Raw genomic sequence first — 59,300 nt, 5'->3', positions numbered from 1 at the left:
CTGGCAGGTCAGGACCTCGTGAGGCTCGCCATAGGTAGTGATGTTGGCACTGCCGCACTTGCAGGTGGTAGCATGATAGTCCCATTTTGCTTTTTCTCCCATTTCCCCCATATACCTATTTTTACCTTCTGTTTTCACATTCAGTTATAATTTCCAAACAGTATTGTTTCTTAATTCTCTCCTGTCTGATACCTGTTAGGTTTTTGCCACTGTTTCAGAAGAATAAATTAACTGAAATACTTTAATCAGTTGTTTAATAACACACTTCCACCTCAGAAAAAGAAAAAAAAAGACATTAGTTGACTCAAGGCCATATAAAAAGTAGGTATTCCACTTCTAATGGCAGATAAAATTGTACGTGGTTTTGGTGTTTCAAAACTTACTACTAGGCTTTCATTTCTTGAATACTGAGACTTAAAATAAATTGGGCCATATCCTGCTCTTGTTGGAGTCCATGATGAAACTTACGTTAAGAAAACATCATAAAACTTGCCCAAACAACACAAAGCCTCACGTGTGCTCAGTGTGAGCAGAGTCGTGCACTCCGTTATTTCGTTGAGTCCACAATAGAGTTGCTACTGTCAGCACCTACCTCACGAAGAATTTGGGTAATCTGGAATGCGTGCTGTTTTAATGGTTTGGGCAATACGTGATTCCTTTTTGCCAGGGTATATGAAACAGTCATCCCTAAATATTATGTTTATTATTTATAAACTTAAATTGCCCTGTCTAGCTTTTTTAATTTTTCTTCCTGTTTTTTTTTTTTTTTTTGATTGCCCACTGGTTCATGCACACAGACATCAGTTACATCTTACCAAACTGTCCTTGTTAAAAGACTTAAAAGTCTCCCATTCACTGAGTTTATGAACCTGTTACTTATCTTTTCCTCTCCAAGCAGCAGGTCTTAATCTGCAATCCGTTTGAATCCACACTAGTCACATATGCTTTAAAAACGTACATGTGGTTAGTGTTTGTCTAATCGGGTAGAAATGCCTGCACTATGCTACATGGTTGCATGGGGTCCTTCTTTTGGCTTGGCTTATGACACAGCTCAAATCACCAGAAGCTGTACAAGCATATGTTGGAAAGGCTCACAGTCAAGGAGGAACCAAATTGAATATCGTCGGTTTCTGATTACATCAGGCTTGGCAGAGAGATACCTGATAAAAAGAGTAATGGCTTGTCAGTGGTGTCATAAGCATCCTTGGTGCATTGCAAGACAGCGATACAGCACTTTGTACTGCAGGGATTACAGCCCTCATGTAGCTTCAGAAGAAGGCTTCTAGCTGCAGGCTTGAATGTGTTTTGAGAGACTTATGTTAAAAAAAAAAAAGCTGAACTAGGAGCAGCTAGAATAGATTAATGATTAAGTTACCTTGTGAGACTTCAAGGGTTTTTATCTTCCCGAGGTAAAAGAGTTGCTGTTAAACACTGGTGAATTTCTATTTTTATTGAAGTCACTGGCAAAATGTAAGTCTGATGATAACCGAGCCTGAGCTCAAGTTCTGCAAGCACACATATGAATAACTTTGCCATGTAAAGAGTTTCTGGGCCTGAAGTTACTCACATGTGCTTGCAGGCACGGGCCTTGATTTGTGTTCTATCTTCCTCACTGATGCATCTCAGTAATGTTTGCCTTTTTCACCTCAGCCAAACAATGGACTGGTGAGTCGAATGATTTTTCTAAAATCCCTTCAGTACCTTTTCCTTGCCAGTATCCTGCATGACTGCTTCCTTTAATTTTTTAATTATACCCTTTTAGGTATATGAGTCTTTGGGATTGAATATAATTGTTCTTCATTTGCAAGATTTCAAATGTTGACATTTTAAGGAGACTCTAGGAATTCAGTCTGTGAAAAGGAAAACCCAAACAGGATACTGTTAAGGCTGCATAGTTAAGCACTCAAGTATGAAGAAATAGGCAAAACGTTTATGCATGGAATCTTTAAATTCCCCAACAATGCCATTGTATGTTACTCAGTGTGTTGCAATTTACACAACGTTTTAAGCAGTGTATATTGCACATTAGTATCTTTTCTTAATCTTTGAAAACGTTTTCTGAGTGTTATGTGAAAATTGTACTGTAAATTACATTTGCACAAGTTGCCAATAAAAACTGCAGCTGAGATGTTGCAGTAGATTTCTACCCCATTGGTAACTGAATTACCATCCTAGGCACGGCTTCTTTTTCTGAACTGCAGAGAAAACAGGCTATGTGGAAAGCCTGTACAGAGTACAGGCAATATGAATGTACAGATCAATAATGATGTTCTGTATGGTGTGTCATGCTCTATTTCTTCATTTTGAGTGTTTAACAATGTAATAGCAAAGTTTTTTCTGCCCTTTATCCAGATACTTTTAAAGAGAAGTTACATAGTCTAGTTAATGCCCTTGCCATTCACCTGGTGTATATCTTACAGCAAAATTAACTGTGCCTTTTGAATGAATGTGAGCTACCTTTGGTCCATGTACTGCTGCACAGTTCTGGGTATAGCTGTTATCTCATGCATGTGCCAAGTGTGACTTGCTATCTTTCTGAAGTCCTGCTGCTTGGTAAAATATAAACTTATTTTCAGTGGGAAGTTCTAAGGTACTTCTCAAAGAGACCTCTTTCCACAGCAGATTTTGCCTTTGCCATGGTGCTACTTTTGTCTGTTCCACTTAAGATCAGAAATGGATATTTATGACAGGAGCTAGTATATATGTTATATTTAAACTTTGTATTTCATAACCACTAAGCTACATTCAAAACAATTAAAAATTGCATTAATGAAAATTCCAAACTTGAATAATTTGAGTACATAAATTAAAGCTTGGAAACTGTAAAAACAGTGGACTTAGCATGGAAGCACTTGTACGCCATTAAACTTCATCTCTCCTATGGACAGCATCTGAATAGATTTTGACACTTGTATTGAACTGCATAGTACTGATATAGGAGTTGATATTTAAATACTGTGGAATATGTCTGTGTTTCTAATGTAACTGTGCGTGTGTGAACTTTTATCCATTGCGCATATACTTGTTACCTCTATTACTCAGAATGTATGAGTTATTTTAAGATTATTGTCTTTTGAACAAAGTGAACACGAATACTACATGTGAAAAAGCTAGTTGTAGCATGACTGTTCGAGTGAAGGCATGAACCTTACATCAGTACGTGGTGGGACTGCTTGCATGCTTAAGTTTAAGTGCATGTGTAAGTCTTCTGAAGAACAAATGCCTGACTCTCAGAAATATCTCAGTAACGTAACACAAAGAGATTTGTTGCTGACTTTACTTGCATGATATTTGCAGTGTTTGTAATGCAAAGTAAAGAAAATTTGTTTTGCAGTTTTTTTATATTTAACATTTTTTTTTAAATTCTCTTTCTGCTTGTGTTTTTCTGGAGCTGTTTACTATGGAAGCTATATCAGTTATGTGTTCTTTCTGGTTACTGCCATATTTACCTTTAAAATCCTAAACCTTGTCATATCAAAAATAGTTTGTCCCCATCACAGGTACCTTGTATGTCTTGGTGTTAATACAGTCAGACATTTCCCACTGAACAACCCAGTCCTGCAAGAGGCATCACCTTGACTGAATTAACTGGAGTTTGGTGAAAGGTTGATGCCACTGGCCCTGGCTCTGGGCACCTTTTTGTGTGCAGAAATGATCCAATTTGTGCACTGGGTGGTGTGAATTAATGAGGTCTGGATAAGCAATGGTTAAAATACAAACACCGTGGCAAATCAATTCTAAATTAGTATGATTCCAAACAATGCCAGAACTATTAGATGCCAGTGCAGCCATGCCACCTTGATTATTTTGCTGCCATTCACACCCAGTGTGTCCTTTTGTGCATCTTACAGCTCCATCATGCCTCTTCATTCATCTCCCTCTCCCCTGTGCTAGCAGTAGGGTGGGGGTGCCTGAGGACAGACTGAATTCACTCTTGCCCTCGATAATGCCGTTCATCCCTTACGCCAGCAAATTGGAAGAGAAGAATTGCATCGCATTGCATGTGGGTTCGTTGGGTCCTCAGAAAGGAACAGGCGAGGGATCTTAGCATCATGAGGGGTTACTGTGTCCATGAGGGGAGTGGAGTCCCTTACGGACAGGCTCCAGCTGCTCAGTGAGATCAAAATTGTGGGGGGAAAGTGGTTGGTGACTAAGGAGAAAACAATCCGTGTTTCCCTGAGACGTCGCTGAGTTTGTGTACTGTAGAATTAAGAGTGTCATAACACTTAATGGAACCACAGGAATTTTTTGGTGTGTGATAGCGCCACATAAAATCCATGTGGAAAGTGATGTGTAGTTACACACATCATTCGTTGATGTGTAGTTATATTTTGGAACTGCACATAAGTGTGTCAATTCTTAAAACACTTTATGTGTCATAAGATTCTTCTTTCCACTTTCCTCCTCAGAAAAAACCCACATGTATTTAGGCTGCTTACGACTTATTACTGCATCTTAACTTCTTAAGAGACTAGAATTTGCCTGATAAAGGATCACTTAATTTCTATGAGTGATGATAACTTAAGACCTTTCCTAAGCGCCGAGTAGCATGTGTGATGACTGCAACTGAAACAGAGGAGAAAGCAAATGATGTATTCCTCTTCCCTACCCTCCCCGCCATTGTTTATGTTTGGTTTCATTTGGTTTCTTTTACTGCACAGGTCTTGGCTTATGACATTTACCCCTAGGAGGACTACTTGAGTCCTTGTCCCATGGGGTGCACAGCAAATTAAGGGTCCCACTGGCAAGAATAATGCCAGGGAAGGCACTCATGGAGCAACCCTGTTGTGGAAAAAATCCATATAGATCTCTTCTGCAGTGAACACCACTATTACTCTGGGGGGTTAGCCTCAACTGAGTTTATCTATTTCCTTGTGCTATTTCCACCCCACCTTCTTCCCTCCTTCATTTTCAGAGCAAGGTAGGGGCAAGAGGAGGATGGTCAAAGAGGTTGGTTTATGTCTTTAGTATGTTAGAGTGGTACTGATGGGATCACATGTTGCACCTGCCAGTGGTTTTTACAGTTTTTTGAAAATTGCTCTTTTCCATTATGATGTCCCTGTAAGAGGATTTGCTGGATGACCTCACTTCATGTCTAGCTCTAGCAGAGTGTTACTGGACCCAACACTTATGGGTATATGCTTACATGTATCTTGTCTGTCGTGATGTCTGTGAGAAAGCATTTAAAGTTACCTGGATCTTACCACTTTGGAAAGTGAATTCCTCCTTCTATGCAGCTTCATGTCCCAGGAGGTTAGAGAAGCTCTTCCAAGCGTACTTCAAATGATACGTTAAAGGCACTCTTCCTGATCCTATAATGTAGACAAACTTACAGCCCTGAATGATAACAATGTGTCTTCTGATCAGCTTGTTTAGGCCAATATCTATTTTATTTGTCTATGTTTTCCAAGGACTATGACAAGGAGGTATGTGGTACTGTATTTCCTGGAAGATGGCATGAATGTGCTGCTTAACTTTAGCTTAATTTTTGCTTTTGACCTGTGGAATTGCTTCTGCTTTGGCTATAGAATGGCTTCATCATAATGAATAGAGCCTGTATGTTTGTGTGGTGCCAAACCTAAACTTGCACTAAGCCTCTGGGCACTACTGTGACTCTGCTAATCATGCTGGTTTGCTTCAGCTACAGCATGATCTTCAGAAACAGATGATGTTTTATGGTGCTGGATAACTAGGGATAGTAAAACGTACGGTTGCATTTTTTCTGGTGAATTGTGTTTTTGGAAAGTATCTGTATCTCAGTCATTTGCAGGGAGATAAGAGGTCTTTATAAAAACACTCTATCTTATATTGCTTGGGAATAAAGCAGTTTCAACCGAAGCTTTGTTAAAACACTTAAAGGAATACAATTTTCATAACATGTTAAAATATTTTCATGCTATTTACAATACCTTAGAAACGTGCAATTGCAGTTATATTCTCTACCAGAAACATTACTTGGCCTGCAATCCAGTGCGGTAAAGGATGAAATTGCCCATAAGGAGTGGGTTGTTAAGTCAAAAAGAAACATCTGAGAGTGCAGAAGTGAACATGTGTACACCAAACTATGGAGAAGAGATAGAAGGAACAGACTTGTCACAAGCCTGATCAAATTCCTCTGGTTGGATACTTGTGAGGTGCCTAACCTCAGCTGCTCCATTCGTATACTTCCGATGTCTTGCATGCCTGGGCAACCTGCAAGAACTGTTTCTATACTGACCAGTAAGGTCACTTTTTGGGTCTCCTTGAAGATCTGCCTCAGTCCTGGGCTTACTCTTGGCCATGTGAAAACCAGAGCCTGGACTCTAGGCTAATAACGCTTTTTGGTGTTCTCTAGATGAACATCTCCCTGCCTAACTTTTAGCCTCTTGGCTTTGTAAGCAGAATGAGGAAACCTCTTGGAGGTGACCCGAAACAGGTACCACAACAGCCAGTGTCCTGACTAGGGAGCATCTAAGTCAGCCAATGGGAAATGAAAAAATGGGAATGACCCAGGAGGATCTTCAAACAGCAGGGCTTGATCTCTGTTTCAGGCAGGGAGGCTGTGTAGTTAGCAACACAAAGACTAGGACGAACAGAGGAGTGGGCCAGAACCCAATTCTGCTGCTAGGAATTAGGGCATCCAGCTGGGAGGGGGGAGATTTGGATTCTTTGTTGCCAGCAGTGTTTATGCATTTTGCACGAATGATATCTCTACATGCCAGAGTTTCAGAGGGTTGCTGTGCATGATGCTTGCTACAGTTAAGCCAATGCACACTGGGTGTACTGCATGCATGGTTGGTGGGCTGGAGTGGGGATGCCCAGTCAGTGGGCCTGAACTGTCTCTACATGCTGAACCAGGGCTGTGGCAGTTCTGGATATGCACCTTGGTGGAACTTCTGGAATACTGAAATCTTAAATCGCGTGTGCCTTTCTGCTCAGACAAGGATTGTTTCTTGCATCATGCTGTAATTGAGGTACCGGAGTGTGCTGATGGGTCTGACCCTTGGAGGCCAAGCAAAGTGGAGTTTGCAAATACACAAACACGCATTTTATTTGTAGAGAGTACACTGAGATTGGCAGACTTGTGCCCAGACAGCCAACCCTTTTAAAAACAATTCTTAAATTTTCTTAGTATTGTCATTACTTTCATAGTTTTAGGAGGATGACAGTTCTTTTTTGGAGTCCTGGTGTAGGCTGGACCAGGCATCTGGGACTGATTTGTTGCCTGTTTTGCCTTCCTAATGATACTGGGCTGATTGTCTCTCGGCTCTGATGCCAGGGCTGTAGCTCTTAGTTGGGTTGACGTGGAGAGGTACCTGTTTGTTTCCTCAACCAGGAGCAGGTTACTGCGATTTTTAAAAGCCAGTGGTAGCTATGAAGCTTTCAACAAGGATAATAGTAAACATTTGGTAGCAATAGTAGGGTAATGTAATGATGCTGGGGTAAATTAGAGTGGGTAACTGACTTGGCCAAAAATAGCACAGATTTATTTATTATTTTTTTAATATATACGCTTAAGTTGGTTTTGCTTGCTTTAAATCAGGTCAGTTCCCTAATATGGAACTATTACACTAATAATATGCTGCTTTCCCAGCAAAGCGGTATTAAGTTATGTGGATAGCATGCTCTAGTGTAGCACTGAGCACAAAAATGCCTTAAGCTGGAAATGTACAAAGGGTTGTCTTGTATGACAACTGTAGAACCATTTACTGCCTTGCATTCATAGGTATTTGTTCATTTTCCACTGCTCAGCAGAGAAATGAGAAGATTTTTTTTTTTTACCAAAGTTAGGTCTGCTGTTTGCTGTGGGTTGGGCACTTCATTCATTGACATCCCTTCATGCTTGTCTCACAGTGAGATAACCATAGAGGTGCGAGGGCATTTTCCCTAAATGTAAGAGGCATGGTGCAAGAATGTAGCCATGGGGATATAACTGTAAGTTTTGAATAGGCAAATTGTGAGGTTGTCATAGGACTAATTGGGCAACTGATGTACTCAGTTATTTAAATGCCAGTGGACAACAGTCAGCTTAAATTTTCAGAAGAGGGAAATAAAAAATGGAACTGAAACACCAAGAAAACTATGTCACCATTTTTCTCTTAAATATTTGTATTAAATTCTTTGAAAGTCTTTTGTCCCATTTTCTCTATATAGCCCAGTAACTGGACTGATGGGAGCATTTTTAAACTTTGATATGAATTTTCCATGGAAGCAGAAATAAAAAAATCAGACTGCCCTTGCAAATGGTTTAGTGTTGTGTTCTTTTTGATTTTTGAAGATATGTCCCTGACTGGCTTATTTATGTATTCAAATGTGAACTTACTTTGCTGTAGAAAGAATAACTGCCTCTTGTTTTACACATGTTTATGGTTGCATTTGCCCTGGTTAGCCTGGCTGGTCCCTACATGTTTTTCTAATGGTGCTAGCTCAACAACACACACAGACGATGACTGCAGTCGTAGCCTGCAGGAGTCAGGCAGCTGGTGAAATCCTAACTCTGAGGCATTTTTCTCCCGTTAGAAATGTGGGAGAGTAAAGGGGAGTGACATTAATGGTGAAGATGATGGAACCTTGCACATCATGCAGTAATCCTTATGGTTTTGTTCTTAGATTGGTAGTTTTTGGATTACTGATGCACATGTGAATTGTTAGGCAATATGGCATTTTATAAATTATCCATATTAAAATGTTTAAAGGTAAAAATGAAGACCCTAGCTACAAACAGGTTTCATGGATTTGTGTTTAAGGTTACTGTTGCCTTTATGGCTGTAACCTCCACATCACCTCAGTCTTGCTCCCTACCAGCCAGTTCATGTTAGCATAAATAATGATGTTGCTTTATTTATCCCTTCAACAGGAGACTCAGTCTCAAAGGCTTTGGACCAGAGCTAGGGGGAAGTTAATATCCCTCTGGGAACAGGCACCTGGACCTTTTATGGAAGTCCTTATTGTGGTGTCTTTGTTTTGGTTTTTTTTAGCCCAAATATCATATTTCCAAAATTTATCCAATTTAAGGTTATCGTGATAAATAGTTATTACTGCAACTTGTGATTGCTTTATTCTGAAATATGTTTCCATTCTTAAGTGACACATTTTCTTTACTCTCCACATCTCCTGTCTGTGGAATAGAGAGGGCTTTTGTCCCCACAGCAGCCTTTCAGTTTGTGATTCAGCTTCACAGTTTGTGATTCTTCTCAAGCACCATCGCTTGAGTTTACTGAATTTAGATGTAGGCTTTTCGGGAATCTGGGTCTTGCCACCAGTTAGAGCTTCGTTTTGTTTTAGGACATACTTATACCACAGTGTTTGCTGTGGAAACTGAGAATTTTGGTTCTCATCCAAGCTCTCAGTCAACTAGTGTCCAAATAGCCTCTTGTTTTCAGTAGATGTTGCAGATTTTTGTCTTCTTAGTCTTTCTACTTTTTTGGCATTCTTACCATTAATATTTTGGGTAGTTGTAATTGCAGTGAATAGGACAGTTAACTGCTCTTGAAACTGTTAAGTCTTGCTCCACAAACTGTCCTTACAACAGGTGAAGACTTCCTAGCCATATTAGTGCTGTTTTAATTATGCCTATTTCTCTTTGATTAAAAATAGGTGCAAAGAGTGAGAAAAGATGTTGACAATGTATGTTATATCATACTGCTAGGTTAATTAGATTTGATGTAATGTGGGGAGAAATGCATAGATGTGTCTTTATTCAGACATATAGGATCACCTTATTTGTGAAGTGCAGTGCTTCACAGGAAGCAGATGAAGAATGTACTGCTCCAGTACCTCCCTTGGGAATCTGGGACAGGAATGTCTGACAGCCAAACAGACTGGTCAGGGAGGCAAATGGTTACTGATATGTTGTAAATTGAAGATGAGTCTTTCAAAACCTGACCTTTTTAAATAAGCACAATAAATGCTTTTTTACTAGCTTATCCTATTTTCTAAAAGCTGCCAGAATACAGGATTAAATTCACCCACTAAGGTCTAAGTTCTGGTAAGCCAGCAATGAAAATCCTAGAGTTGTAGTTATCCGTTGAACTATCGTTAACTGAGATTAGCCACAAATTATATAGCTGGTACTTGATTATGTCTTCTGTTCAAAGCAGAAATATTAAGAAAATAGTTTTACTTGAAGGGTATTAGCATGTAGTCTCTAATTTTTTTCCAGTTTTCAGGTCCCACCGTAAATCAATCCCATGTGAAAATAATACACCCTCAAACTCTTAAACTCTAGTTTAAAAAAAAGTAAAATCTCATGAGTATAAAAATTTCAAGGCTTTTAAAGGCTATTTTTGCAATTATGGGGATCTATCAGAAGAATAATACATGTGCTTTTTACAGCTATGATTTTTATATCCTTGATGATAAGGGCAATTGAAGAATTGCAAAGAGCAACCTTAATTCCAGAGCTAGAATATGGAAGAAAGTGTCATATAACTAGATGACCATAGTTATTAGACAACCTTATAAATAGGTAGAAGCGGACGTTTTTTTCCCCTCCTCGTTCAGATGCCTTTTATGTAATTAGTGCTCTGGAGTATTAAAACATTGGCTGTTGAGCGAAACAGGTGCTGAGCAAATTTAAAACATAACTTTTCTGAGCAGTTGGGAACCTGCACCGAGAGGGAAGTGTAGGGGATCAAGCTCTTAATGCTTCTGATATAGTCGAACAAATTTTGTTTAAACTGAAAACTTTAGGAGAAGGATGAGAATTCCATTTGTTATTTCCCCGGTAGAGTTTGTTCTTTCACTCTCTTTGTTTGTGACACTGTAATCTTGTTGGTACTTCCTTCCTAAGTGAAATCGATTTACTGGAATTCAGATTATTGTATTGAATGCCATTGACCACAGAATTTTCCAGCTTCATTCACAATTTTGTACTTCTCTTTTAACATATTTCAGTTTCTGTAGGTGAATACTACCTGATCTTTATTCACTGAAGGTCTAGAAATGTTCCTTCCTAGAGCCCAGTTTCATTTACATCTAAGAGAAGAAGTTTAAACTTACCAGCAAATGGAAGGTTCAGAGAAGGTTCCTTGGCAGGTTGGAGTCTTTTTTTTTTTTAGTGCTGTCTTTGCAAAGAGATGAGAACAACTAGCGCTCTGTTTTTTGTTTTTCTTTCTGACTTTGTGTACAGGGGAAAACGTCTGTAGATTTCAGGATTTGGAGTCATAGAAGGGCACACATTTTTCTGCCTTTTTCCCGAGAGTGTTTTGCATACTGCCTAAAAGTGCACTTAGTCGACAGGGGAGGATGCTTTCACAAGGATGATCCCGAGCCAGATGCCAATCATCCAGCCAGTAGGAGGAAGAAATTCTAATTATCTTCATATTTATGTTGCTATTTCTTGTCCCAACTTCCCTGAACTATCTCAGCCAACAGACCTATCACTTATTTGGGGTTTTGCCTCACTCAATGGATATTTAATTCTGGGAAGTTAGCAAATGTGCTCACTTTATCTAAGTAAAGTGGTAAATTAGAATAGTTTTTAAGGAATAAATTAGAGCAAATTATTCAGTGTTGGGGCAGCTTGAGCAGCATCTGACTACATCGTCCGTCAAGGACTGGTATGTGTTAATCAAAATGCAGGTAACGTCTCCAAAACATAAAAGGCCATTGGCAGGATCATGACACAGATATTCTATGTTGGTTCATGCAGCTCTGGTTTGGAGGTCCATGTTCAAATGTGTGCACACGTGGTGGTTTCCTGCACTTAGAAATGAGATCTCCAGCTTTAATGCTTCTTCCAACTTTTGCGTGTTCGTGGTGTTGCTTTGCTTTTTTTTCTGCAATTCTTATATACCAGATGCCCACTACAGCTTTTTAGTGGAGTCTCTGGACTGGTGTGTGATGTTACAGTGTGGGAGAGAGACTAGGATGTTGTCTTGTATCAGTAGCAGGGTGGGAGACTCCCTATTTAAAGGACTTAATTGAAAGGTATTTTCTGCAGTAGCAGTCTAGCGTTGTCATGAATTCTTTGTTTCGTGACTTTCCTGTCTCATCCATCCATCACGTGACCTGATAGATAGGTCTGATTTTAGGATAGCAGAAAAGAGGTCTGAAAATTATTATTACTGAACAAACAGGAGGCCGTTTGTTATTATTGTTACCTTTCTTTGCCTTGGGAATATGAACCATTTCCACTCTGTCCTGGATCCTTGGCTACTAAAACCTCTTGGTCACGTATTTTATTATTGTAGGTTTTTATCATGTTTGACAACTACTGTTTGATGGAACATCACTGATTTAAGAAATCTTTAGCAGAAGCAGCCCTTAAGTGAGGCACTGAGTATGAAAAGCCATTAGAAAAAACTGTGGTATGTAAAAATACTGTGTCTGGTTGATTCCTGCTCTCAGCCCATTGTGCAGTCTGAATCTGACTAGAGAAGTCTTCACGTGTTTAGGGGAAGAAATTTTTGAATAATTTCACATTTCCATTAAAATAGTTTTTGTCACTGACATCAAGTCAGCCTTCCTCCTTCCTGTCACTTCACCTGTCTAATGCTGCTTGCCATTGTGTGTCAGTCTAACTGGAAACTACTTTGTAGAGATCATGAATTAGTCCCATGTTGACGCTGTTTAAAAGGAAGAAAAACATGGCAACAACAAACTTCCTACAGATGCTTTTACTCTGTTCACACACCCAAATCAGTTACTTGGTCTGCGTCTTTCAAGACTGACTGATGTGAAGCAGTGGATTCAGGCATTTCTGCATTGTGCTACAAAAGTTTTGGGCTTCTCTATTCTCACAGTAAAGAAAATAAGGTACACGTTTTCCAAAGAAGTGGTGAATGCTTCATCCCTGGCAGTGTTCAAGGCCAGGGTTGGACAGAGCCTTGGGCAACATGGTCTAGTGGGAGGTGTCCCTGCCTGTGGCAGAGGGTTGGAACTAGGTGATCTTAAGGTCCTTTCCAGCCCAAGCCATTCTATTATTCTATGATAGTGGCTGTAAACCTCTTGCAGTTTGCTTTTGGTATTCCATTACATGTAACTTACAGCGTCAGTATCTCAGTTATGAGAATAGCCCAAACCCACTTAATTCTCAAGTGTTTAAATATTCAACCCAAATAATGTAAATTAAAATAGCACTTAATACTTCCTTATTCTGTATGCCATTGACAAGTTAAGGATATTAAACCAGATTTTTACCTTTTTCTTGTGGATGGGTGAGGTAAGGAAGAAGGAAAGAGAACACTGAACTTTTGAAAATGATGGAAGGATCTTTGCAAAGTATGCACAAAAATACACTGTTTTCCTTCAGTGCTCTTAGAAACTTTTATACAGAATATGAGACTACAATTCTTTTGTGGCTTTGAAAGCCTTGGGATACTTTGTGTTGTGTGTGACCCACAGTTTGAGTAAACAAAGGGATGTGTCATGAAAACTAGTGTGAGGAGTTCTGGCTTTTCTTGTCACTGTTTGAAGAGTTTCTGGGCTGGCACAGGTTGTGAAAGCTGTGAGGAGTAACCACTGATACGTTGCCCAGAGTTTTCATGAGGCAAAGCCTTATCTTTTGTGTATTTCAGAGGGCTGGATCAACTGATCAGGAAGAAGTTTTTGGAATTTCACTATGTTTTGGACAGTTGACAAGAAGTGAACTTCACTGTCAGCTGCTACCAGTAGCATACTCAGGAATGGCAGACAAATTGCTCTGAATTCAGGTCAAGGTGCTAACATCAACCCAAATATCCAAGGAATGGAATAGAAGAACTCCTGGTTAGTGAGATGTTGAAAGAATAGTGCATTTGGTTAATCTGGTGTTTTTAGATCTTGGTTTAACTGCAGAGCCCCCAAAGAAGGAAATACCTTTCAGGAGGGGGAGAGGAAATATATTTAATTCTGTTTTCACCTCTGCTAAGGATGCCTACCTGAAAGTCATTTTAGGGATTATTTTTTTTTTTTCTTAATTCCTATCTTTAAATCAGAATGCTCAGCTTGACATCATCATCATTTCCACTGCAACCAAATGATCTCACAAAGATATTCTGAGGGCAATGCTGTAGGAGTAAATTTAATGTTTTAATGAAATGGTTATTGCTTTGTGCTATGTAGTGAAATAGACTCACAGATGAGAAGCCCAAATCACTCAAGCTAAAATCAGAATGGTTTCTAATTAAAATGTATTAAAATGCTGGAAATGTTTCCACAGTTCATTAAGAAGATGAGAAGGTTTTAATTATTGTTGTCAGGTATCTTACAACTTCTGCAAATCACGAAGAGTTATTGTGAACTCTTAACAATTTTGACCGAGTTGTGGCAAGTCTCTGGCAGATAAACCCCTAGTATTACAGTCACTGCCTTACATAAATGATTTAGGTCTTCACTGGATTATTTGATATTCCCACATGAAAATGCAGATTATTTCCAAGTACCCTTTTTGATAGTTTCAACTTTCTGTTTGGGTCCTTAACAAGGATCAAAACCAGCTTGGACGGGGCTTTGAGCAACCTGGTCTAGTGGAAGGTGCCCCTGCCCATGGCAGGGGGGTTGGAACTAGATGATCATTACAGTCCCTTCCAACCCAAACTGTTCTATGATTCTAGGAAGGTCACACACCTACAGTGGCCTGTGACAACTGTGTAATCTGCTAATATTAAAGCACAAAACATTTGTTTTCTGACTTTGGAATTGTAAAAAAACATTAAACTGCCTTTACTCTGTAATTGCCCTGTCTTCAGGGTGATGATCTAGTAATTTTAAATTTAAGCACTTTTGATGACGGTCGGACAAATGATGATACCGTTGCTTGCAGGCAAAAGAGAGAATGTTTGCAAACTCATATTTTGGCATATGTATTTAGAGATGACAAAAATTTTCAAGGGGGAAACAGATATATTGTTACGTGAAAGTGTAGGTTTTCCCTCGTCAGGTTGACTAGCATGTTTACGTGGGAAAGGTGAATAGTTACTGTGACTACTTCGGCTTTTGCATAGCATGGGCATGCTCCCCATGACCCAGTACTCAACTGTACTGAATGCTGTAGAGATGAAAAATAAAATAAAAAAGAATGTTATCTTTTTCCTTATTGTTTCTGGTAGTACAATGTTATTATTTTCCCAAGTATGTGATTGATTTCTGCTGTAATTTTTGTTAGCTTTGAGGAAGGGTTCCTGACCACAGGACTTAAGATTTTCTTTGAGTCTCATCTTTATAGCCTTTAATAAATTCGCTTTGTGTGTGTGATGCTGTTTCCATTCTGTGGTTGTCTTTTGTTCTTTTTAAGATAGTAGAATTGGATCCATACACATGTAAGGATTCATGCCCACTCCCACATCCTTTCCAGTTCTGCAAGCTGCTGAGGTGTAGCATTTTGAAGAGTTGAATAGATGGATTTGAGTATAAATAGGATCTTGAAAAGTGAACTTCTGTGTTCAAAGAAGAAAACACAACACCGAAACAAAATACATTTGCCTGTCAATTATTCCTACATAATTCCTGTCATGCAATTATTAGTCAAGACATGTAATGCATAGGAACTTTTCTGCAGCACATTTCTTTTACTTGCTTATTCACAAGCATGAAGTCGCAAATAACAACAGTTACTCTAGCAACAATCTGAGACAGACCTTTCCACAATTTATAGGCACGGATTGCACATCCATATAATTTCTTTTTTTTCTTTATTACAGAATTAGTAGCTGTCTAAGAGCAGATCATTCTGTTATGATACCCCTGTATGGCACTGCTCCAGGTTTGCTTTCTTCAGAGGATAGCAGTTTTTTGTTTATTGCTGCAAATGATCTTGCTCATTCACTGGGACCTTGTGCCACAGTATAACTTCCTTTGCGTTGACATCCAGGAATCATGGAGAAACCTTTTGTAACACTGTTCAAGGTGTCTTGGAACCTTGAGCACCAGGAACATGGGGACTTTATGTTCCATTCAGCAATGGCTCTCCCAGAGCACACTGGTGTTCTGCGCAGCTCTAAGACTATGCTTCTTGAAGGTGCCGCTTTTGAGAACCATGGTGTTAGATGGCCTTCTGTCTTAATTGTGGCTTACCTGTTGCTTAATCCTGGTCCAGATACATCTTTTATGCTAATAACATTGGGTGCCAGATAAAATTCATGATGCCTTAATAGTCTGCCACTTCTCCTGGGTGATTTTTGAGTGATAACAGGTATCTAATCATGCTTCCTTCAGGAACTGCTTTTGATCTTGCTGTTATACTGGAGAATTTTCCTATCCTTTGCTTCTTAGGGTGAGATGACTATTTTCCTGCCAGATGTAAGCCAGAAATTTAGCTCTAGGAGGCAAATTGCTAGCACTGGCATGATTGTTTTTGGAAGACAAACGTGAGGGAGTTGATATCTTGAGCTTATGGCCTATGCACTGGTTGTACAGTATCACTGTAACATAACAAGCGCTGGGAGACTCAAAAGGGAGCATCGATGAACTGGGATGAGGTAGCCACCAAATATGTTTTAGCAGGTTGAAATTCGTAGTGATTTCCTTTCTGAAAGGTGTAAGGAAGTAAAAGGGAGAGCAGAGTAAGAGTGTTAGCATCTCTCATCCCATCCATCTACAGTGAGCGGGAGGGTTTTTTTTTTGAAAAATACCCATGAGTTGATGGAAATGTCAATTGATCTTTCACTTTAGGAGCTCATTTGGAAATAAACTGTTCTATTGGAGAACCCCTTATCTGTCTTACTTGTAATTACTACATTTCTGCAAGTGAGTGGTGAGCTCTGGTTTGCTGAGATATGCTGAGATATGTTAATATTACATAATCAACATAGCAAAGTAGCTTGCTTGTGTATCTTTGGATCACAATCCTTAAGATCATTTGAGTAACAATGTGTTGTAGAGGAGCTGTGAGACAGTAGGGAATATTACTTGGAGGAAGATGATGGACAGGTACAGTCAGAGTACTGTAGCACTTTATCATAGATAGGTAGAGAAAGTGAGTGAGTGGAAGAGCTGACCTTTTTCAGATAATTCTGATAGCAACATGAAAAGTGAAAGAGGAATGTCTGGTTTTCACAAAGAGTTGGTTTTCAGGTTCAGTTTATCGCTGTAGCGTACTGTGTCATGTTCTGTTTTAGGAATGACAGCAGTTGCTTCTATGTCCTAGTCCAGAGGCTTACTATGAACTAATAGTCCACTTTATTCCTAACTGCATCTTCTGATACATGCATAAAGTTTGGAGTGGATAGTATTGGTCACAGTATGACTCTTATCTTTTGTTAAACCATTTTGCTGAGCCATGGCAATGCCTAGCTGCTTTTACCTTTTACCTTTACCTTAGCATCAGTCTGGTCCCTCAGTTTTCTGTGTCTTTAAGTAGGAAAATTGCAGAAGAACACAGTCTAAATGTATTTTAGCATTAATTAGCTATCTTTGGAAATCATTGTAGCAGTTTTCCTGAAGATGCTTACTGTTCCCGCCTTGGTTTCTCTACCTACTTGGAAGCATTGGGCAAACTGGACAAGCATTTTCCTATGTGTATGTGATCAGTTTCTGTGCAAAAATGCTATAGTTTATTGGGAATCTCCTTGTGTGAGAACCATCTTATGAATAAGCCAGCTGCATTTGCTTTGGGACTTTGAAAGCAGGATCAAAGCTAGCAGGTAATTGCCCAATAAAGTATGTCTGTAAGCTTTGATGCACTTGGGGGAAGTGAGGCTTCCACTTAGCGTGGTGCAGAAACCAGAGTGGGAATTGCCCAGAGATCTGTAATTGTGACAGAGCAAAGATGGATGTGAGTAGTTTTGCTTCACCATTGTGTGAGGCAGACTCATCACAACTGTCTGGTTTCAGTTGTGTTTATTCTGTATCTCTGTACACTGAATTGGGCTGTAGGATCTGAGAAGACTTTGTTGATGAGTGTTAGTAACATTTCTTAGCTTAGCTAGGTGTTATTAGACGAAGGAATGCAGTAACTGCTGCTTAGGGTAGGGTTACACTTCTGCAAAATATAATGTTCAACTCTGAGGATGAGAACTGTTTCTAGAAAATAAATTGTTTTGTTTCAAGGCTGACTGTGCTCAGACTGATCAGGCTGAATGTACTTGCTTAGTAGTTACCAACTTCTCTTACAGTGCTTCTTACCCTAAGCCGTAGGTGCGTATGCCAAATGCCATCTGATTATGTTTTCCTAAGAGAAATACTCAGCTTACCATTAGGGAGGTCTAATGAGAAGGTCTTTTTGATCTGCATTCTGTGCTAGCTCTCCTTGCAGTTGCCTGGTTCCCTGTTTGGTGCACTGATTCACAACTTGCTTGCTAACTTCCCCGTGATACTGAGTTCTCTGTAGTTGGCTTTCCGTTGCAGACCACAGTCAAGTTCTTTCACTTGGATTCTGCCAAGCAGAAGGAACAGCAGTGCTTTTCCTGAGGTGAGAATATGTTGAAGCATGTTGGGCTAATGAAAAATGGTTATTGGGGCAGCTGAAACAGGAGGCAGTGCCCTGGGCAAGCATTGATGCAGAACACTGTTAAAACTTTTGATGCTGTCTGCGATGATGGAAAATGACCAAGAGGAGTTGTTAGGTTAGAAGAATGGTTGTGTATGTTTGTGGTGATATTCTTGTAAATATGGAAGAAGGGCAGTTCTCATCTAAGTAAGCAAGTTAGTGGTATTGCAGTGTAAACTGGTCTGAATTCAGACTTTGCCAGCAACTGTGCTTTAATTGCTTTCCAATATTCCAGTCACTCATTTAAACAAGAACGTAAGGTTAGACCCTGGTTTGATCTCTTTTGGAGTCACACATTTTGAGGGTATATGTATACTTCTAGCCAGAAGGAAACATTATGATGATCTAATCTGACCTCTTACATAAACTGGGCCACATGTGTTTTTGTCTTACAGGTGGACTCAATAACTTGTGATGAAACTAAAGAAAGAATACCTCTAGAAGACATGAGGTTTCAATCTTGATTTGAAGTTTTTTAGTGGTGCCAAATACATTGTGTTCTTTAGTTGTGTTTAAGAATGGAAGAACTTTTAAAAAAATAATCTGAATTTCAATATGAAGCTACTAGAGCTTGTGGTCACTTGTAATAAAACATTTTCTCTCTCTCTATGTGCCTGTGGATAGTGTTCTCTAGAACTAAACAGACTGAGCTCAGCAGTGCCTGGCAGTGAGGCAGCCGTACCGCAGCTCCAGTTCTCTGCTTGGAGGAGGGCTGCTCTCCAGCAACTTACCAGTTCGCTGTCAGGAGTTTTTAAAGGCACTGAGGTAGAGGGGGACATATTTACCTCTGTCAGCTTTCACCTTTCACACTGAAGCTCTATTCAGATTAATGAGGAATAAACAATATGAGACATGTTTATCTCTTTATCTTTAGTTGGGACTTGCTGTTGTCCCAGTAAACCTTCTGAAATATTGTAGCAAATCCCAAGTATTCCTGGATCCCCATCACCTTTCTACTCTATCCAAGTGGTGGCTACTAAGTGGTCTTTACCATAAAGGTGAGGTCAGACATTTTGTATTTGCCATTAGGTTAATGCTATATTGGCATTAATTCTGGTTTTCCTACTGCCCTTTTTCTCTCATGCCCACCCATTTTGTTGTTCTTTACTGGGTGGAGCACACTCACTGCTTTATTTGTTCTTTTGTACCTTTTGATACCACTTACCATCTGACAACCTATTGTTTCTGTCTTGTGTATGACAAATATATTGATAGAGTTGATTGGAAATGTAATATAATTTTCTTTGATACCCTGTAGATTCTGTTTTCTTGTGTTTTGTTGTACAGTTATATTTTTCTGGGAAGAGTCTGTTTGCATTTGTTGTTGAGGGTGAAAATGAGACTGAAAATGCGTGTCAGTATAAATTGAGCATAAGTCAACAAGGAGAAAAGAGCTCTGCTGGAGAAAACAGGCTGAAATTAAGATCAAGGTGCAAGGGAGTCTAAGGATATGAACAGCTCCGTCATGCAAATCCACCCGTGTTTTTCTGTCCCTCACTTTTACAGAGCTCTCCCTTTCTTTGTGCACCCTCTGTCTCCCTTTGCTGAACATCATTGCTAATGAGGGGGCTTCAACATTAGAATGCAATGCTTATATTGCCTATGCTGGCTGGTTCTTCAGATACATTATAATGCACATAGACATGTAGTATGTTGGCTAACTTTCAAGTATCTACCTTAGGAATGAAAATCCCTGCTGACATCTTCTGTATGTTATCCCAGTCTTTTCCACAGCATGTCCTGACCTTGTTATAATCCTGCACTTTAGTTTCTGTATTTCCTGTTGTCTCTGTTTTTTTTTTTTTTTTTGAATAGATACTGTTTGTTGGAGAGCTTTCTTCACTGAACCTTACTTAATGAAAGTTACTGGGGTTTTTTGAAGTGTTAGTGTCTGTTACAAATCATCTCTTTGTAAAGAGCAATAACACATTATTTCCCTCAGATCTGCTTTATGAAACGCGTCTTCACAGAACTAGAAAGATGTCGTGCCTACCAGCTCATATTGGTTTTATCTCAGGCTGGTTTTTGTCTTTATGGAGAGAAGATAAAGTAAAATGGAGAATTCTTTCCAGTAACAAAATACCGCCTAAGCCCAGTTGTGTGAAAGTCAGTAAATATCACCTGAGTTGACTGATAGAGAAGCAGCCTATGTCTGTGGGTGGCTTGTCATCAGGCATGCTACCTGTTGGCTTGCAGTCTTGTTGGCATCAGGTTACTTAGCCCACCTTCAGCTGCTGACATAATTGAGAACACTCTTCATAATGGTATTTAAAGCGATATTTTGACCTTTTCCAGAAGAGGAATCTTCTAGTAACGCCTGTCATCAGGATCAGTTCTTGTGTCTGTGTGCGCAGCTTCAGCTTTGCCCACAGCTGGGGGTGGATGAAGGCTGAATTAAGTACTTCTCCTCTTAGCCCTGTGTGGCGGCATGAGCATCAGTCCTCCAGAAGCTGTAACATAACCTAACAGAGGCTCTTTACCTTATCTGGAATCAAGCAAACCTTTCAAAATGGAAATTGATGGATGACACATGGACACGCCAGTTAACATGGTGCTAACCATTCCCTTCCTCTCCTGTGTCTTGGGAAATGGAAGAGTGTGGAAATAGACTGCAGGAAATGGGGGGAAGCCGTGGTCCACAGCCGCTGCTTTTGATGCCTCTCTGCAGTGCCTCAGTGCATTCATTGACCTGGCCAGCTTCTGTATATTTCACTATATGGTTTGAAAGAATCTTACTGTAAAAAAAACCAAACACATGAGAAGCCCCCCATAATCAAAAGGGGGCTGAAAAATGGCATCTGTGCTCTGAGCACATTTTGTCTCCCAAGTTTCTCAAGATTGTTAATGTCAGTGAAACCAAAGGAAAATGAGTAAGTACAGTTACCAGCATGTACCCTTTTCCTTTGTTCGTTTTATCCCTGGTTTCTTTAGGCTTAGATTTGTGGGACAGGATAAAATTTAAACTTTAAGGCAGATAAAGTGTGATGCTGATTTATTTTTAATGGCTAGAGGTCTTTGGAGCATCTTTTGTTTGCCTATATAGGGGCAAGATTCTGGATTGCAGTAGTATAGAAATGTTGGGGTATTTTTCTTTCCACAAAGTTCCCAATTGTTCTAGAGTGCCAGATTTTTACAAATGGGGTTAAATTAAATCTCTGCTTACTACACAGTGGTTGCATTTAGGACAGCTTGTACTTTAAAAAATACACATTTTTATATTCCCAGCTTCACAATTACACTTTGATTTTTTGCAACTGCCTCCACTCAGATTTCTGCGCAAACAACGAATTGGGACTCCAGCTGTGGACTCTGTCAGTTGAGTCCTAGTGTAACTTCAGGTGGGGTTTTTCCCTTTTAAAAACAAAAAAGAAAAACCAACCCCAAGCTCTAAAATTTTATAAGAAACCTTATTCCTACACTTTTCTTAAAATACTCTGGGTTTTTTTGGAGGGAATGTTTCTTTTTTTTTCTTTTCCCTTTTTTAGTTTTTAAGTGACCCAATTAGGGTAAGGAAGAGCTTACTACAGTTTCTTCATTAAATATACGTGTAAGAGTATAATGCTGTTGTAAAGACTTAAACAATTTCTTACCATTTTCTGCAGTACTCTACTGCACTACTGGAAAAGCATTTGCGGTCACATTCACCTTCTATAGTCTACCATTGCTCTGGAGAGTCCAGAGAAGTAGGTAGTCATGTTTTATTGGCAATGTTTCTGATGTTGAGTTCTTAGGTGAGGGTAAGATTTTACGTCTTGTCCTATGGCTGTTTATTCCCCATTAGAGAGTCATTTTTACAAGTTTTCTTTAAAATGCAGGTTTGCTTGCTAAGTAATTTTTTAAAAAAATTAGAAATAGATTGATGTGCTGAATTCACTTATCAGATGATTGTTACTATGTTGGCAAGCAAGATTTTATCAAAGAATCCTGAAGAAGGAAAGGGAAACTATAGCAAGCACAGACTGAGGGAATGAATTCCCTTAATGCCAAAAGCAGCAAATGGAAGGCACAGTATGTCAACAAAGAAAATACTGATGGGCTTTTTTTTTTAATTCAGTGTTTTTTTTGGAGGGGGGGGAAATTACTTTGGGTTTGTGGTGCTAGGTGGAACTGGTTAGTTGTCTGATCTGCAGAAGAATCTAAATAATGTGCTTTCTACATCTATCTAATCAAAAAGGTCTGCACTGTAAGTTTAGTTTAAAATGTTGCAAGTAGGAGGCAGAAGTACCAATAAACCAAATAATTACATTGGAATTCAGTCTTTTAGGAAGTTGCTTTTTTGGACAAGTTTCTAAGTGTGAGTATTTTATTCTCGCCATCTATCAGTTGGGGGCTGCGTATGGTACTGTGAAATCCTTAGATCAAAGATGCTGGAAGTATAAAAATCTATATGGTAAAGATGGTATAATGCGGAATCCCAACAGAGAGGTATGTTGGAAAGATTTGATACTTGAATGTCTTTGTGACTTGTTAATGTGTGCTTGTTTAAGAATTGCGGGGTTGCATAAGGGAAGCAGTTATAACAAAAATGGTGAATAACTTAGTATAAATGTGAAATGAGTAAAATAAGCATGGCCAGCTAAAGCAGTATCTAATTTATCTAAGGTGATCGTTTATTTTCATCACTTGTTCTGTTGTTTGAATGCTTCCTTTTAAATGACACTTTGACATCTTTTGTATAATTACGCATATTGATATAATTGTATTTACTTGTAGGTGGCTCAAACCAAGAGAGCTGATCCAGCTGAGTTGAAAACAATATTTTTGAAGGTATGTATAAAGTAAATATTTTACTCCTTCTGCTTAAATTTTTCATAGCTTTTGCTTCATTACTGCAGCATACAACTCTTGATAGTTTTTCCAACCATTAATCATTCACTGTATTATTACCATGTTAGACTTAAATACCATTATGAGAATTGAACAATGCTCACCAAGAAGTCAGATACATTTCTGAGTAATTATTGTATTGACTCAGAAGAAGTATTACTATCTTAGAAAAAAAATTCATTGTTCAGAGAATGTGGTGGGAGTTTCAATATTGTTCCTACATGTGGTAAGATGTTCATGTAGACACCTTGCTGTTAGACCATTTGGTAAACTTTCTTCTCCCATCCTTTCTTCCTTCTTTCCTTCCTTCAGGGTTATCTCTGCTTCTCTAAATAGTAGAAGTGTTGGGAAGACCACCTCGTGAAGTGGTGGCCGTATTTATTATTTAACTAAAATTCCACCTGTGTTGGCCTGCTGTAGAAGTACGCAAGTAAAGAAATGACTCCTGTACTTGCTTGTATATATGACAGAAGGGTGCTGTAGTGTTTTGCTGGAAATGGGCTTTCTTTGACCCATTTCCTAAATTTAAATTCATAAATTAAGGAATTGAAATATTCCTGACCTTCCTAAGATTTACTGATACAGTGTCTGTATTAGTTTGGTAGTCTGATATGAAAAAAGAGTATAGAAATTGCTGGGCCTGGAGCATGTATATGAGGTAAGTGCTACAGTGCTACAGGGGGCTGTTGCATCTGAGTTATTCCTGTGAAGGTGTTTTGTTCCTTAAGAGAGCTCATACCCTTCCAAGTTCCTCCCTCCACCTTCCCTTTCCAGCTTTGTGCCCCACTCTCCGTGTACTTTTCGCATGTTTTCCATTGTCCCTTGTGAGCTATTATTAAGAATATGTGTAGGTGTCGCTATGTATGTTGCCAGTATTTATAGTTTTATCATATACTGTCAGTATTTATAGCTCTGAAATCAGATTTTCAGTTGAGAAAGCCAGGATTTAACTTACCAAGTCCTGGAACATATATCAGTCAGGAGAGCAGAAAGACTCTTAAAAAAGAAAGGGATAATTTCAGAGGTAGATTCTTGAAGAGCGGGAGCAAGGCAGCAAAAAAGACAGGCAGGGAGTAGACTGCTGACCCAAGAAGATGGTAGCACTGAGGAAGGGAATAAACACAGTAGAGAGAAGCCTGGTCCCTTTTGCAATATGAGGCAGTGCTCAGTTGTGGTGTGGCTCGGTTGGGTGACAATAGTGTGAGAATTGTTTCCTACCTGCCTGTGGGTATTCATCTCATTTACGTTTCTGAAGATTGTATCTTCCTCAGCTCTCAGTATTGGTGGATTGAATAGGTCATAGTTGAGTACACTGAACATAACCTTCAGCTCCTTTTTCTGAATTTTCTGCTTCCCCTTCCACTGAAAATAAGATGTCTTAGTGAAGTGGAGTAATAAACTATGAGCTAAACTTTTTGTTCAGTTTAATACAGAAATTGTCATGCCGCTTACTACTAAGAAGGAAGAAGGATGAGTGAATGTGGTATGTTTTTTTGTGCTCTGCAGATAGGAAATGACCACTGTTAATTAAGCTGCTTCAGGTGACTGTGAGCGGTGAGGCCAGTACAGTTAGTTCTGCAAATTATGGACTCTTCCCTTATAAAATAACTTGGAAGTCATTCTTTCTACTTCAGTTAAGAGTTAAAAAATATGTTTGCCAGGTAGGAATGGTACTCTCTGTGAATCTTACCCAGTTTAAATACAGGTGGTTACAGTCAACTGTTAGAATATTTAGTAGATCAAACCCCAAATAAAATGTTTGCAAATCTTATTTTAAAATGGGGTTGAACTGGTTAATGCTTGACTATCTAAAATGTATGTAAATAAGTTACCAAAAAGCCATTAAGTACTATTGTATAATATCAAATTCTCTGTGGGTATAATTGCCAAAGTGGGGAAAAATACAATTGCGAAGAACCATTTTTTTAATGTGTCTCCTCCAAAACCAATAGAATTGATGTTTTTCTCTTTTTGTTATGATAATGTCCAAGAGTAACTCTACTTTTTCTAAGTCTTCTACCATAACCCCTAAGAGATTAGATTTTAGTCAAAGTGATCAAGCTGACATTTTCCAAGGTCATTTTCTATATGTAGTATAGAGTACGTGATTGGATTTGAAATACACTTGAGTAAATCACAATGACAAGAAACAGGGGGACACTGAAACCTTGTGCTGTTTTCTGTTATTGAGTGCCCTAGCAGGGGGTTAGCCTGGATGAAAAAATTGAAATATAGAAGCATAGGCTGTCTGACTTATTTGATTTGTTTCTCAATAGCAGCTGTGTTAAAAGTTTCAGAGACTGAGATTCTGAAAGATTCTGTCTCCTTGCAAATGATTACATTGAAATCAATTGATCTGCTAGTTCTTATAAAAGTATACAATTCAAAATTCCTTGCAGTGTATCAACTAGAATGCTTGCGTTCCAAGCAGTGCCTGTTGAAAAAAAGAATCCTTAAATGCTAACCAATATATTCGATATTGCTAAGGCAAGTTATGTTTTGTTTGGGCTTCCTTCTCTGAAGCCTTGTTTCTTGAGGATATTGCTGTATCTGAAGACTGTATTTATATAGCACTAGAAGAAAATAATCTACTTACTGTTACACTTTGGCATCCCTCTGAGAGTTATGTACCTACAGCAGGTATAACGGTACTCTGCAGGCACCAGTGTGGCTGTGTGAAATGAAAACTGGCAGTTTCCTTCCCATAGCAGAGCCGTAGCAATGTAAAACAAAACATGTGTCTTTGAAATACACTACAAAATAGCAATAGGTATCTAATTTATTTACTACTTCAATGTGGATAATGCTCTGTGGGGAGCTGCAACAATGGTTTATCATACTACCTTGCCTTGAAAAAAACACCAAATTAGCAGTTGTTTCCCTGTGCTCAGTGCACATCTGTTATCCCAAGACAAACTTATTTCCCTTAAAACTAACACATGGTTCTGCATATGTTGCCTGGGATTTTTCCTCTTAATTATTGTCCTTATCCATTTGGTTTTTTTTTAATTATTATTAAAAAAAATTCTGAGTTTATTTAAAATTTAGCCTTATACAAGAAATGAAGGCTTTATGCTTTGGGGGATGACTGAAGAATCAGAGTAAGGGTGGTATGAAAGGCAGTTTCATTTATTTATGTATTATCTTTCAAATATTTTAATATGCTTTTTCCTTGATGTATAACATGTTACTGGAGGCTTCCCTTGGGAGCAAATACGCTTGGGTCTGTTAATAGCTGTTTTCTGGAGTAGTGTGCCAGTAGCTATGGTATAAAGCAGGAGTAATGTATGCCAGGAGTGTTCGGTGAGGTGTCGGGCCTATTTTCTTGTTTCTGCAGTGTGCTGATCTGTCAAGGGTCTTGTTTTTTGTTACATTTTTCTGCAAAAACGCTGTTCTCTGGCCTTCTTTCAGCAGTTCGACCAAGGAGGAGTATCTGTAGATTCTCCTTTACTTAGGGATCAGCCGTAGCTGAAGGTGATGCAGTGTTCCTCCAAAACAGCACCCCCAGGTGGACAGTCTTGTGGGACCGTTGACTCCACTAGCGCTGCAGTGTCGTTTCACGGGTCTAAACCTGCTTTCTCATCCCGAGGTAGAATGGCTACACAAAGGAATCATTTCAGATAAATAAGACATGGTGGAGTATCCTGTTGCTGTCAGACTTCCAGTGAGCCTGGGATGCCACATACATGTATTCAAGCACATATGCTTCTTGTTCTACTTCAAAAAAACATTTGGTACTGGAGCATTTCTAGACTGCCGTGGAGAAATTGCTGACATGATAAACAAAAAATCATGTATCTGCTACTGTTCTGGCTGGGAAGCCAAGCCTTCAGCTGCTTGGGTACTCCCCACTTACTCTTTCCTGGTTGGGTGTAGCGGCTGTAGGTTCTTCAGAACAGAACTCTCATCTACTGCAACATAAGCCTGCTCCTGATTGGAAACTATGGTAGTGGTAATAAATACCTGGAGAAAGATGTATTTGAGGCACTAAATATTGTGTTCATTTAACAGTATGCAAGCGTGGAGAAGAATGGCGAATTCTTCATGTCTCCTAATGACTTTGTCACACGGTACCTGAAGATAATTGGAGATGGTTTGCCTAATGCAAGCACTGTACAGCTCCTTGCAGGTGTGGTGGATCAGACAAAAGATGGGTAAGTGGTTTTTTGTGGTTTTCTTTTTTTCTCTTTTTCTGTTGTTCATGTGAAAAACACAAACCCATTCTTCTAGAACAGTCTGATCCCTGAAGGGTGGTGGGGTTGGGTTTTTTTTTGTGTTGGTTCTCCCCTCCTCCCCCCCCACATACACAAAGAAATACAGTATCCTTTAAGTGGAAAGAGTAGAAACAAGATTTTGGGCTGCACGTACCACTTAGCTGAGCAAACCATTTTCTGTCTACTGTGTATTTTTAATTCACTGAACCTTTCATGTTTGTTGGCTGCCTCCCCTAACTCCTCCTTTTCTTTCCTTCTTTGAGTCTTTCTGTCTCTGTTTACTTTGTGTATCTGTCACAGACACATTCAAATAGCAATCCAAAATAAGTTTAGATGGTGTAGGAAGAGATCATACAAAAAAGTACCCCTGCTTTGTTCTGCTGTAGCACTGTTAAAGGTTTTTGCCACTGTTTTTTCCCTTAAGAGGGAGGAGGAGCACATAAGGTATTTAGGGAGCCACTTTGCAATCTTGGGAAGACAGCAGCGAAGTGGGTTGCACATGGTTTGCATTTGAAAGGCTGACTTTGCCAATAGGCAAGATTAGCTACCCCCCCATCTTCCTCCCCGCTTCTTCAATGAAATCCTAGCTTTTGCTTTTGGTGCTTGCCCAGGCAAGCTGTCTTTTCACCCGTATGAATGCATTTTTTGAACCCTACCTTTAAAGTATCTTTAGAGAAACTTAAGAATAATTAGCTACGGACTTAAAGTCTGTAGTTGTGGCATTTTTAGAAACCAGAAAACTTCAGGCATGACTCATATCGGTGGTTGCAGGGAGTAAAATGTAAGATAAATAAAGCATGACTAGAGAATGCAGGCTTCCTAAGGAACAGATGCATGCATAACTGAGAACTTTTGCGATAGTTTCTGCGCTCTCTTTTCTAAATGAGAGCACAGCTGCTCAGCTGTCCTCATGTATCTGTGACAGCTGGGCACCTTAAACCTTGCAGGTGAGTTAATGTGATGATTATTACACCTGGTAAAAGATTTATGTAGGAGGTTGTATTGATAACACTGGCATGATGGCAGCAATAAAGTGGTGGCTTCAGAGAGTGTTTGACTGAAAATGTAAAACATTTCTCAGATTTCTTCCCTTAGTTTGATGCCTGCAAAAATGGCATTTTCCGAATTGCACGGCTTCAAATCCATTTTGTAATAAGAGGATTGAGAGTATAATCCATACCTTGTGATTTGGATCTCCTTCACAAGCAGAAGCTGGTGTTAGGAAGAGTGAAATGTAAAACTGTAGCCTATGTGAACTTGTTGACAAGTTGGGATTTCATAACTTGGCGTGATCTTGTAGGAGTTTTGCGGTGTAGTGTTGAGGCTTCTAATTGATGCTTTCTGCCATGGGTAAGGACTGTTTCTGCAGCACAGACTGTGCAGTGAGAGGGGACTGCATGTTCCTAGTGTGTCTTTGGAGAGTCTCTTCTGGTATTCAGGCTGTCATCTTCTGTAGCTGCTTCACTAATAGTTGAAAGAATGGGGAAAGTTCAGGAAGGGATTAGCATCATCTCCCTCCCATTGTAACGTTTTTTGCCATGTGGCCAGGCATGTACTTTGTTTTAGTGGTGTATAAAGTAATTTGCAGAGTGATTGTGTAAAGCAAGGGTCAATCACTTTTTGGTTCCTGGCATGAAATCTAGGGATGGCAATTGTATCTACTGGTCTCTTACTGAATTCTTTCCAACTTGGCAATCCAGAGCTCCTAGTTTTAAAGTCAAGTACAAACCTGCTTTTGTTAGTGTTCGTTTTTAATAGCCTGGTACATGTTTAGATTCTTACACGTGTTTAAGGTCATGAGAGTCTGTTCAATAATTTAGCTTTATTTCTACCATAAAATAGAAGGTAACTTGCAAGAGCAAGTTAATTTTGTTACAGTGTTAGTGGCTTAAAGTAGCGTGGTTCTGAAAGTACTGCTAGGATACTTCTAGAAGCATTTATCCGCTGTCTTGGATCCCTGTTTTGCTCTGAAGAAGCATCTGTTCTTCATGACTGGTGAGCACGACCACTCTTCAGTGAAAGGGTCTGAGCCCAGAATCACTAGGGTTGGTCCTAGCACTTTTAAAAATGCTTTTTAATTCCTTCTGATTTTGGTGAGAAGTTAGATATAGGTACCAAGCGTAGTCGGTGAGAAATACTAAAATGGTTAAATCGCATTGATGAAAGGCAGACAGCACAAGAACTTCTGACTCATCAGCAGAGCAAATAAAGGGGCAAAGAGTTGGTAACCCCAGAGCTGAAGAAATCCTGAGTGTGAAGTGTAAAGAACTATAGTTATGTACAATCTCAGGTTTCCTTTGAGAAAAGGAACTGCTTTTCCTGCTGGTGGCCAGAGAAGCCTGTCAAAATAGTTGATCGGTAATAACATAGATTTTCATGTGGCTGTAGTTTGTATGAAGGAGGCTTAAGATCTTTTACTGGTTCCTGGTCTTAAGTTTCTAATTCCTAATTTTAGTTAAAAAAAAAGCAGCTTTACTTGGCTTCAGATGGATCAGAAACTCCCCCAAAACACAGTGCTTTTCTCAAGGCCTATCAGCAACAGGCCAGCCATTTTCCATCCTGCCTACTGTAACATACTGTTTTTCAGTCTTTTGTTGTAGTTTTAAACATCTGTCTAACAAAATAAGTATTTACTGCACATACCCATTTGGACTGAAGTAACTAACACTTTACTGAGAACTACTTTATGCTTTATGTTTAGAAAGGACAAGCTACTCAAAAATAACACTTGGAAATGCCAGCATTTCCTGTTACTATTGGATATAAATTTATCCTCTAATGCACCGATTTACACTATACTTAGTTTACCTAGGTTGTAGCATAAAGTAATAGATGTAGCTTCAATTTGTGTCCCATTATGTTACCATGTTTAAATTGCTGATAGAGTTAAAACATATGCATTGATTTCTGCAGAAACCTCTTCATCATTGCATTTTTATGTATTGTTACAGCAGGTAATGGCTTTTTTTTCTTTGCATGGCTACATACAGACTTTCTCTGGTGGGAACGCATCATGTCTACCTGGTGCCTAGATACCATGGGTGTGAGCACCGAAAGAAGCAGCATGGAAGAAAGGAGAGAGTAGTAACTAGTGGTTTTGCTGCACCATGCCCAGTTGTTGTGTTTGGATTATAGCTGTTGTTTGTGGATGTTTTTAAAATATCAAGATTCCAGCCTTCCTGAATAAATCGTGCAGTACTGGCACTGATAATGAGGATGTGAAGGTGAAGAAAGACTTTGACCAGTTGGGTAGGATATCTTCAAGATTGAAGTAAAATTTTGTAAACATTTCTGCTTCCCCTTCTTTGTGCTGTTAAAATCACTAGGCTTTTCTCTGCTTTTGTAACATAAATGAGCATTTGTTTAGGTAGATAAAATAACTCCTAAGTAGTATATTGAAGTCCATGTTAATATGTGCTGTTTAATGACACCTAATGATATTCAGTGAAGGGTTGTGCTAAACCCAAAATGGTGATGCTAAACTGGAGAGAAAACGTGTTACCCAGGCAACTACCCTTGTGCAGTATAGAGAAGTGAGCATATGGCTATGTAGTACACATTATTTCAGCATCTTTAAGCATTAAGAATCACACGTGTAATTGACTGTGAAAAATTACTGCTCAGTTACTGTATTGTATGGTCATAATAGAAGTAAATGAATACGTCGTTGTTAGAATAGATCTGTTGGGAATCACTAGCAGGCTAGTCTACTTAGGGAGCAAAAATACAATAAGAAGAAAATAGCTGGTTTAATTAACATGTAAAAATTGGGTTAATTTGAATTCAGCTGGCACAGCAGATATTAATGTCTCTTCTTTAACAGTCTGGCTAGAACCACACAATTTGTACACTTTTAATCTTCCTAGTAGTATGAATAATGGTTTTTAAAAATGGATATGGGGTTATTTTATCTCACTTATTAGCGGGGGTTATTACTTGAAAGTGCTGACAAAGAATGCTTCTACCAGTATAAAATCTTGTAGTAGTGTCAATACAAAGAGTTTTAATCAAATCCAGGCCTAATAACATAGAAGATATTCTTAGCGTGGTGCTGAGATTCTGCTGGGATAGGTGCCTTATCTTTTCTGTGCTTTCATCGCTGTGTTGGAGTCTGTTGGTAAGGGCATATGCTGATTGTTGTTCCACACAAAATGTGGCTTTATCAAAATGGGGTTGGCAGATATTTTACATTTTTAATTCCAAACAAACCTATTCTAGAGTCTTGTTGCCTGCTGTCTGTTTTGTTCTTTCTGTGTGTGGGCTTTATAGTCTTTGGGACAGAACTCAGTGCTTTGTATCTGTTTGCTGTTGTGGAAGTTGTCAGGTATGTAACCAATAATAATGGGTGAGCTTTTATAACCTGTAAGTCACATAGTAACAGTAAATACACATAAATGCAAAACTTGTGATATATTAGCTTAAAATTGAAGGAAGTGTTGTATCTTTTAAGATTTCTTTTGACTTATGAGAGATGGAAATTTTCTTCCATTTAAAGACTGAGTATCTGTATTCTGTCTCTTAGCAGTGGGGAGTACTGAGAGTTGCGAAGGAGTTTAAAATAAACGACTCAATGGCCTGCCCTTGTGCTAACGTGCATATGTAGCAAGTCACTGTTGTCTTTGCCAGTAAAGCTTAAGGCATGCTTATATGTTTACTGGCATCGTGAACTGTGAGTTTAATATTAAGAATACCTAGGGAGGTTTCTTTTTATTTATTTTTCACACTCCATAATAACCTCTGGTGGCAAGTTCCCAGAGCTAATTCTTTGTTAGACTATTTCTGACTCTGCATGTGCTTTTGTGTACTTTTAGTGCATATATATTGAGGGAGGTAAAGTAGAACAGCTTTTTGGCCTTTTCTGTGCTATGCTTCTTTTTTAACGCCCTCTTTTGTTCATCATCTCATGTTTTCATGTTCTTCACGGAAATCAGCCTCTGTTACCCTGTGGCTGTTTGGCTGCTGACTTGCAGCAAGCACACTTCTGTGTGACTTGAAATTAATTCCCTTAAGACAGGGAGTCTGGAAATTGCTGTGTAGTCATGGGTCATCATAACTTGATGGAGTGAGTGCCTTTTCCAACCTATTCAAACACTTTGTTCTTCCGTGTTACTGCACGCTGAATTGAAGAACCAGCTGCAGTGGGTTTTTTTGAGTCAAAGTTCTAAGGATAGGGTTAGTTTCTAATAAAAATGTTTTGTGTGTGTTTCCTCACATTTGTTACACTGAATTTTTTGCTTCTCAGAGATAAAACTTTGTTCCCAAGCTACTGCCATTTGAACCCATTAAAGTTATGCGCTTGCTACACTGACATAAAGCAGCCTCAAGAGAGGGCGATCTTAAACCTCCCAGACTGCCAGCAGGCCCTGCAGCCACACATTTGAAGACGATTTTAAACTCTACAACCTAGGCATTAAAAAAGTAGCAAAACAGAAGCATGGTTGGCTTTTACCTTTTTAAGAATAGGAGTTTGATCTCCATTTGAACTTTTGGGTGTGACTCTGAGAAATTAGAACCGCTCAGGGTCTTTGCTGTATCAAATCTCCTGCTGGAAACAATGCCACTTTGTCTAATTATGTATTTTTGCTTATTAGCTAACTTAAGGAAGGGCACCTCTGCTTTTATCTGTGCTCTGCTACTGTGTTCGTGTATTGGGAACCTGGTTGTAACAATGAATTTGAATAAAGTGCTCTTGGGCTGAGGAAGAACGTGCAGACTACTGCTTGAAATTTTGACTCAACATGCAGGACTAGAGGGCTATGATGGATGACTAATAAGTTTCTAGCAAACAGATAACACATTGCGATCAGTTCCTTCTGAAGTGAGTGGCAGCATGTAGGTCTTGAATGGATTTACTTCCAAAAGCCTTAAGTACCGACTCTTGAGGGAAGTTACTCATGTCTTTATTGGGTGTGGAGGGAGGTAGGCTCCCCCAGAGGGCAGTTCAGTTAGACATGAAAGCTGAGGTGAGTAGCCATGCTGAGCTCTTTGCTTATTTTATGTTTTGTTGTGACTTGCTGAGAGGAATAGTTCCGTGTTCAACAAAGTCATTTCGATCTAGTGATATAAAGGCCTCCTGACAGCATTGATGATAGGGCATTTTAGGATAAATCTTAATCCCTATTGTGCACATTCTAGTTGTGGTCTTACTTCTTTCGTATAATCTATGCTATATTCTATTTCAATTTTCTGCAAGCGTTTTCATAGGTCTTGTTTTTTTCCTTCATCCCTTAGATTGATATCCTTTCAAGAGTTTGTGGCATTTGAATCAGTCCTGTGTGCTCCAGATGCATTGTTCATAGTAGCCTTTCAGCTGTTTGACAAGACTGGCAAAGGAGAAGTTACTTTTGGTAAGACTGTTTTTAATTCTTAATTTAAAAATCACTACTTATGCCAAAATCTATTTCACCTTCTGTTACTGTAGAAAACACAGTGATTAGTAGGGGAACTACACTAGTGCCAAGCAACTTCCTGGCTAAGCTTTTTTAATAATTTACATGTGCACAATATGAAGTCAGGGTCATTGTCATCTTCGTGGTTTTCTTTGGAGAGCTGGTCACTTCTCTTCTCCAGCATGCTTGTGCAGGTCTTCAGAACAGCAGTGAAAGGTGACTATAGGAAGTGATTGTAAAACCGCAAGAAAGTTGCCAGAAGACTTGGGTGAATGTTGAGTCTGAAATTACCATGAATTATTTTCTGTTTAAATTGGCTGTATTTCAAGCTGGCTTCCTTTTAGGGCTTAAAACTTTCTTCTGTGAGATTTTACAGTAACAAATTCTTTATTAGCCGCCTCCCCAACCCCGAAAATTCAGCTGTGCATTGGAAGTGTGGGGTTTGCACTTACAACATGGGAAATACGCCAGTTTAAAAACTTGATTGTGGGCACTGTTTATTTCGAGATACCTTAAAGACAGCTCTTGATACCTGGAGGACTATCTACCACTGTATAATGGTAGGGGCCATTCTGTTTGGAAGAAGGATTCGCAAATTAGCAGTTTTGAGTAACTTTGGACATTGAGCTTGCACTTCAAAAAGCAGGAAGGATTTTTTTATCCCTAAGCACCTACACTGAATAGAATTGACGTTTCTAACCTGATATATTTGGACACAGTTATCCATATGTCTTGTTAATTGGTTGCTAAACAGTTTTAAGTAAAAGGAAAGTTAGGTGACTTTGACTCTTTGTCTCTCTGAAATGTGTGGTTCACATGTACTTTGCTTTTGCTATATTTACTACACATTTTATGCTCATTTAAAGAAGCTTTTACCATTTGAACTGACAAGATCCCTTTACCATTGCTCGAAGCTTCATTGTATTCCATCTGCCATCTCCAAATCTGCATTTGAAGTTGTGGCTGGTGAGAAGACTTGCTGTCTCTTCTCGTGTCTGTTTTGGTTTCTCATTGTTTTGGTTGCGGGTTGAGGTTTATGAAAGATGTGCTTTTTGCATGCAGTATTACTTGTTAGAACAGCTTTTAAAAAATGACTTTGGATGCTAAAAGATCTGAAAGAATTTCAGGAAAAAGTTCGGTTGATCATAACCTTGATGAAGGAAGTATTTTATGCCTAACAGTCACATGTATGGACAGAGAGGCAACGAGAGATGGCATGCTTTTAAATCAGAAGGGCGCACATATTTTGCAGAGGTTTTGTTCCAGTGCAGACAAACCAGGGTTCCTGGAATGCCTGTGATGTGCAGGTTCTTGTCTGCGTCAGAGCCTCCGGTTGCTTGGAGCGCTCGTTAATAATCTAGGAAGAACTGTAGCCGTTTGATCTGAATGCTGAATCAGTCCGACTTAACTTTTTAACTCTTGGCATTCTTGTTCATATTTTTCCTGCCAGCAAATGCTTCCCTTGGGGTTCGACACGGTGATTCAAGGGATTTGTTTGGCATTTGAGGTCCATTGAAGTCCTTCTAGTGATGAGAGAAACTCCTATGCCAGGCTGTATTTAAAGTATTTGAAAGAGGAGATATGCCAACATTGGCAAAACCTCAGATAGCTTTTTTAATTCTTTCCTCTCCCCCTTTAAAAGCATAAATGCATTTGTAACTTCTGTATAGTACCTTGTAACTACCACCCCAGCAAACGCCTGGAGTGGGGAGGATGTGAGAGCTGTCTCACTGTTGTGCATTCTCAGCAGAAGCAGTTGACCTTTAGACAAAGCTAGTTTCCATTTTCTATCATTAGAAAAAATGCTTCCCCCCCCATTATGAACCCTCCCCCTAGTATTTTCACGAATAAATTATTACAATACTATCCTGTAACTTTGCCACTCAGTGCCTCAGTCATGTGTCTTTGAGGTTAATTATGAGATCTTTTTCTATTGACTTGAATGAGAGTGGGTTCAAGTCCTTATCAAGGTTAGGAGACTTAAATAGGGGTTTTGTATACTGTGGAATTACAGTGTGAAAGGAACAGAAGAAAAGGGAAAGGATCATTTTTCACTATACTGCTATTAAGTGTAGTATCTCAAGGATCCCATTATAAGTCTGTATCTCGTATTATTGTTGCAGAGAAACAGCGTGGCTTATCTGTGCAGTCATTGTTTTCCTGTAGACTGAGATAATGGTACAAATATTTTAGCTTGTACCAAATGGAATATAGGGCTTCCCAGCCATGAACTTCACATTTTCTACTCAGCAAGTGATCCAAATCTTATTCTTCCATAGGTACACTTAGCACCTTTGTAAAACAAATTAATAATGGACTTAATGTCAGTGAGCTATTACACTGAATGCCACATCAGGCTGTGGATATTTAGAGAAATTTTCTGGATAAAGAAGTTCCACTATTTAATTCTTTGTACTTACATTTCATTGAACATGCTTCACTTACATTATCTTCTGGGTTGGAAGTGCCTTTGCTTTTTAGCCGTATGTTAACATCTCTGCAATTTGAAATGTTTCATTTCTTTCAAGTTGCAAGTTAACTGTACCTGGCTCTTTGACAGAGCTAGCATCTATTGAAAAGGGCTGATCCGCAAGTGGTGTGGGTATGTGGGGGAGGGTGGGAAGTATTTCCAGTTTATTGCTTTTCAAAGTGAATAAATGGCCACTAGTAAATTAGTGGCCAGTGGCTGATTGAGACTACACCTGGCTGCTGCATCATGTCGTAGATTTACCTGCTGCTGAAGTGTCAAAGCTTTGACAGTTTGCAAGGAGTTAATAAGTTTAGCTGGCTTTTAAATTCGAGGCAAAGAGCAAACCATTGCTTCTTACTGTTGAGTGTTGACAGGCACATAAAAGCTGATAATGTAAGTCCAGGGGTTTAAGAGACTTAGTAGAGTTGCTTTTTTGTCGTATGACTGTATTTTAATGCCTCATTAAAGAAGCAGAACCCTTTGAAATTCTTTACTAGATGGCATTTAAAAAAAGGTGAGATGGTTGGGTAAAAATGTCAGTGTTTAAAAACTAAGTCGTCTTAACCTCCATCTCTAATTTCTGATGGGTAAATGAAATCATGGGAGCTAACAGTTCTGAGCTGTGAATAAGGCAGTGGTGATATCCAGGAACTGGGACTTCCTGTTCTTACACCAATTCTCACAGCCTCAGTGAACGGCAAAGTAAGAGTTGTCCGTGTTGGTTTTGCTCACAGAGAAAGGAAAGGCATAAAGAGAGATGTGATTGCCTGAGTCTGTGCTACCAACTGGAGTGGAAGTGGAACCTGGCATTAAAGATTTTCATTCTGGTTTGTTTTAAAGTAGAATTTCCAACCAGACAGAAATTCTTGCTCTTGTATTTGCAAAATGTAACTGTGGTATACTGTGTGTTCTTCTGGTTTTGGTTTTGTTGGGTTTTTTTAAAGGTCCTCTAATTCAACCTGAAGCCTTTTCAAAATGGATGCTGTGCTGCTTTGAGAAATATGAGTATGCTGTAAAGCAAGTTGGTCCTTTAATTTAAAAAAAAAAAAAAAAAAGAAAAAGCAAAACAAAACCCCCCAAACCAAGCAAAAACTGAAGGGAATGGGGAACCCCAAACCAAAATTGTTGCTTGTTTAGAGTAACATCTGCACAATCCAGCAATGTATTCTGCTTTTGTCTCAAAACAACTTTGTTTACATGTAGACAGCAGCTATTGTGGGTCTCTGCCTCTGTTATTAATTGTATCGGTACAGTTCTTAGATAAACACATTGATAAAGGATACATCTTACTAAGCACTCCTCTTTGCTTATCTGATACCTGAATTGCCTGAATACTTATTTGTAAACTTTCTAAAAGCTCATAGTACTTAACAGAGGTTTAAAAAGCTATACAGCTATTCCTCTATGACAATGCTCTGATACTTATTCAGTATGCAAACAGTTATTACAGGAGTCTTACGATTGCTTTCCTGACCAAAGGATTAGGTTCAGACTATGTGAGCTAGTTCTTGCTTTTGTTTGAGAGGATTATTTATTTTATGCTTTGCCCTGTAATTGCTTGGTATGATTTGGCTCTTCTTATAGGATCGGTAATTCCTTTTTTTTAAACTTGCACAACACCTACTATTAGTAATGCCCAGCCTGGTACATTCAATACCATGCAGAACAAGGAAAAGCTAGATCTGAACTACCAAAATAAATTGCTGAGGCTGTAAACTTTGATCACTTGATAAATTGCAATATTCAGCACTTTTTTAGTGAAATTTCTGTTGCTGGTTGAAATTGGTTAGAAACCATTTGTAGCTAGTGATCTGTTAGCTTACAGCTATACAGGGAAACATTCGTTGGTTTATAAATGAGAGTTGACTAGATATGATGATCCCAACAGCAACATTACAAATGCAAATTTTGTTTAGTCTCTGATATTTGTTGTTGTTTGTACTGGATTTCACACAAATAATGGCCAGTTTTAATTAAAAGAGGATTAAAGGTAGACTTTTTACTGTATTTATTCTCTTCTTTACTATTTTGGATAATTCCATTTCTAGGCTCATGTGAATTGGGCAAGTTTGTTTTGTTTTGTTTTTTTTTTTTGTTTTTGTTTTTTTTTGTTTTTTTGGTTTTTTGTTTGTTTTTGGTTTTGGTTTGTTTTTTTTTTACTAAAATGTTATGTAACCAAGGAGACTCTCATGAAGGCACCCTAAGTAAAACAAAGCCAGTTTAGTCACAAAGTCATCTGCCATTTTAAATAATAGGAGAAGCTCCATCCTTTTACACAGTCGTGTTTCAGTTGGTCTAGAAAATACAGCTTTTTTTCAATCTTGGTTTGTTCTTTGTTGTTGGGTTTGGTTTGCCTTCTTTTTTTAAAAAAATCAGAGTTGCCTAATGACAGACGTCAGGCTGAAGGCCGAGCAAGTCTCTTGATTATTACCAAAACCCAAGGAATGATTATAGAATCATCAGACAGTTCAGGCTGGAAGGGACTGTGGCAGCCGTCAGGCTCAAGCCCTTGCAGGGCCATCAGGACCAGGTTGCTCTGGGGGTCAAGATCCAAACAAGGTTTTAAATATCTCAGAGGATGGAGATTCAGCAGCCTCTGTGATCATCTTCCAGCATTCGACCACTATTACAGTGAAGAATAATTTCCTGATGCCTAGTTGGGATTGCCCGTGTTCCAGCTTGCATCCATTGTCTCTTGTTCATCTCCATTGCCACTTTGCATCACCGTCTTCCATTTACTTTCCCATGAGTAGTTGTAGACAGCAACGACGTCCTCCTTTAGCCCACCCTTCTCCAGGCAGAGAAAATCCCATACCATCAACATCTCCCTGCACATCATGTGCATCAACCCCAAACTGTCTTATATGGAGAGAATGGAAGCTGTATTTTATTTTAACAAGCCAGGTTATGCTGTTTATCTTAGTGAAAGTGATCAGGGTTCTTTATTATTCTTCTTCAGGGCAAAAGGGGTAAATTTAGTTTTTATGCTCTCATGGGGCCTGGTGCCTTCCAAACCTGTGGTCTTTGGGCTTTGGCACTTTGTTGCTCACTTCTAAGGAGGCCAGGATAGGTAATAAAGAAATGTAAGACTGTTGCTAGTAAACTGAAGTTACGGATATCCACAGCTCAAGTGGAAATATTTTTAAGGGATTGCATCTTGGAAAAATGATCAAAACATTTTCTGTAAGCCAACTGTGTAATATTCCATGTATAAATTAATGTTATTTCCCCTTACGTCCAAGGAGGACAGAAGAAGCAGATAAGCTCGGATCCAGAGTCTTTAACTGCTGAGAGTGATGATACTCTTGGAAGAAGCCTGCTTTTTTTGTGGGGTATTTGCAGTGTTTCAGCAGAGGTAACAGAAGTGCTCAGGTATCTCAGTCAAAAATCAGAGCCAAGCAGAGTTGGGCAGTGTATGGATATGTCATGAGGAAGTGAATTCATAGTTTTTAGAAGAGACAAGAGCACAGCCAACCAGAGAAGGGGGAAGGTAAGAGGATAAAAAAACCCGTGATAACATTTTCAGCAGAGGGGTGAAACTTGAAGCTTATCATGGAGGGCACAAGCATGTTCTCTGTGATAATATTTTCATTAACGTAAAATTAATCTGTAAGACTGCTCTGTCCGTGTTGAAAAGTTTGGATAGGGCAATGAAGTTACAATCAAATGAATTTTTGTTCAGTAGCCAGTGCCTCTCTCCTAATAGGGAATGAATGCGTACTGAAGTTTTTGTTAGAATTCGTACTGTACTTTATGGTTTGCTGGGGGCTTTTGCGAGATTTCTTTGTTTTTGTCATCTTTGAAGTCTACTTAGGACAGCTGAAAATACTGTTTATCAATACTGGTCTTAATCTCACCTCTGTGTACAGCAGGTGATACACAGTGTCTGTTGCTTCTTCCAACCACAGAATGGATGTGGTTCCCATCGGAACGGAAGCAGCCGTTGTAAGTGAGAGACTCCAGCCTCCTGTTCCTCTGCCCTGCTGTGGCTGCCTCTAAGGGTGCTGGCACGCCCTTGGGGCTGTCACGGAACAGTCAGTTTTCTGCCTGGAGATTGGTGACAACCAATTCGTTTTATGGGTACAGCTGAGCAAGTATCATAAGCTTTTGCTTTCCATTGATGTGCTCCAGATGTTAGTATGTTACCTGGAAGTGAAAAAACATTGTTAATGCATCTATGTTTTGATATACGTGGAGCTTTATTGTACTTCTTTAAATTATCAGTTTGTACTACAAAAAGAACCATCCTGATTTCTGAAACTTTTTTAATGACTTATGAGCAGTGTTTTCTGAGCAACTGAATGTAGATGCACACCAATTCCAGATTGGCATGCATGTGTTGTATGGTGTCTTGTCAGAGATCAGAAGAACTGCTCAGAAGCTGTTCCAGTTCAGTGGGTCAAAAATGCACTTTTTATGAAAGCCTAACTGTAGATTTTGCACGATTGACTATAATGGCTCCAATTTTAAAATATAGAGGTAGCGGAGAGTACTTCCAGTTGGTGGGATAATTCAAGAATGCTGCATGCTCAGATGGCTAAAATATTGTGCTTTCTGCTGCTACTTCATGCTTCTTAAAAACTAAAAAATAGGTATGGAAAAGGTGAGGAAAAGCCAATTTGAGTGTAAATTTCAACTATATGAGGTCACTCTTTGGTTAACAGTAGGCTGAGGGTTAGCCGTCTTTCAAACAGATGTATGTCCTGTTGCGGAAAAAAAAAAGCCCGCCATGATTACTAGGCAGAATCTTGGGAGGAACCAGAAGCTTCCACATGAGAATATATTTAAATTGTGGCAGCAGCAGTTTATCACTTTAAGCTTTATTTTTATTTTATCATTTTTTCCCCATCCCCTTTTCAAATTGTCCTGGAATTACAGACTAGGAGGTAGAAACTTCAGCAGGCCCTAAAAGCTAGGAAAGTGTTTTGTTATTACAAATTTTAATATGAAATTTCAGATAGCAAAATACACATAATTCTGCTCTGTGTGTAATTTAGTTTTCTAAATTGGAAAATCTGCTGTTACCTAGCAGTTAATGACTATTTTTTTCCAACATTTGGAATGCAGGATCTGATTTGATAAGCTGATAAAAGAAAACAAAACTGAGAACACGTTGGAAGTACTCAAAGTGAAAATTACAGTTTAGGTAGGTTTGGGGGTAGATAGTTAGACATTTTAATTGAACTAAAATAGTTTTATACTAATACAGTACTGTTGTGGGAGTACATTTTGTGGTGCATTTTGAAATTGAAGTATTTAAGTGGAGGAAAATGTATGTTAATGCTTTGCAAGAAATTGATTTTTTTTTTTTTTTTTAATACCATCTATCTAAGCAAAACAGCTGTTAAAGAAATAGAGCTCTCAAGTCTGTACTGGAGAGTAAAGTGTAAAGTTTAGGATAATTTCTTTGAGCCAGGAGTTTGCTTTTATCACTTTGCTAGGTGTATTAAACTGCTGTAGGAAGCAATCGTGAATTCTGAAGTAAATTTGTATTCCTGGACAATTACTGTGAAATTAGCCTCTGCCAGTGTAAAAAAAGGTGTTGAGTCAGTCTGGGTTTCTAAAGTCCAGTGTTTTTAACATCTCTGTGATAGGAATAACAGAAATGAGTCCAGATGATGATTTCACTTACCCACATGGAAAACGGGGGCATTGAATTTGATATGACAGTTTTGGTTACACACAAGCAGCGCTGGCTTATGTTAAGTAGCGGAAACCCTTGCTTGTCCGTTACAATTCAGCACTCGTCCACAGCTGGACTAGCTCAATGTAGTTAAATTGGTTAAAATTACCATTTTTATTATTTGAGTTTAATTTTGTCTTTGGGGATTTTCTCTGAATTTGGAGTAACTAGACCTATAAAAACATAAGCTACCACTTACACATGCGCACATATGTACACAAAATTATCAAATGAAGTGAATTACAGGGGTTTTTTTAGGTGTTTATATGCAAGTGTGTATGTGCAACCCCGTTTTTCAGGTGCAGATGAAACTGATATTAGTCTAAATGGATTGAGCGCACTAAGGGAGAGTTTTGCACTCTTTGGAATGAATCTGTTTTAAAACAGTAGCGGTACAACACAACAGGGTGAAGATAAATTGCACTGACCAGGGCTGCTATCTTTTTTCAAATCAACCCCTCTCTCCCCTGCTCTCTCCCTTGCTCTCTCCCTTTCTTTCCTTTCTTTCCTTTCTTTCCTTTCTTTCCTTTCTTTCCTTTCTTTCCTTTCTTTCCTTTCTTTCCTTTCTTTGTTTATTTACTTATTTAAATTCAGAATTGCAGAATAAGTTGTGGTCCATGTTTTGCAATGACTTAAAAGTGTATGATTTCAGGGTTTGAACCTGTGGAAAAAGGTGTAACTAAAAAGTTGTGATAGTCGTTTGTGCTCTTACTGCTTTGTTGAGGGAAGTTAGAGGGATGAGTACTTTTCCTTTGAAATCCTTAGTAATGAAGCTATTCCAGTGTGTTATTTGATTTACAGAATGGCCACTATAAAACTGTTTCAACCTGTTTCCTTGACAAAGATGCAGGGAGTTGAAGAAGGTGATTGTAGCACTTATACTTCCAGAGTGTTGTACCTTGTCTGACTGAATGGGAATGAACGGACTACACAAACAACTATTTGAACTACCCATCTTTCCACATCTTAGCTGAGCAGATGTGATCTTGACATATGTTTTCCAAAATAAAAAGTCATCATTATAGAACACTTAGTGCCAGACCATAGCATGATGGATTTAAACTAGCTGTGCATTTGATGTTCACAAGAGTAAATAAAACCCCCCAACAAAATAAAAACTCCAAACAAAAAAAAACCAACCCAAACCTTGGATAAACCCCAGCAATTCCAATAAAACAAGATAATACAAAATAAGCATTTTGAGTGTTTTTGTCATATATATGTGCACATGCCTCTGTACATGTATGCTTCTGTACAAGTTTATTGTACTTTTTCTGTGGCCAGGAGCATCAAGGCCTGGCTGTTCCACCATGCAGGTGAACCTCCAGCTGAGCCAAGGGTGCCAAGAGGCCAGGGCATGGGTACAGGTCTCACTGGCGAGGGGTGCAGTCCCACGCTACCTGAGGAAGGACAAAAGAACAGGTCTGGTGCAGTGACTAGATCAGCAAGACAATTCCACAGGGATGAGGCAGTTGCAAGCTGAGGCTGGGAAGTCGAGTCAGGGGATTAGGGTGACTGAGATGCAGGCAAACCCTACAGCATGGCTCAAGCAAGGAGAAAAAAGGACCTAAGATGAGGCTTCTCCCAGCTATTTCTCCTTCAGTTTTTTGCTTGGACTCTGATTTCTCATGCTCATGGGTGGGTCATGGTGAAGAGGTTGCAGAACCTGGTGGTGCACTCAGGGTCATGAAGCATATGGAGAATGTGGAGTTGTTTTAAATGGACAACGAGGACCAAAGCATGTGAAAATCATTCTGTTCTCATCTCCACTGAGCTTTAGGTCAGGTCTTGCTTGAGAGTTGGCAAGGTGCTGGGATTTCCTAGTCATGATGGTAAAACAGCTACTCATCGATAGTTTAACTTGACCAACTGGACTTCCAACTTCGCCTTTTTTCTGTGTAAAATTTATTTTAAATGACTTTGTAAAAAATTGCACTTTTTATTATAGGCCTTTAAAGGAAACTGTTTCCAAATGCATGAACAGAAGGGCTTAACCATTAACAAAGTATGATTTTATAAAGGTACTACCTTTTGTCTGAGCAGAATGACAGGGATTTGCATATTCAGGTTTTAAAAACCTTATCTCTTTATACTAAAATATCTATTCCACGCTCTTTGCATTAATTTTGCTTTGTTTAATTCAAGGTGTAGCTATAATGCTCGTATGTTCCTCTTCAGGGCCTTAAGTGTGATGAATATGGAAGCAGTTACTTCCAGAAGGGTTTGAAAAAGTTATTGGTGCATGTGGAACTCTTGTTAACTTGTGGTAATTCATGTCTTTTCAAATTTGTCTTTTGTTTTGCTCTTTACAGAAGGTACCCTGTGTCCTTTATAGAAGTTGCTATTACCAATATCAGCAGGGTAAAATAATTTTTTCTCAAGACCCAGGGTTTTGGTTCAGGTTTTCTATACCATGCACAAATCACTTACTGTGTAATGATGTGAGATACATAAAATGTATAGAAGATATAACTTGTGTAGAAAAGAGCCTACGATGACAGCTTTTCAGCAAAACTGTTGCAGCTTTTTTGTAAGAGCAATGGGATTTTTGTAAATGATGATTTTTTTGTAGCTATACATTGAGAAAGTATTAACTTTATTTGAGTTCATGATGACACTGTGTGAAAAAATTGTGTACTTGTGCAAATAAATAGTTTGAAAGAATTTCAGATGTAATAGATAGTGCACAGTCAGTACACTGGAGAGAAGAAAGCCCCCAGAACTCCAAAGACCAAATACCCACCACTGTAAACTAGCAGGCAGTTCACCTGGAGGGAAAACAGAACAATTTTTTTGTACAGCGATCAGAAACCTATGACAAGTTACCTGTTTCTTAATCAGAGGTAGCACAGAACAAACAATTATTTGTTTTAGAACCTTGCAATTTTTTTTAAAACTGAGTTTCAGAGTTTAATTTTTTAAAAGATTTTCAGAAATGACAGCATGGATTTATAAAAATTAATATTTGAAATCTTCAGCCTGTTGTTTGTTTTGCATTCTAACAGCTCTGGTTGAAACAGTGAAACACAGAAGTGGTTTTATCTTTTGCTAGCATTTGATCATGTGCTCCAGACACTGAAGCATTAATGTTTTGCCTTTTTAAATCTAAATCTGAAACATTAAACAATGTTTTAATATGAATTCAAAAGCTTCCATTGATAGAGTCATAGAATAGTTTGGGTTGGAAGGGACCTTCAAAGGTCATCTAGTCCTACCCCCTTGCAATGAGCAGGGACATCTTCAACTATATCAGATATTTTGTGGTTTAGGATCAAACCAGAGTTGCCCAGAGAGGTTGTGGAATCTCTCTTGTTGGAGATACTCAATCAAACCTTAGATGGCCATGGCCCTGAACAGCCTGACCTGGTTGGACCTTCTTTGGCAGTAGGTTGGACCAGATGGCATCCAGATGTCCTTTCCATCACAAATTACTCTGTAACTCTGTGAAACTGATTCCTTTCAAAAAAGGTCTAAGCAAACAAAATAACTTCTGGCTACTGAAGGACATAGCTGTTTCTCTGTTTTACTGTGTTTAGTTCAGTGACTTGTGGGTAGCCGTGGAACTTCAGCTGCAGGTTTAAAGCAAAACTACATTTTAAAATTGTCCTTTTCTTATTTTAATACTGGACTTAGATAATTAGGAGATGCTACTGTTAGAACTGAACAATAACTTGGAGTGAGTTCTAGTACATAACTGGATACCTTTTGGTGGTTAAATCACAGGCTAAAATGATCTTTAATGTCTGAATCTGGCAATCTGACTACAGATGAGATTGAGTCAGTGACATTGTGGTAGATGAATGGGTGATGAGATCTAGCAAGGAGAGAGGAAAAACACTGTCCACTGAGCATGTGTGGGAGTTTGTGAACCATAAATAGTTGCAAAAGCAAGTACAGGGTATGTGTAAAAAGACAGTGGCAAACTGGATACCATGTCTCATGCCATCAAAGAATCAGTAGAAGCACAGTAGACAATCTTCCAGTCAGCTGCCTGCGCTGTCTAATCCAACATGCACTTTGTCAGAAGAGCATTGTTATTAGTTGCCAAGTCATACTGACATCAGTATACAGTGTAATTTTGAACAGAACAAGTAGTGTAGGGAGTTCTCTTACTGTTGTGCTAAATACCTATACTAATGGGGTGGCCTGCATTTCCAAGTCATAGCAAAAATTAAGTGTACATCTCCTGTTTGGACTGTTCAGAGGGGTATTTGTACTTACATGAACTTCTGAGGCATGCATGTACCCTTTAATCTCTAAAATAGACAAGGGAATGCAAATGCCCTGGATATAGACCTTACTGTATTCCTGGTTGGTTTGATGAGGTTTTAAGTACCATTGCTGTGAGTTCTTTTGCTGTTTGTAAGGCCAGTAATTAAACATCGTATTTTGTCTGAAATTCTGAAATTACCATTCATTTCACTTCTTAATGTTTGATTTTCTTGAGCTGGAAATTTTCTTTTGGGCCCCAGCTAAGGAGGGCTTAGAAAGCACAGAGTTGGGGGATCAAGATTCATTTGTTCCTTCAAGACAGCTAATGTATGATAACGAGTTAAAATAAAATTACAGATGTATAATCAGAGGACACTCAGTAACTTTCATATGTTAACAAGTAAATAATGTGAGGAGCCTGGCTCAGTCAAAAGAAATTTGAGGCTACTTTTATACTAGCTAAGATTTTTCTGTCTCTTCCTTGTATCATGTAAGAAGGCACCTTTTCTCTTTTAAAAGGACTCATTTGGAGTCCAACCAAACATAGCTTTGGTAAATGGTGATTCGTTCCTAGTCTCACCCAAATAATATCAATGTTTTGCTCTAGGGAAACTCTGGAGGCGGGATGAAAGGTAAAGAAACGGATAAGCATCTAATTTCTGTGCAGGAGACAGGTGCCGGAGTTCTGGGAATATCTTAATTCCTCTGGAAAAACAGAATGGTTGCTACCAGGAAGAGACAGCCTTTATTTTCTCCTGCTTGTGTGTAAGACAGGCTGTTTTTTTCATGCTAGTTGACTTCTTTGGAGGAAGTCTGGTAGAAAGCAGAAACTTCAGAAAGGTTATCTCTGATGACATGTGGCAAGGTGCCTTGAGCTGTGTCAGGAGGAAGCATGCTAAATACAAGACTTTCAGTAGAGGGACAAGACCTCACTCTGAACCAATTGGCTTTACCTCCCATTGCCTGGAGAGCAGAATTTTGCTTCTGGAAAATGCTGGCAGACAAGATCCAAGCCAGCTGTGAGGGAGCTTGAAGACATGAATGAACAATGCTGCCCTGGGGGCACTGATGTTGCTTGGAGAAAATTCTCATAGGACATTAGGACTTGAAGTTCTGAGTTTTATGAATTTGATGTTAACTGGGGTCAATCTTTGTAAATTAAATCCAACTTGCCTTTTCACCACTGATTCCTTGGGATCAGTGTGGGCTGTGTTTATAAACATGAAATTACTGACTGTGTCAAGGGATGGGAAGAGATCTGCGGTATCATCTCTGCTTGCTCTGTGAAGCCCCCTCGCTTTAGAACAAGCTCTCCTGGTGGCTAACACGAGCTGCAGTGTTTTTGGGTCTGTGTAGAAGGACACTTACCCATTTCACCTCCTTGGGACCATTTTTTCCTATGTCTTTATCCTCAATTCACTGTGGTGCTTCCTGACATCTTCCCAGCTCTTGGCCATGCCACCCTGTTTCCAGTTTTCCCATTTCCTTGTCTAAAAGTGGGAATTGCACCCTGTCTGGGTCTCCCCAGGTCAGCAGAGCCACTGTGCCTGGCTGGCATGGGCTGAACCAGAAGCCGGAACTCAACTTACGGCCCCAAGGAATTGGCTCCTACCTTCACTTGTGGCACTGGGGTGAGCTGGAAGGTGGCTCCCAGGCCTGCCTGGTAGGCAGAGGCTGGCTCCAGTGAGGTGGCTCCCAGCTTGTTCTGAACACAGGCAGACACAAAGCTGCAATGATTTTTTTGACCCCAAGCACCAGCCATGCTTGGGAACTGGCTTCCAGCTCTGCTCCTTGCAGAGACAGACAGGAGCTTGGGGTTTGGGCTCCTGGTCTTTATCCCACAAAGCGTGAAGGGAGCAGGAGACCAGCTCCTGGCCCTGCCTGTGGGTAGGGAGTGTGCCCTGGGAACCAGCTCTCTGAGCCCGCAGGAACTAGCAGGAGACAAGAACTGGCTCTTGGCTGGAATTGCTGGAGAATCATACAGCAATTAGGAAGGTTTGCAGCAGTTGGGAACCTCTGGCCTTGAGCTTGTCTTCAGAAGATATCTTTGCTCTGTAGTTTTGGCTGAGACAGACTATCCCATTGAAGTGGGCACTGTCATGTGAGACAAGTACTTCGTCAGATCTTCTTGCTGTTTCCTTAGTTAAAATATGTACTGTCCAGTTCCAGCAATGTATGGTACTTACTTAAGATTGTACAACTTGGTGTGTTTCAAATAGTTGTTTCTTTACCAAAAATGCCATATATTACCAAAACCTCTGCCTATTTATGACTACTAAACTATGAAACTTGTATTTTGTTGTGATTAATCAAACTTGTTGCACTGCCCCTGTCCTTGTAGCAGAGGTCTAGGGTTAAATTCTGCTTAGTGCTGGAGATGGTGCTAAGTTTGTGTTCCTGCCTGCTGTGTACCCCCATCCTCTGGCCTGCATGTCACTGCTCCAGCTACAGAAAAGCAGATCTTGAAATACTGGTATTTTTGGAGTTGATTTGTTTGAATGTGGAAAACTCTGGGAATAATACAACAGCCTGAATTATAGTGACACAGAACTTTCATTGTTAGCATCTTGAAAAGATTATGCTGGAAATTGGTTAGCGTTAGTCTTGTTCTTATAAGTTGACTTTTAATTTAATCTTTTCTTGCTTGAATTGGAAACTTCAAATATCCAGGGTCTCTTTTAGTCAAATGCTTTGAGTATAAAATTCACAAATAAAAGGATTATTCAGAAACTGTGAGGGTGTTCAAAACTTTATGATAATTTTGGTGAACAAAAAAAATTAGGTTTGCTTTATGGTGTGTTATTAATTTATGTGAACAATATTTGCTTTCCTGCTAGAAAATGTCATATTTGTTTATATGCTTGTTTCTTGTGGTTATTTTATTTCATTATTAAATGAACATTTTTCTTTTCTTCCCAGAGGATGCTAAGCAAGTTTTTGGCCAGACCACGATTCATCAGCACATTCCTTTTAACTGGAATTCAGAGTTCGTACAACTGCATTTTGGAAAGGATAGAAAAAGACACCTAACATACCCAGAGTTCACCCAGTTTTTACTGGTGGGTCTAATACAATACAGTTTGTCAAGAGTAATAAGAAGGATGCAAGAATGAAACTATTTCAAACCTGCCAAGTACCGTGCTGGTAGGAAAGTTAAAAGAAAGACCAAGTGTAGTCTTTTACAGTCAGAATGCTGGATAATAGTGTGTTGTTAAGTACAATATGCATATGATAAAATTGCTGATTCAGGCTCGGTGTTTTTTTTTCTTCTCTTGTTTTTGGCACCTGTGTGCAGGAAGTAATCTTTTCTACACTGTTGTGTAAACAGACATGAAATTAAAAACTGAGACCTCTAATTCTGAAAATCTCCTGTATATTTAAGTCCGTGAGTTAAAGAATGTTACATCACAGTATTGAACATTTCGGACCCAGCTGTCAGACTGGTATTAAGAAGTAATTCTGTCTGTAAACAGCATGTTTACCAAACGTATTTACGTCAGTGGTATCCAATAAAGATGCTTTGCTGCAAGCCCTTTACACATACTTCTTTACTTTTGACCTTTTTTGAATTAAGAGTATCTCAGATAGGGAAATGCTATTTAGCTTTGCTTGTGGTATATAGAGTATAAAATACTACCTTTCTTTTGCAAGGAACTCTTGGCTATTCATATGTTGGGGTTCTTTGTTACAGAACATAAAATATTGTGCTAATAAAAAAATAGTTTATCTATATTTCAGCAGTACTGGTAAAAATAATCTTCAATAGGAAAGTGATCCTTGAAGTGGTGAAACACGTGAATTCCTTATTTGTATTCCTTCTGAATACTTACTGCCTGTATTAGTATTTACACTAGAGAGTTTTAAAATGGGAACCTGCTTCAAGACTGCAAGGTTTCTTTTTTTCTTGTTTACACCAAGTACGTTAGTTCACAGTAGGAGGTGGTATCATTTTGATGAGGAATAATTAAGATAATGCTATTGAGACAAATGTTCCAAATTGACTTTGTAGAACAGAGCCTAATTAACTTTGTATGAAGAGGACGTCAGGTATCACATGATTAAACTGTATTCCCTTAGGTTTTGTATTGACTGTTGTAACTCCTAAGTAGCTGAGGCATAGACCAATTTTGTGGCAGAATAGTGAACTAGAAGCGGTTTCAGATAAAAAAAGCAAATGTGTTACTAGATTAGGAAAAAATGCTTCTGGCTACATGTTCTGGTGTTCTAGGATCTCCTTCCAATAATAGAATAAGCTCTGGTTATGTATCCTGATTTTGGTGGATTAAAATCACAGTCTTAACAGAGTACCACTCCTATTTGCCTCATGTGTCTGTCTGTTTACAGATCTGAGGAAAACCTGAAATAAAATCCAGAATGAAAAGAGGGCCAGTTTTTCACCAAAAAAAGGGGGGGTGGTAGGGAACAGTAGGAGAGGTTAGAGCCGCAGACCTCAAAGAGCCTGTAAACTCATGGCTTGGCATGGGAAAGATTGAGGTCTTTCTTTGTGTCTTTGGAATCTTTCACGTTTTTTTCTTTGAATTAGGAAAAGCAAGAGCTGAGGCAGGAGTTTTCTAATTTTGGAGATGAGTCCTAACTACTCGTCTTTCTCATGCTGTGGAGGGATGTTCCTCTTTCTTTGTCTGAAATGACTTTTCTTGGATGTGATCATATTCTGGGGAGAATTGTATTTGGTTTTGATGTGTCTTGCTCCTGCCTCTTTATTGTTTGTTTAGGTTTTATTTTTTAATTGGCTCTCCTGCAAAAGCTGCCTTGCAGAGTAAAAGCTGTTGGAGCACATCAGTGGTCCTCATGAGCCAGGCAGCCCTTTTGGTGATGATCTATAGAGGGAGGAGGAGCATAAATCTGGAGAATAAGAGTGATGATTCTGGGTGTCCTCTAGAGAGGTGATATGCATTCAAGGAAAAGTCCTAAGGCTGCTAATAAAAATGCTCTCAGCATTTGGTGCAGACAGCAAGAACTGTCCCATAAATCAATTGTCCTAAGACTGCTGAAGCTGTCTGCTATCAGTACAGTCTGTTAGGATGCTCAGTCTGTCACAGTAATTGGGTACATCTCTTTATCCACTTTCTAGAACTGTAAATCTTTGATGCACCCAAGTTTCCCTGCTGATTTTTGCCTCGCAGCAATGCATTACAGATACTGAAGTTAGGGCTCAGAAATGACTCTCAGCACAAATCGAAGAGGTAATGTCCTCGAGCATAGAAATCTTCCTTTAAGCTCTGTAACCTTTGGTACTCGGCCTTTCCTTCTGACATTATGCCTGTGCGTGAGTCAGTCTCCTTGGTCTGATGTCTAGACCTTGGACCTTAGACAGCAGGAGACCACAGTGGATACCAAATTACCTTTCTGCATTCCTGATGTGTGAATGCTCTTTACATTGCACTTAACATGGACCAGATGGTTCTGTGAGGCGCTTCAGGTACTGCTTTGTAAGTACAATGCCATTTGCAACTTTTAATGAAATAATCCAGCTAGATTCAAGTTCATTCATGTTGGGTCCTATTATGCCACATAAAGTTTTTACATGTTCATTATCTGTCGCAGCATTTGGGCTAATCATCACTTCTGGCAAAGCTGAAGGTATGTGGAAAATAACAGTAGTATATTTTATCCATGCACAGGATGGATCTCTTCTGGCTTTAAATAAGAAGAGTTTATATGGGATTCTGAATATTTATATCCTACCAGCAATTTTTTTTGTCTGCAGTAACAGAGATGCCCAGAAGTATAGCCTCCAAGCTGCTTGGCTTTAATACAGATAACAATCTATTTGCATCAGCCCAGAGCTTAAGGTGTGTTGCGTTACCCTCCTTCTCATTTTGCTAGTTTAAAATGAGCTTATATATCTCCACTATTTATCCGTCACAGTTATATCTGTTTGGATATGGCCATGTTCCATCATCACTTAAGTGGCAAGTCTGCCTCACAAAGAGCAACATTGGCCCCTTTCTCAGCATGTAAAATCTGTTCTGCAGGATAAATTTTAACACATGCTTTTATATGAGACTGGTAAATCCATTTCTGCATTGTCTGGGAATTCGTTTGTGCCCAAAATATTAGTTGAAGAAGTAGTACTCTTTGTAATTGAACCCCAGGATCTACTGTAGTGGAAAGGTTTGTGCTGTACCTGGTGACTTGTGGATCCATTGGGATGGAACCCAAACATATATTTCTGTCTAAGTGGAAAGTAAAGAAGCTTTTAATGAGCTGTAAGTGAAAGGTGAGCAAAAATCTCTAGATAGGAAATAATTTTATGAAAATTGTGGTGCCAGCATGCCTCCCATGATGTGCAAATTAATTTTTTGCTAGGTCTTGCCTACCTGGCAGAGTTCTGGACTTCCAGCATCAAGGGAGAAGCTTGTTTTCCATGTATATGTAAGTTTATAGAAACTCTAGTCGGAGGAAGTTCTTTAGGATGTGTAATTTGTATTACAAAGCAATGAGGATTGTATTTCTTTAAATCTTAATCTGTCTAGGTAAACAATATTGGACTGAAATAGGTGAAAATACAAAAACTATTGCAAGTCAGATAACATTTCTGAACACCACAAAACATTATTGTTTTTCTGTTTATTTTTTTATTTAAAGGAGGTATTTTCTATATCAGCTGCATATATACAGCATAGGCAATGTTAGAAAATCTCATAAAGATTTCCTTGATAAATTGCTTGTAGCTACTGAGTCATGCTGTGAGGTGTCTCAACTTTCATACTTGGAGACTGAAGGAGTAGGTAGCCTTTCTTTTGCGTTAAACACTTTAGGAGTTTATTACGTTGTTACGCAGTGTACAGTGATCAGGGAAGTGACATCTGTCTTTGCTTTTTGTGACAGACTTTATAGGTGAAATTTAGTTTTGAGACTGTGTCACGGTGTAATGGTCCATATGATCTTGTGTCCCATGTTGCTGTCATGGTTTGGGAATACCATGTACCTGAAGGTCCCTGTGCTTTTTTCTGCTCAGTGCACTGGAAAATGCATAGCACAGCTCAAAATAACTGTAGCCTAAAAAGACCCTACATTTCTGAGAAGGTAGGATGAGTCTTCTCTATTTGCAGTATGCTTAAACCATTTAATTTCTGTACTAAGGAGGAGGCACAAATAGGGAGCTCCAGAAGACTGACATCATCCTATTCAGAGTTTTGTCTTGCTGCCTAACTACAGCTAAGTGGCTCTTTCCTAGCTGATGAGAACACGAGCAAATGGCAGCACTGAGTCCTTGACCATGTGTTTAGCCAAGTGGGGTAATTCTTCTCTCTAGTGGGTTCCACATGTACCAAGAAGATTGAAAGGAATCACATTAGCAAGGAGGGGATGGGTTGTTTTGGCTTGTACTCAACTGTAGTACTAACAGCCTTTTTGCAATTAGCTGGTGATGACAAGAAACAAGCACTTAAAGTATCTCTCTGGAACATGAGCCCTGCTTTGCTTCTGAGGCTGAGACATCGCTGTCAGCCAAGGTCCTGCCAGTGGCATATGCACCTCCAAACTTGCTGACGGGTGTACAAAGATGGGAACAGACTGGACTTCTGCAGGTGGTGTTCAGGTTTTCTACTGTGTTTTAGTGCTGGATTCTGGCAGCACAATACTGCAAGTAGTTTCAGTGATTAAAACAAAATGAATGAGAGAAGAAAGTTCAGTTTCCAATGTAATCCCGCTGAATTAAATTTATGTTTCCTTTGGTGGTGCTGACACTCAATGAAAAACTTTATTGTTCATTTGTTCATACATTTCCACCTGCCAGATGGTGGTTGTTTAGGAATACAAGAGTTACCATACCTAATTCCTCTTCAGAGTTCTCTGCCTCCTGAGTAGCTGCCTGCCTCAGGCTGACAAAGTTTTTCTGTCTTCATGTCCTCTTCCCATCGTAGACCTCCCAGAATTGCTTGCTTCCAAGTTTCTGTTGAAATTATAGTCACAATTGGAGTGAAGCATGAGCTTACATGGCTGCATCCAGCCAGAGTGAATATTATTGCTGAATTATAACACCTCCATGTAGGGGGCTGTAATGTAAAGGAAACGTGACAGAACTGAAATTGTAACACTTCAAATTATAACCCCCACAAGTGTTTCCCATCAAAAGCAGAAATTTCTGAATAATTCTGTGAGTGAAATGCAGTTTTGAAACACTGATCAGTCGTTTCCTCCCCACCCCTTTCCTCCTGCCTAATATATTAGGAGGTTTTCATCATATCTTTCAGGTGAGGGTAGAGTGTTTTAATTAGAAATTAGGAGTAAAATTGGAGAGGTCAGGAGTCTGAAATGAAAAAAACTGTGCAGCCATGGCTTTGGCGTGAGCTGAATGAGCAGAAGGAGGAATGGTGGCTGCAGACCTCTGGCAGGTGTGATCCTAAACCAGCTGTATTTACCTTTCACCCTAAACTCTCTATTCCCTTGGATGCTGCTGTGAGGTAAATACCAACTTATATGTGAATACATTGTGCTAGTGATTCTTGAATAGCCTGAGTCTTGGCTTAATATGATTTCTAAGGCATATATTTGCAAATGTAATGGAAATAACAGATAGTGTCATGATGCACTGCAAGACTTGCTTAGTATTGCTGACATACTTTTGCTCTGATTCCATTTTCTGAATGACCAATTTGATTATGAGTACATGGCAATGATTTGTTTTCCTCCATTCAGCAAAGAAATATAGATTGGGAAGTCTAACTGCATCACCAAAAGGTATTTCTGGTTTTTACAAACCTGTAGAACTGAACAAAAAGCCTACATGTTTTATCAAGTTACTATTTGTGCAGGATTGTTCCTTTTAAATGAAAAAATAAAGAGATAAGAAAGTAGTCTAACAGTAATTTATGAAGAAAGGGTGAAGGCCACAGTAGGAAAAGATACAGTTTTGAGAGATTAAATGCCTTTTTTCATCCCTGTTCTCTCAGGGATACATTTGAATCACAAAATGAGATTATCAGGTGGTTGCATCAGATAATGCTTATGATTGATCTCTGCCTGTTACTACTGCTGAAATATTGAGAACTGATCTTTAATCAGTCACAATACAAGGAGTTCTAAATTAAACTGCTGGTGTCTTTTGTAGACAAATAACTTTATGTTTTAAATGAGGATGCTTTTGAGGGAATGCTTTCAAGATTAGTGGGTGTCTACGTGGAAATCTCTGATGATTGCATTGTCCTCGTTCAGGGAGTAGCAAATGCTTTTACAGAAAGTATTTTGACCTGCTGTGACTCATGCAATAAACTGTATAATGCACATCATGGAACACTTTAATGTTCATGAAGTGGAGATTACCTGCACTGATGTGTTGATACATGTCCTCTATTTCTCAGTTAAATGAATTGCATGACCTGATGTCCAGATAACAAAGAAATCACGATGGCTCTCCTAGATGTTGAGCTCAACGATAGAATATGCCACTGACAGGAAAGTCTGAAAGTTATGCATAAATATCGAATTAAAATTACATTACATATAGTTGTGTTTTGTTATGTATGAGGTATCTTTTAGGATTGCATTATATAAAATCTAACTATTAAGGTGATAATTTTGAACCTAACTTTTTTTTTTTCCCCCATATGTTTTCAGGAGATACAGTTAGAACATGCAAAACAAGCTTTTGTGCAGAGAGACAGTGCTCAGGCTGGAAGAGTCACAGCTATGGACTTCAGGGACATTATGGTCACTATCCGGCCACACATGCTGACACCATTTGTAGAAGAATGCCTAGTAGCTGTGAGTAGTTCTGGTATTCCAACCTGGGATACTCATGTGGGGTTCCTTTTTAATGTGCCTCAACCACTGTATGTGGCACATAGTCCAGTTTATGGATGCATGGTTTTAAGATCAGCAGTTATAATCTACACATACAAAAGTTAACCCTTATTGCAGAATATGTATCTTCAGTGTTCCTGGTCTCCTGTGACAAAAGACAAAGCATATAGATGGACCTTAATAATGGCCTACAAATGTAGTTTGCCTGACTACTTTCAGTCATTCCGTCATAGGAGACTGTGTCAAATATGTCAAAATGCCATTGCATCCCACTTGGGAAGTCATCCTTAAAGGTCCTGCTTTGTAATATCAGTTCTAAGCTCCTGAGAGTAATTTCTGAGAACCTGGGACAGTGTATGAACTGGAACATCACCCAAGGGCATTCACTGTGTATTAACTGGTAGTTGTTATGGTTAAGTGTACATTTTTTTCAGCTTGAACTGCATAGACCAAATTAAATGTTACAATTCTGCTATTTCATTGGAAGAAAAAAGGTACATTTGGTTTTGGCAACAGTTTATAATCTTGGGAACTTGTAGCAGCACTTTCCAGGTAATCCACTGTCTGGCCATATCCAGGTTTAAAGAAATCTGTTCTGCTTTGACTTGCAAGGGAGAATGCCAGGGAGATGTGTGAAGTGATGAGAACTGCAAAGTCTGGACAGAATCCTGGAAGACATCATATACAGCAAAAACCATAGCCAGAAGACTCAGGGACTGACAATGAGAGCTGATACTTTCTTCCTCAATTCTCTCCCCAGACTTGTTATCAGCTTTACTGGCTCATACACTCTCTCGTAAAATATGAGATAAGATTTTTGATTCTCCCTCAAGGTCAATTAAATTTTGGCAAGTTTATGCATTGTTTTCAGATATTTCCTTGATCATCGATCTTGTACTTTAAATAGGGAATTGATCCAATAATTTTTCTGTGCACAGACCCAACACCACTTTAAAATAAAGGTTTAGGCTCAGTTCTCATTTGAGAATGAATAACTGTTTGGATCTTACTGTTCCCATTTTATTTGACTGCCTGATATAAGCCTGAGAGCTTACTGCTGGTTTTCCGTAACTTGAAATGCCTGTGAATTTAAATGTTTCATTTGACCTTTTCAGAATATGTTTTGATTTTGTGGAAATTTTCTGTATAGTAATACACTTTACATGTAGAAGTAGATTTCCTCATTACTAGAAATAAGCCAACTTATGAAACATTTCCAACTGAAGCAGTACTGAAACTTGAACTTTGTAAATTACTACTGGTTATGTTGTTATAATCCTGCATATGTGGTTGTTTAGGTTTGTAGGGTGGGGAGAGTTTTACATTCTGGTCATGATTAGTTTCAGTAACATAAGAATCTTTCATAGTTTTCTTTATTTTACATTCTTTTTTTAAAAGCCAGCCTGTGCTACTGTTGCTCTTGTAAAATAACATTGTTTAGAAACCTTTATTTAAAGATTTTTCTTAGTCTTGTAACAGTCTCCTTTCTCTTTTCTTCTTTTACCGTCTCTACTCTAGGCTGCTGGAGGTACCACTTCCCATCAGGTCAGCTTTTCCTATTTTAATGGATTTAATTCTCTCCTTAACAACATGGAGCTCATTAGAAAGATCTACAGTACTCTGGCTGGAAATAGAAAAGATGTGGAAGTCACTAAGGGTTGGTAAAAATGTTTGCAGTCTGGAAGTTTGCTTGGGCATTTGATTGGGGCGGGTGGAGGGAAAGACCTCATCTGTATGCCTTTAAATCAATGGGAGGGGGAGAAAGCCTGCCTCGTTAGCATTCCTTGGTAGGCCACTCAGTTTTTTACACTCCTGCTGGAGTCCACCCTCCAGGTTTTTCATTTTGTTTCAATCAGAAAAAGGTCCCAGTAAACTGGCGGTGGGGGCAGGGTGAGGAAAGTATGTAAAGATATTTAAAAGTTTAAAAAACTTCCTAGGACTCCTGCCAAATTGGCAGCCTATTAAAGTGACCTTCAAGGGTAGTTGAAGAATTCCATAAACTTGTATCGGCGGCACAGTAAGCTGATCTACAAGCTTGGAACAAGATGTTATCTACTATATCTAACCACTTTTATAGAGAATTCCCTCTGCAATGCCAAAGTTTCATTAATGTGGCCTACTGGGACTGTGCATGAAAGATTCCACATCTCTTGACTCCTGGTTTTTGGTTTTTTTCTGTTTGCTTCTGACCTGCAACTGATTGATACAGTATGTCAGATATCCTAAATCCTGCTGGTAGTGTTAAGCTTTAAGACTAAAAAGTTGTACTTATTTTCATGAAGAATAGATCATTTAAAACATACATTTATGTAGTGGTGGGTCACCTTTATTCCCCTTCTCCCTCCCTCACCAGTGTCTTCTACTTAGTGCTAAAATATAAAGCAACTCTGGGGTGCTCTGGGTTATTTGTTCTGGTTTGATTAGCTTTTCCTTTCTGTATTTTTATTCTTCTGCAGAGGAGTTTGTTCTGGCAGCTCAGAAATTTGGTCAGGTTACACCCATGGAAGTTGACATCTTGTTTCAGTTAGCAGATCTGTATGAGCCACGGGGGTAAGTGGAGAATTATCCATCCTCCTCTCTTGCCTTTCCTCCTGTCTTCTTGGAAGGAGTGGGAGGTGGTTTTGGGGAACAGGAGAGTGTAATGTAGTGGCCACGTGCTGATAACTTCTTGTAATCTGTGCACCCATCTCTAAGCAAATGCTAAACTGAATCTATTACCTCAGGCGCATGACATTAGCTGATATTGAAAGAATTGCTCCTTTGGAGGAAGGGACATTGCCCTACAATCTGGCTGAGGCTCAGAGGCAGGTAAGAACAGAAGCCAGTGTGATGCTGTTACTGGTTTCCAGTGCCAGGTAAATAGATAGCCACCATCTTTCTGTGTTGCCAGATAAATAGTTTTTCTCTTGTATTCTGGAATATCTGAGAGGAAAACCTTCTTGTTAGAGCTTATTTTTAACCTGTGTCATGTCCTCTCCATCTGTTCTCTGTACCCCTTTCTCGAGCTGCATTTTGACAGGTTAAATGTAATTTACTTTAGAAAGATAAAATGTATGTGAGTGTCATCCACCCATGCAGTAAATATGAGATATATACCTAATTAAGGTTTTCTGTTTTGTGATTCTGTTCTCTCTGTTCTTTTTAATGAGGAAAGAAGACTTCCTGTTTCAAATATGGATAGTAAATTCAGCATCTAGCCGATGAAACGGCAGCCCTTGTTCTGAGCAGACATGCATGTTCATAGCTTCAGAGTATTCTCTGCTTTGCTTTATGCTCAGCTGAATATCATTATAGGAGAGATTATGTTTAGTCTACCATCACAGTTGCAGTATTAAATATATATATATAA

The 59,300-nt window shown here is 39.0% G+C and overlaps 1 protein-coding gene across 1 annotated transcript; it reads left to right on the top strand.

The window, feature by feature from the left end:
- Positions 1-23,107: 23,107 nt before the first annotated feature.
- LOC104405666 (calcium-binding mitochondrial carrier protein Aralar2-like) lies at positions 23,108-58,759 on the top strand (the record flags this gene model as incomplete). Its single annotated transcript, XM_010014433.1, has 8 exons — positions 23,108-23,155; positions 27,227-27,369; positions 33,661-33,776; positions 49,103-49,242; positions 55,766-55,912; positions 57,470-57,608; positions 58,408-58,501; positions 58,675-58,759. Coding segments are annotated over exons 2-8 (831 nt in total), but the record flags the coding sequence as incomplete, so codon positions are not given.
- Between the last annotated feature and the right edge of the window lie 541 nt (positions 58,760-59,300).

This window comes from Nestor notabilis, unplaced genomic scaffold (assembly GCF_000696875.1).
Source record: "Nestor notabilis isolate BGI_N333 unplaced genomic scaffold, ASM69687v1 scaffold24835, whole genome shotgun sequence".
Classification (NCBI taxonomy): Eukaryota; Metazoa; Chordata; class Aves; order Psittaciformes; family Psittacidae; genus Nestor; species Nestor notabilis.
The sequence above is the reverse complement of the archived record's forward strand: the minus strand, read 5'-3'. Positions and strand labels throughout refer to the sequence as shown.